The 72,089-nt window shown below is 47.7% G+C and overlaps 1 protein-coding gene across 1 annotated transcript; it reads right to left on the bottom strand.

Annotated features, from left to right (window-relative positions):
• Positions 1-31,954: 31,954 nt before the first annotated feature.
• Positions 31,955-62,229, bottom strand: LOC146300374 (reticulon-4 receptor-like). The gene is made up of 2 exons (XM_084669194.1): positions 62,110-62,229; positions 31,955-33,940 (listed from the first exon to the last, which is right to left on the bottom strand). Exons 1-2 carry the CDS (start codon positions 62,129-62,131, stop codon positions 32,562-32,564), a joined length of 1,401 nt encoding a protein of 466 aa, XP_084525320.1. The 5' UTR covers positions 62,132-62,229; the 3' UTR covers positions 31,955-32,561.
• Positions 62,230-72,089: the final 9,860 nt, after the last annotated feature.

Raw genomic sequence — 72,089 nt, 5'->3', positions numbered from 1 at the left:
GGTAGTTCATAAAGAAAGGGACATCCTTAGTTTTCATTCATTGAATATTTTGCATAATAATACATAAATGTATGAATTGTTATCCAGTGAAATTAGGGATTTATATTAGCAAGGGGGTTTAGCACTTTTTCCAGGCACTGTATTCATGTCACATTCTCATTGGGGGCCGAGCACCCCTAAAGGTCTAATCCTAGAATTGCCCCTGCCTGCTAATACACTACTACACCAGTGCAGTTTGTTGAGCCATGAAGTGAAAAGGTCATGATGCACCCTGTGTTCATCCATGCCACGACAAAGATTTGTGAACCTCATCCAATATCCTGCCCCCCACACATCAAACATTCATGTATGTCTACAGCCAGGAGCTCCAGTCTAGACATTCACTTCAGACCTGTGTGTCAGATGGCTGAGCGGTGAGGGAGTCGGGCTATTTATCAGAAGGTTGCCCGTTCGAGTCTCCGCCGTGCCAAATGAGGTAATTGGGCGAGGCACTTCACCCGCGCTTCATGTGGAATTGGAAACATTAGCAACGTTTGGAAATATGCCTGGCGGGGTTTTCATGAAAAGGAAAACATCTAATTAGTCGATTATACTCATAAAACTTAACTTCCCTGCCTGGCACTGCACTGCAGCACATTTCCAAGAATTGTGCGCTGCTGTTGTCTTCTGAACTACCATCACCACTGTTCCAAAGCACGACAGCAGCACTCCAACGTACCACTGTTCCGTTCGCAATAAAGGTTCTACATATCTAGAATATGTTTCACTGCCATTAAATGAGACAGACACATTCATAGGTATTCACCTCGTGCTCCTCACTTCCTGTTCTCATGTTTTCTCGTAGATAGTCCCATCCAATCAGACAAAAGCCACAGGCCTCTGTCAAGGACGCCAATGTTCTATTTCATTCGAAGGAAAAGGAGACGTTTTTGAAAGCCGCCGTTACCTCTTTTTGGTTTCGTCCTTGAACCAAAACATCCTCCTTTGAAAGATGTGTTCCTACCTAGGTCATTACCCTTCCTTCCTCCTGCTCCCTGATACGTAAACCCCTGACTGAACACAAACAAATGTAGTCAAACACAAAAAAGAGGTGGGCGACGTCAGTTTGTTTTTACTGTAGCTTAAAAATCTATTCAGCACCCTTGCTTCGGCAAACGAACGACCTCTTCTTGGCGTAGGCCACACGGTGATGTTGTTGCCCTTCAAGTCTCAACCGCAGTAGCATCTTTCCGTCAGTCCACAATGCCTGCCATTAACTAGTCTCTTATCCGAAAGTGTTTCAGCTTATAATCACGATAATCTTCCGAAAGCGAAACAACGTCAGCGAGGGGACGCCCGGTGTGGCGTCGTTTCGGAATCAGTCGAACAACCGACGCTTCCATGTCATTGGCATTTCCCATGAGGGAGAACAAATGGCTCGAAAAATGTCAAGATAAAAGTCAAGGAGCGGCGGGGACGACAGCTCATAAGACGTGGCTCAGGACAGAGAGCTGTGAAGGCAGCAGAGTGGAGGACTCAACCAGCACAGGCAGGACGGCCCTTCACAACCAGGCGTGGGATCGTAATTCCCTCCCGTTCCTGATAAATCAAATCCTTCCGGACCTTTCTCCTAAGCTGTCGTGTCTCATCAAAGACTTGGCATTGCACGCTGGCTGGGACATGCACCAGCGTCACGGTAAATATTCAGAGCGACACGTGCAAACGGGAGAGGGGGGTCGGTCACCCCATCCAGGCGATGACCTCTATCAGTACGCAAATCAGATGAATTGATGCAATTGTCGGATAGCGGGGTGGGAAGCCTGTGCAACGCTGGAGCCAGCGTGTTCCTGTCGCCTAGCAGAACAGACCTGAAAAACCTCTCTTCCCTTCCAGCCAGCGGGATCTGCATTATTGAAGTGTCGTGGAGGAGCGGAACACTGTTGTCTATGTTTACCTTCCCTGAGCATCCAATCACAGGGTACGGAACATTCCTCGAGCATCCAATCACAGGGCATGGCACACGCTTTTCTCACCTGGAGCGCTGAGCGCTGATTGCCCCGGTTTGTTTTTCCTGGCGTGAACGTGGATTGGCCACGGTGGGAAGGAGCGTTGAGCGGTGCTTCGGTACTGTAGTGGAAGTTTTTGAGAGAATCAGTACAGTTCATGTTTATTTGGAGTATGACGTAAACATAATAATGTTATCAACATAACATCATCGACACACAAACATAAGACAATAAGACAAAGATAATTCCATACAGCTCCATCTAGCATTCTGGAATGGAACCGGGAGAATCCAGCCCACCAGCACTACCTAGCTGATGGCCCGGAACCCCCAAGAACATTCTTCAACAGACCATTTTATAGATACGACAGTTCTCAAAAGTGATTGGTCCATCCTACAGACATGCAGCTATGCCAAATCTCTTCTGTTATTGGTTAACTCCTCAGAACAATACAGTTGAATCCACATTGTCTCCAGACCAACTGTCTCTTCCCCCCAGGTGACAAGAACTCTCCCAGGTCACCCAGACCTCCCGTCTCTAGACTTCACGTCTCCCAGTGAGGTGTCACAAAAACTACAGGTGACATCTCCGCCAAATGGAGTTGAATCAACATTGATTGTATCAAGCTTCTTAGCCAAATGTAAACTTCTCCGAAAACGCATTCACTGTACACATGACCAACATTTCTTTCACAGTGCGCCAGCTTCCGACTGACTTACCGCAGTGTGTGCGGATGCCCAAAGTCCACGACGTGCTGGCGGTGAGTGCACGAACCGTCCCACCGCCGCAGCTGACTTGACAAATCAGCGCTCTGATTGTTCCATCACTCGGCTGTTCATCACGTGAAGTGGGCGGGGGGGGGGCGTCACCGGGGAGAGGGGAGACGGATGCGCTGAGAGCACACCGATATCAAGTTGCCGCTGATAACCATTCATCTTGTTCACTCACCATACAATTGGAAGGGGAATGCCCTGGACACACCCTTCTGTCATGTGGCTTGGGGAGCGACAGCGTGGATTTGAGTCTGATCTTCCTGTTGTAGAGGCAGGGTGGAACTGAGATAAACAACCAGTGGCAATTTGTGACCGGACGACGCAGTGACATGGGCGTTCAGGAAGTTACCCTCTGAAGAACACACCAGAACACCAAACCATGATCAAACTCAGTGCCTCATTGACATGCATGGTTTTCCCTTTATTGAAACCCCTGGAAGTGATTTTGTGTGGCAACACCACAGCACCCGAGAATAAGAAAACGTCTGTGAGCAATGGGAAGTGCCACCAAAAGCATGCCCAGTATGTTCTACCAAGACTCCGGTGAAAGTAACAGTAACACAGCTATGCTCAAAAAAACAACCTGATCCTCTAAATCCTCTATAGGCCGCTAAGACTTCAGTGCCATTAGTCTCCCATCAGCAAACTCCTCCCCCACTCCTGGACTTGTGAAACCTGACGCAGACCCCACTTCTTCAGGTGTCTCCTGGGAGCTGTAGTCATTGATTGGTGTTTGTCCTCTTGGCTTCCCTGAGTGGGCTTGACCCCGAGGGATGAAGACGGTACACCGCAGCCGGCTACAGGGGCCCTTCAGGGACTATCAGAGCGAAGCACCAAAGGACAGCCCCTTCCGTGGATGGTCTGTTGTTATGTTGGTCAAAAGGTAAGAAGCTCAAAACGAGACCGGGTTAAGCTTGTTTCTGATGAACAGGCGAGGCAGCCGCTTAGCCCTCTGAGGCTGTTCCACAACACGGGCTGTGGGCAGTTACTCGGGATACAAACAATGCTAAAGCGTAACAGGCTATTTATCCAGATTATTGAAAGGCGGTGTTTCTTTTCTGGGAAACAGCTAGGTGCATTCTGCAGCCACCTCGATGCATCCTGTTTATCCACTGACAGCATTGAGATGGTTCTTACCCATGAAAGAGGGATCTGCAGAGGACCGATTAGCCCTCGGAGTTTGAGGTTTTCTGCCCCATACTGAGCGTGTAGAGGCTCACCAAAGACAGAACAGAGCTGTGTGTGTTTGGCTCCAGAGAGAGCACCCATTGTGGACTGGCGACCATCACACCCCGCACAGCCAGTCCAGAGTTCAGCCAAAGGACACCGTGCTGTTGTGAGCCAGCACATTGCAAATTTCAAGACTCACAAAGATTAAAAACGTACTATCAAGGAAAAACTTGGGAAAATCCAATACATAAATCATAGTCTACAAATGTTCCTCCAGATCAAATATAAATGGCTGCTTTTTTTGTGCACTCCATGACGATGCAGAATAGAACTAAGAGTCTCCGGTACCCTCACCCAACCTCGTAGAATGCCCAGGGGGTGTGCCCGGGGGGTGTCTGAGAGGTGTACTGATCAGCTATCTGGTGATTGTTGGCCCACATGTGTCATCCTTCAGCAAGGTGCCAGTGAGCGACTCAGCAGTGCCCAGGTGCTCGCTGCATGCCCCTCAGCTAGAAACAGGCGGTGAAAAACAAATCCGACTCACCGTACGGTAAACAGCATTGGGGAAATCGTCAGGAGGCTTTTCTTTTGTTTGAGAAGCACACGGGCTTCATTTGGTTTCACTCGTGCACCTCACAAGTGACGTGCGCGACGCCTCGAAAGAGACTCGGGCTCTCTCCGCACACATGAAAGCAGGCCTGGATTCATGCTGCTTCAACCTTCTCAGTGGCAAATTTTTAATAACGGGGGATGACAGGGTTCCTCTGCCGGCTTCAATTATGAATGATGAGCTTTTATCTCTGCCCTGCTAATTAGGTGAGCCAGCGCTGTACGCTCGCCAAGCCGTTCTCCAGTTTCTCTCTTTGGTTTATGGAGGATACCTTAATCTAGCCTTTTTAAGGTGTGAAGATCAGGTGAGACGGGCAGAATTCTTGAGGTTTAAACGAGCTAAGCTCAAATTCATCAATTATAGAACTGAAAAAGAGCTGCCTATCCTATTGTACGTGCACTACAAGAGGTTGGAACATCAAGAGGAAGTCGAAAAAAAGCCGTTCACCCACTCTTGACTGTAAAGGGAATATACGAAAAGCTGATCTCGAGTACAATTCATCTCTCCTGGCCATTATTTCTGTGACCGCGGCGTTGAGTGACGACGTGAAATGTGACACCGACATTGCGCATCCACATCCATCCCCTGCGATATTGAATTGCATTTGAGGGCCGTCTCGGTTCTGACATGAAAGAGCAGGTCGGTGTTGGAGGAGAAAGGATCCCGGGTCAAACGGACTGGATCCAATTAGCAGCTGTGACAGGGAGCCCGTGACAAGTAGGAGCCCCGTCTTGCTGCCGAGGCCCGACCCAGAGTCCTGGAAGGAGGGGGGAAGGAGTGGAGGGATAACTGAAGAACAAACGAGTCACGACTCCAAGAGAACACCCACCAGATTCTCATTAGGAGGAAGCCTCTGCCTCCCACGCATGGGGGAACACTCTCCCTCCCTCCCTCCCTCCCTCCCTCCCTCCCTCCCTCCCTCCCTCCCTCCCTCCCTCCCTCCCTCCCTCCCTCCCTCCCTCCCTCCCTCCCTCCCTCTCTCTTTTACTCCTGCCCCCCTCCCTCTCTGCTGTTCTTTCCTCCCCCTCCCTCCCTCTCCATCTCTCCTCTTCTCTCTCCAGAAAAAGATTCCTCTGTACATGCCAGCGAGGTGTCATCTTATACCAGCCGCGCGACACAAGAACCTGTCTTGTTGTTGATTGGAACGCCATTTTAAATCGGACCCAACAGTCTGGGAAGAACAAGGACCTTCAAAGACCTGCATCTGTTGTGTTGGTTCCCCCCTTTTCAAGTGTTACATTTGTGCACCTGCACAACCCACTCAAGCTATTTAGCTCCATTTGAAATGGGCCATTAAAAAAGTAAAATACTATCAATGTTTGATGAGTAAGGTAACCGCAGGGTACAGTGTCCCAGATGCTTCCTAAACCTCTTCTAATCGACTCAGACTTCCAATTCCCAGAGCTGTCCTCCATTTCGAAACCCTTTTTAAAGTAATGCAGGACTAATTGCGGAGGATAGTTTGGAAGTCATTTACCTGCAGTAATACATATTCAGCAGTTTCTAATGAGGTGCTGTTTGCTAAAGGCAACCCTCCGGTATCTGTCAGAAGGCCTGGATAGCACCCAGAACACAATGGACAGACCGCAGAACAGAACTGTCAAAGGAGAACCAATAACAAGACTTTCATTACTTTCAAATCCGTTTCTTGGCCAAAGAATCCCCTTTTTACGGAGATGTGAAAAAGATTTGAGGGCACCTATCACCCCGCTGAATCTGGAGGCCCAGACCGAACGGAGGAGAGGAGAGGATGAGTGTTCCACTGGAGTGTGTTTGTCTGCTTTGAGATAAGCTTCATCTCATCCCCCCAGTGGGCGAATAACCGGGGCAGATCAGATAGGAACCCCCGGCTGTCTGTTTGAGGACCCTGGATGCTGTGCCGGATGCTTCGGAGAAAAACAAGCCTGGCCACACTTATATTGACTGTGACATCACAGTCAGCGACATCCATACAACAGCTGTACCGCACTTTGGATGGATGACGAACACGTACAGCGTCATGATAGAGAGGACATGACCACGTCGCGTTCCAGTTCTCTTGGCATCCAGCCGATGAGCTGGACTTCCCGAGTGATCGGACAAGTGAGCAGTCTTTCGTCCGAAGGAGACTTCAGTGAGATGTGTAAGCAAAGTTTGGGGCACAGGCTGCTGCTGGAGGACGGATCACTGTGGACGGAGTGAGGCAGAGTAAAGTCAAACTGTTGAAGTGCTAGATCCTTCAGCCTGGTAGATAACATGTCGGTCTCACTTAGCCATCCTCATTACAGCTTTCTGGAAGCCACAGACCTTGAAGGACTTAGAGCATACATAGAATATGGGATTGTGTGTCATTGTGCTATCTGTGTTATCACGACAGAGTCGTCATGATGTAAAGATATGTTCCACACAGAAGTTCTGGAAGAAAGTCATTTTGATATGTAGGCATACTTGTAATGTGCATGAAAGCTATTCTTTGAACATTTGATTCAAACTGGACAAAGCTATAGTGTTGGACCTGCCCCATAATATTTTACTCCAGGCCCATTTTATTTCAGTTGATGTAATGAAACACAATTAGCTATATTTACAATTTGAAAGACATGAAACCCAAATTAATGAGCATATGTTATACACCAGCATAGGAATTTGCCTGATATTAAGTTTCCATTATACTAAGTAAAGTTAATCCTGGTAATAGCGCGCACACACAGACAAAAACACACTTGTCCACACATACACATCTATATGCACTGACGAACGTTCTGAAATGACAGCGACCCATTGTTGCCCTCACAATTAATGTGGAACCAATAATTACGAGACCCTTCAGCCTGTCTGAGACCAGACAAGAGGGGCCATTTTAATGTTCAAATGAGGGGCAGCTGAAAGGCCACGGAGCACAGGGAAAGTGTTAACCTGCTCTATTGGCACTGACAACCTCTCCTCTGTGACATGACTGGGCTTGTTCGTCTGTTCAGCGTAGAGGTCTAACAAAGCTGGTCCTCCTTAAAGGGCCGAATGACTCATCGTGTAGCACAATATCCTTTTCAAGGGACTCGCAGTTGAAACGGATTCCGCACAAACGAAAAAACAAGCAACGCGTCACCCATCCAGCAACGAAGCTACTCGCAAGGGTCTTCGGGCTCTCTCATAAAGTCTGGCCAAACGTTGATTTTGCGGTGGACGAGATCCCTTTAAATTTGGTCGCCCGCCATGGAAACTGGTGATGTCGGAGGACAGAGCTCCTCAGAGGGGGAGATTGGACCAGTGTTCTCATCATCCTAGAGCCAGGGGTCAGGGTTTAAACACTAATCCTGGAGGAGATGAGCGGGGAAGAAACATCCAGCTGGGCTTGCTCCACAGATTGGATCCCCTCCTCCTCACACGCTGAGGTCCACTTTGCAGACGCTACAAGATTTGGGCAGAGTGAGCAAACGGGCCTGGGCATCATCTAGGTCCTCGTCGTACGCCTGGCAGGGATGGTGGGGGTCCGAGACACGGGCAAAGAGGAACACAAGACCCACGTGGAAACAGGCGGGATATCAGTCGGCATTTCAAAGTCAAACTGTTTGAATCCAATCAGCGCATCACTCCTCAGTTGTGTTCGACGCTCATGGGAAAAAAAAGTGTTTGCTCTTGTCGGAGGGAAGCACCGACGAGAGGGAGAGAGACAGCCTGGGGTATCAGCGCCAGTTTAATTACTGTTTTGCTGTCGTGGAGATAATTCACTGAAATGATGGAGAGCTGTTGTGAATGAGATATCCTTTTGCGGCTTGCCAGCTGGGTCTGTCTCAGCACCACCCATGGGCCTTACGCTATCCTGCCCCTTTCAACGGCAGCGACACACTGCTGTTGGATGAACTGTCGTCCTGTTACACCGGCTATTATCCCTGGTGTGCTTCTCGTGCTCCGACGTATTGTCTTCCCTGGTTAATTAACAGAAGGAGTCGGATAAGTTTCACACAGTCTTCTTTTTCTTCTAGAAGAAAAGAGATCCATAGCTACGTGGCCAATCTGGGTTCCAGTTACTGGAATATTGAGCAAATAGCATCCATTAAACACCCAAGCATGGGTGCACACAAAAGCGTTTGTTCACTGAATGAAAAACCTTAGCCAAGCAATTACAGAGGGAGGGTGCACAAAAACCCCCGAAAATACTTGATTTCTTTGTTCTCTGGATAACTGGATGAACAAACTGGCTTTTCTGTGGCGGTGCTGAAAATGTGAAACTAGTGTACCACCAATTTTGTTGCGTGACAGCAAACCTTATCAAGTCGATTCACGTTGACTGACATAAAACTCCATCATTGTGGCCTCGTCGTGATCCCAATTCACTAACCAGCAGTGTGACGACTCCAGACCCAAGACCTCATCAGTTCTGAGACACGACGCAACTAAACACAGTTAAAGATGTCGAATATACCAATATAGTCTGGTACACATGCATTGTCTCATGTACACGTATGTGAATGCGAGTTCTTGAATGCCTTTCAAACGTACCTACTTTGCGTAGCATAAAATGATTCTGTGAGGATATTTCCAGATTTGTTCCACATGCATCTCGAGGTAACAAAGCACATACTAAAGAGAGTGTTGAGAAACCTTTGTAGAGGCACGTGTCCCCTGGGAATGGCACACTCGCCACACCGCAGTGGAGAGAGGGAGGGACAGTTCCATCACACGGCCAAACGCAAACATTCTGATGCATTCTGGGAGATGTTCCCAGCCCTGGAACACTCTGGGCAGGAATATGTTACCGTCCATGACGGGTTTTGTATCCCTTGAGGTCCAATTACTCTGTGTGAATCCAAAGTCCGAACAACTAGCTGGGAGATGTGCTGTGTTAGGCAGGTGAGATGAGAATGTCCATTGATGGCCTTACAATAACGTCCGGCTCACTGGTGGAAACGGAATTGCATCAGTCTTTAAGGTCAGTGTGCAGCATCAGGTGTTTGTCGAGTGTCACAGCATATAATTAGAAAAGGAGGGCCAAGTCATTTCTCGTGGTTGAAACACGGTCAATCACAGTGCACAACCTGAACTAATATTCTCTCCAGTATGTATTTGAAATTGTCAAATGAGTGTACTTGTTAAATGAATATGAAATCATCACATCTTCCATCATTGGACAAATGGGAAGGTATTCAAGCGAGACCCTTCATAAACACTATTAGGTGGAGAAAATTAAACAGGCTTCTATTAATGCAGTTAGCTTAATCGAAAGGTATTTCATAACATCACATGGTCTTTTCAAGCTGTGAGCCTGGAAACCATGTTTGTCTTTTAACTTGCTGCAGTTTTCTTTATATGGACAGTTGAATACATGATTCCAAGGGAAGTAGGTGTGTTTGTTCAGTGAAAAAAAGTGAAAAAACCCTAAAATGTTGTTGCAATTCTCCTGGGTGGAACCGGCCTGGCCCTTGCAACCTCTCTGGCTTGAAGGTCAGCCTGTGAAAGCCAATTGATACCCTGGCTTCAACTCCTTTGCCCGTCATCCATTTTGGCAAATGGCAGGAGCTGGCAGATCAATCAGGGCCCGTCTAAAGGCCAAATAGCCGCCCAGTGTTTTGTATCGACTGCTCGGATTATATGGGATCACCCTGAACACTCTCCACGTGATTTCACCATCACTCTTCTCTGTCTTTCAGAATAGATACAAGCTGTCTGTCTGTCTGTCTGTCTGTCTGTTTGTGTGTGTCTGTGTCCGTCTGTCTGTCTATCTATCTATATGTCTATCTATCTATCTATCTATCTATCTATCTTTCTATCTATCTATCTATCTATCTATCTATCTATCTATCTATCTATCTATCTGCAGTGTCTACCTATTTTTCTATCTATCCTCTGCTTACTGTGACATGGTAGACTACAAGGTCTCCCCAGGGACACAGGCTTTTATTCCTAACGGCTGTTGAGTCATTCTCTAATGACCTCTCCAGAACAGCTCTCCAGTATGGTTTGAAGGTCGATCCAGCAAAAGATAGCTCCAGGGAACATGGAATTACGATTAGGAAAGGTTTTTAAAAATGAATGCCCTAGAATGATTAAATTAAAGATTTTTTTTCTCACCACACGCTGAGAACATTTGAATATTGTTCTCAGCTGTTGGGAATGTGCACATATCTAGCACTGGGATGTAAAGCCGAGATCCAATTGCTATTTAGGTATTAGGGTTCCATATTTCTGATGGGCTAACACCTAGAGATCGACTTGTGAATCGCAGCTCTCCCGTAATCAGCACAGGACACGTGTAAACCTGTCATGGCTGACTGAATCGTTCATGTTTTTCTAAAAGGTCTGTTGGGTCTCATGTACCACATGAGTGCATCATTTGATCCAATCCCAAAGGTTCCAGGTGATGTAGCCGCTGTGAATCCAAGCCAGGATTACATACAACAACACACCATGCCACCGTGTGTGCTAAGGGCTGAATAACGTACGGTACATGGACTGAACATATGCCCTCTGGCAAGACAATGTGTGCGTAAAAGAAGGAAGTTAAAGTAAAAGTACAATTGAGCAAGCTTTTCAGCATGGCCAACTTGATAGGTTGAGGGTGTTATTTTTATACCTCATCGTACACAACACAGCTCAATGAAATGAGTGCCATTTCACTCAAAATTGATGATCAATAGCAATCCCAGAATTAATTGCATACTTTATCAGTTGACTTCCAACTGGCCACGCTGGTTATGAAAGTTGGAACATTTCCTGAAAACAGCCTCTTTGGTGCAGCATTGATCTGAAAGTGGATTGAACGTCGCCTATTGCATATAGGAACCCTCGGCCGTACTTTACAAGCTAGGCTCCAGATCCCCTCGCTGACTGGCCATTTCCCTCCATCAACGGTGAAAGGCTCCGAGCACACTGATACACTAACCTCTCCTCTTCGATATTTCTTGGCGCGGGTTCAATCTTGGCCCCGGCCTCGTCTCCGCAAATCAATTCCACCTTCTCGTCTCCCGTTTCCTCCCCGGCCCAGATTGCTCGTGCTCGATGCGAACGCGCGGCCTCCCTTCCACGCCGCGCGCACTCTCTCCCTGGACTCACTGTCAGGAAGGCTGAGGATTGAATGACTGTCTGATGGGCCGCTTGTCTCCAGGCTGCGGATGAGAGAGTCTCTCTCCTCGTCGTGGCACCACAGAGCTCCCTGGGCCAAATGGGGATCGCTGCTTCATCTTTGCGCAGCTGTCTGGGATCCGTATGAACAGATCTACCCCCATCGTTTCTCAGTGACACCATCCCTCACCTTTATCGCGAGCACACGTTGCCTAATTACGTTTTTTTTTTTTTCTGTTATCTGTTGGATACAAAGAGATATTAGGCGTTATTACCAGTGGTTAATCACCAGCTCTTTAAAGGCAGTCCTTTGAGAAACACCCTATCTAGATACCTCTGGATAAATAGGGCTAATTTCTCACAGATTAAACTCCATAATTCCCGGGCCATTATGGCGTATCCTCCTCACTTTCCACAACCATTCGTCACAGCGTTTGTTCCACAGGCATCTTAATGGCTTCTAATACTCCACCGCTGGCCGCAAATCAAGAACGCTCTACTCCTTTATGTTTCCCTCCTCCGTGTGTGTGCGCCTGCCCGGTGCCCGGCGCTCTGCGCTGGTCCGTCACCATCTGGGAAATCACATAAACTGCTTGAATAAATAAACACTCTTCAATCATCTCCAAGCTGACATGGTGTAAAATGCCTCATTAAAGGTTTAATGAATCACAATGCAGGGGCGTCTTCTCCCTCCAGACTGGACGCCGTATATGAGACGTCACGTTTATTGATCCGCCGGCTGCCTTTTGATATACGGGCTCCATCTAATTGCACTCAGTGAGACTTTTTATGGGGGTTCTGGGAAGGACGTTTATTAGGGGCTTGCTCAGGACTCCTGAGGTCATGTGACTTCCAGTCATTCGGTTCGTTGGGATGAAATCGTACCTCATGTCATTAAAAATAACATCTAGATGGGGAGAACGTACCGGAAGGAGGCTATGTTTGGGATGGTGAATTGTGAAATCATACAGTATGACTAGAACAAAGACCCACTTTTACAATAATGGTGCACCAAATATCATGCTGGTGACGAACACACACTGCCTGACTGTTACATGGGAACGAAGGGATTTTATTTTAATAAATGTTCAAAATAAAACAAATTAAGTTACGTAAACTCCTGGCCACCGTCAAGGTCATCCAGGAAATGAAGATATGTATCCTGAAGGCAAAGAAGCCCCTGGTTATTGGTTGTTGGCTTGACTCCCTCCTTCACCTCCTCCTCCTCCCGCCATCTCCTCCTCTCTCTCCTGTCACTCATCCTCTTCTGAGTAACAGGAGATAATAATGACTCCAGTTTCGGCAACAGTTCCTGCTTGCAGGTGACAGCACTCTGGGCATTGTTACTACAGGAAATGCAGAGCAAATCAATTCTTCCCAGGCAGGTTTTGTCCCAGCTATAAACCCATCTCCAACACTGATACGAACTAGCTATTCTCTAACACTGTCATGAACCCTTCTATCTCCATCATTGCATTGAATGAGTCTATCTCTAACACTGCTATGAACCAGTCTATCTCTAACACTGCATTGAACTAGCCTACCTCTCGCTCTGGATAAGAGTGTCTGCTAAAGGACTAAATGTACCTCTGACACAGCTATGAACCAGTCTATCTCTAACACTGCACCTCACATCTACAGTACAGTAGGATAGGCTTTTTCTTTGTTTATTATTTTTGACTCTCCTCATAAATGAGCACACGGAAAAGAGGGAGAGAGTTCCCAAAGTGCGTGGTAAGCTGCAGTGGGAGTGCGGTGCGTGCTGGAATGGGGTCAGACACAAGGTAAAAAACTCTGGAAGAGCAGAATGTAAATAATCCCGCTAATCACGTCGCTGTGTAGTACAGCAGCTGCCTGGCAGCTCCCTGCACATTCCTCCTCGCTAATTTGATGGAAAATGGAAAAAAAACAACAACAAAAAACAATGCGGCAAACGCCAGTCATGAAAACCCAGATTAATTTGGAGGGCTTCCAATCACTGAGAGCCTCAAGGTCGTAATTATGCTTTGTGACAAGTAAGCATTCCTCCTGGTAGCGCAAACGAGACGGCAAAACTCCTTTTTCACCTTCCTGAAGCGTGTTCAAGTTGACATATGATTAATTAGGCCACTCCACTTGGGTTGGGTATCACCTGCTGTGGCAGGAGGACACAGTGAACAGGGTGATACCAGCCTAGCAACCTTGACCATGGACTGCTTCTGTTGCACTGGTTAGACTGAGTTGGGCTGCTTCGTTTTAAGCCAAGGTGTTTGAGAGCAGCATTACTGGTTTAATCTGGGAGATGGTCACACGCAGCTTCTGAAAATGCATGCTGTCAGTAAGTCGTTGTTTGGGAGAGAGTGGACCCAAAGCTCACCATTACAAATTCGACACTGTCAAATATTTCAAAGAAAGTCCCAAATGTGCTCCTGCTGTGTGGAATAGAACAGCTCCTTTTAGAAATATGTATTTTTTTCCTTTTCTGGGCTGGCTGGCGATGGTCTAAATACAGTGTGTGTAAATCTTGCTGTCATACTTTTGGCATGTGCTTTACACAGCAGGTAGTACATATGACAGCAGCACCTCACTATCCAGTAGAACATGTCAGAACACCCATCTCATTTCTCTATTTCGCTTCCTGACACAGAAATGGGAATGGGGTTTATTTCAAAGCGCCGCAAAGGATTAAAAAGTATTGTCACTTCTGCGAAGATGTACCAGAAGACAGTTTCAGTCCTGCATTAAACATGATAGTATGCGTCATTTGCATATTAAACAGCATGAATGAGTGTCTGATGAATTCAGCATTGTTATTTAGTAGACAACACCACAGTGTTTCACTTTTGGGATGATGCACTTGTATCAGTCCATTACGTCATTTAGCAGACGCTCTTATACAGAGCAAATTACAGTAAGTACAGGGACATTCCCCCCAAGGAAAGTAGGGTAAAGTGCATTGGGGGACACAACGTTATTTTTTGACACGGCGTGGAATCGATCCAACAACCTTCTGATTACCAGTCCGATTCCCTAACCATTCAGCCATTTGACTCCCAGGTGTATCAGTGTCACAATGTAGCCCGGATTATTGTTGCGGAAGGCATTGTTGTAGTACTAACTCACTTCCTCAACACAGAGGGATCAAAGGACTAATAGGCTGGCGGGAAGCCAAGACCCTTAATCCTCATCATCGCGGTCACATCCGTCACAGCTTCCACTCCGCTTTCACCGACCTCGCACCACGGATACTTGCCAATCTGTCGTGTGTTCCACCCGTCTCAGCCTTAAAGATGTAATCACCCTAATTGTAAATCAATACTGACTGTAGCAAAACATTCTGAAACGATAAAGCTGTTGCTGTTGGGTCATCGGGTGTGGAGTCAGCTGACTTGAAAAACATTTTGGACAACATGACCTGTGTTTGGAGTGATTACCGTGTGAAAAACTAAATATTGTTGTACTGAGCAAATGGGGACTAAACAAGCAGATCTTGACACTCACAGCTCAACTTTTAGTGTATTCTTTTTTTCTATGGCCTCTCTTAATAATAACAATAACTTGAATATGCTAATCTTTTATAGCGCCTTTCCCGAGCTCAAGGTCGCTTTACAATAGCAATACAGTACAAAAACTGAAGAAAAAAAAAGTATCAAGCAATCAAACACAGACAATTAATTCAATGTGATGCAGAGAAAAGAAAGTATAGCAACAGATTAGGACAAATAACATTGAGAAGGGTCTTGGTAGGGCCTTGGAGTAAGGTTCGTATTCAGTAGTGAATAAGAGTTCCTGAGCACCCTGGCTGGTAAGTACGATGTCAAGACTGCATGATATGACGGTGGTGCTGACTGACAGCACGTAAGATCTCAGAGTCTCCTGCACGAACTAGCTTTGCCCGATTCCCCTTCCCTCCCAGAAGAGGATTGGATTAAAGACTTCTTTTCTGATCCCCAGAGAGTATCTCTACTGTCGTGTCAAATGGTTCTGTCAGATAGAGGCTGGCTAATTCTGGTACACGGCTTCAACCCTAAAGACTTTACCAGACAATAACAAAGACACAAGACCAACATAAGAGGAGCAACCTTTGTCAAGATGAATTACCTACACTTAAAAACTGTAGCTGTCTGACAGATGTTTCTAGGTATTACCTTTCAACCAGTTTTATCCTGGAAGAGAAATATATATATATATATATATATATATATATATATATTTAATCTAGATTAATTTCAAGATTACAGTGAGATTAATCTAGTTTAAAAAAATGAATTTATGCCCACCATATATATATATATATATATATATATATATATATATATATATATATATATATATATATATATATATATTCTGTTCTCACTCCAAACACTCTTCTTTTCTTCTGATGTGTCAGCACATTACCATGAATCTTGTGTCAACAATCATTCAAACATATTAGCCCTTGTAGTGACATGGGCATAACTTCCATGACTAATGGATCGCAGCCATTGACTAAAGTAAGGGACTTCACCCCACAGCTTGTTTGGGCTGAGCGACAAACACCTTGGACCGAGTGATGGGGGGGTTCTGCAGGGATGGACAAACTGCGTGTGAGTTCAGCTGTGTCATGCTAGGCCTGTCTGTGGCGGAGCTAGCATCCCACTCGGTAGCAGGCAGTGACTGCATGACCGAGATACTAGACACTTCATACCCAAACGCGTTTCTCAAACCACGTGCCAAACACTGCTCAACAGAGGATACTGGAGAGAAGGCTTCCCAGTGTGATATGGGACTGAGGGGGAGGGGGGGGTTGAGGGGTTTTGGGGGGTGGAGGGTTGAGTGATACATAGAGGCTGTCATGGCGTCTTCATGAACTGAGGGGGAACCAGCTAATGAGCTGTGGCATCTGGCCGATTTGTCTCACTGCATTGATCATTTCCTAATCACAACATTGGCCCTGGAGGATGTGGCGCTGGCTGTATTTCATCCCCTCTCTGGGACGTCAAAGATGAGTGATGTCTGGCTGCAAACTGGAACGGGACAGACAAACGAGGATTCAGTGAGCGCTGGAGTTTTGGAGGGAAGCCACCACCCGCTGTTTCTTTGTGCAAACTTCATATCGATTGGTGTGCCATGACCAATTCCTCTCCTTTGGTGAAAAAAGTCACCAGACATGTATGATGTGCAACATTAGCATGACATTAACGTGTTTTTTCCCCTGTGGTAGAACATGGTCATGCTGAAGGCAGTAACACTCTGGTGATGAACTTTGCCAAACACTCACTGCAGCAATTTTTCACATGTGACTTTTCACACAAAGAACTGGGGAAATGAATTAAATGAGAGGAAACCATAATTTACCTCAATTATAGCGAGAATGTGTCAGTTTCCCACAAGGCGATGTCTCACGGTGTCAAAAAATGAGATCAGTTCCAAAGATCCCACAGGGAACACGACAGTCACACGATGATGGCACCCTCTCCCTGGTGAACTACACACGAGCCTCCAGCAGAAGCTGAACGATAAGACGGAACGATAAGAAGAAGCAATATATTTTTGAACAAGACGATTTGTTCATATTTAACAAGAGTTACGCCAAGCATGACAGCTCGGTTGCTCCAAGCACACAGCAAAAGCTGTGCGAGGAAGCACAGGCGCTGCGACACACAACAACATGATGCTGGAGTGTTTTGTGATAGCTCTGCAACATGAACTCTTTTTGTTGTGAGCGGGGTACATTTACATTTAGTCATTTAGCAGACGCTCTTAATCAGAGCGACTTACAGTAAGTTCAGGGACATTCCCCCCCGAGGCAAGTAGGGTAAAGTGCCTTGCCCAAGGACACAGTCATTTGGCACAGCCGGGAATTGAACGAGAGACCTTCTGATTACTAGCCCGATTCCTCTAACCGCTCTGCCATCTGACTCCCTTAAAAATAAAAGACAGTGACTGTCTCTTGACCTTGAGTTTATATCCAGGCAGGTAACAGCATGACATTTAGAAAGCAATGTGGCATGCAGTGTCTTAGACTGGAGTCAGATGGCTCAGCGGTTAGTGAGTCGAGCTAGTAATCAGAAGGTTGTCGGATCATATCACTTCATATCGGGGTAAGGCACTTCACCCTACTTGCCTTAGGGGGAATGTCCCTGTACTTTCTGTAAGTCGCTCTGGATAAGAGTGTCTGTTAAATGTAAATGTGGATCAACGTACAACTGCATTTTCTGTTACTTTCAAGCAGCCATTTAACAAGCTAATTAAATCCTCATTTAACATGCTGTCCCAGAGTCCCAGAAGAAGAGATTTAAGGTTCAAAGAGTAAAAGATTAAATCCCACTGCATCATTGAACACTGTGTGTTTTTTTGTTTTGGTTTAGTAAAAACCATGTGGAATTTCAAAAGGTTTATGACAACACCAGCCATCACTATTGAGATTCCAGATGTGACTTTTACATTGAGTTATTTAGCAGACGCTTTTATCCAGAGCGACTTACTGTAAGTACAGGGACATTCCCCCAAAGAAAGTAAGGTGACGTGCCTCGCCCAAGGACACAACGTCATTCGCCGCAGCCGGGAATCGAACCGGCAACCTTCCGTTGAACAGCCCGATTGCCTAACCGCATCAGCCATCTGACATTTGATGTTGAAAAAACGTGTCCTTACAAAGAAACCTCCTATGGCTGATGATGAAACCCACAATGCCGTCTACACCTGATGTTCTCGGAGCGCGGTGAGGTGAGACGACGTGAACTCGCCGTGACACCACTGCAGTATGATCCACAGGCCCCAATTACTTCCTGCTTCCTCCAACTTCCTCCGAGCTTACAGTACGATGATAATCCTCTTGGAATCAACTCAGTGACTCAGCAAGAGGACAAGAGGTTCCATGGTTGTATATCACAGCAACAAAAGGGGGTCCACGTGAGCGAATAAGACTGCAGAGAGAAGGGCAAAGCAGAGCCGAACAAGGCAGGGGAGACTCGGCTCCGGGTTCGTGTTCACCTGCAGGGAAATCTCGCCATTAGCTGTGGAAGTAAACAACAGACACTTCTTAACATCAGGTTGAGTTGGGCTCAGTGGGAGCTCCACAAAGCAGCTTATCTGCCCCACAATTAAAGGGATTTTCTTTCTCACGTGGCTCATTATCCAGTAACACTGTCATACTAAAAGACAATAAGCCATTTCACCATGCGGGGGGGATGCGCCACTGATCCATAACAATTAAAGACTTATTAACTTGGAAAGAATTGCATTGGATGCTGCTTACTTACCCCGACCTTGTGCCGCGTCGACCGTCCTCATGCGTGCGCAGTGACGTGGTAGAAGAGGCGAGTTGAATCTGAGGGATTTCGGTCTGTCAAACACTTCATCCCTGTAATGACTCATCATATCCTCACCCTCACCTTCCCCTACACCCCCACCCCTCCCAACCACTCTCCCAAATCAATATCAAGTCTTATTCAACGAGTTAAAGCCTCTGGTAAAGGATTTGGAAGCTAATGGAACTGGTAACTCCTGACAGATCCTCTTGTGTTTCGGCCTACTGTAATGAATGCTGGGAATTGAGCAGAGGGGCAAGGTGTTTACCCTGGCTTGCCCAGCATCAGACCACCATCCAGCCTGCATTGCTGTGCCCTGACTGAGACCCTGCTAATGAGCTGACAGGTGCAATGTTTACGCTTCGGTTGAGTTTCAGAGAGTCGGCGTTCCGCTTTCGTCTCCTGTGGCGTTCATGATAAGCCAGGCACGTTTTCCATTGAAAATATTTGTCATGTATTTGGAGAGGGGTCTTGTACATGAAACACTCTGTCTTATCGTGGTGGAACGTGGTGACGGCGCTTTAAGTGGTGATCTAGTGGTAATCATGTGGGATGGTACCGTTGTGGAGACTAAAGTGCCTTTAACTCAAAGGTCCCGCAGTTCCTTAGCAGCTCTGCGTACCTTCCCAAGCCCATTCATATTCATGAGGCTGCTGACAGATCTCCATTGCATGCCCCACATGGAGCATGGAGCATGACGATAATGGACACTGGTGAGTTTAGTAACCCCCCCCGGGCCTCCCCAGATCCCCTCTGCCAGGCCTGCAACCCCCCCTCCCCACCCCTGGACACCCGCAGACATGACTGCCAGCTGTCTGGCTGCTGATGCGCCTCGTTACAGAGGAACCTTTCATGGGACCCCTGTGGGCCTCCTCCTCTCCCGCCGTCTGATGACCTCCCTGGCAGCGCTCAGTCCGCCGGGCCCTCTCCGACGCTTCTCTGACGGCCTGGTTGATGGAACCGGACAAGGGAAGTGGGGGAGGATGGACTCTCAGAGCCGGATCCATCATGAATAATGTACTGAGGTCTGACAGCAAGCCTGGGGTCATGCTGGAATATTCTGTATCAAATGGCATTTACTAATTTGTGGTTCCTTGCTCCTTGGGATGTTCAGTTATATATTTGTAATTATTATTATTATTGAAAATAATTCGACGAAGAGTAAAATTGCCGAACCTTGTCGACTACAGATGCGTCAAAGTCCCAACAACGTAAATGTAAAGGAAGTCGACTGAACATCGAGGACAAGCCTTCCGTGGTTCTGTCAATCATTATTATTGTGGTTGGAAGTGTTTTTCCTTGTCAGCTGTCAGATTGCTTTTTTTTATGGTCAGAAATGTGTTCCAGATGTGGACATTCATCGCTGAACTGACATATGGTCGTGTTTGAGCTTATAAAAGAGCCTCCAAATCGGTTCTCTGAGTGAGGGCTCATTCCTCTTTAATGTACAATGCTTCAAGTAGAGTTCCTGGGTTGGGGATTTGTGTGACCTTCCATGAATCATGTTTCTATTCAACCATAAGAACCCTGGGTATTGCCACAGAGAGGCCAAAGGCGGCGTTATTAATGAAAAGCTCTGTAAATGTTCTGGAAGATCCGCCCACAGATGTCATCTGTTTGGTTTAGAAAACCAAGCCTTCCGATTGAAGTCTAAACATACTGCTGATTGGTAACTACCATATGAACATAATGTTGTCAGTTTGAAATGCAATTTTATGCCACTTTTGAATCTAAGTACAGTATTTGGATGTCGCCTCACACACAAAATGAATATCCTGGCCTACCAAAGTCTATGCATCCACTGTCATGAGACAAAACAGGCAAAGCCTTTCACACATGATTACTGTCACCGTCACATCACAAAAGACAAAAAAGTAAATGAAGACCAACAGGTCACTTACTGTGTCCTGTTGAAGAGGTTGTCTCAATTCGTCATTCAGGGTCACTGTGTGTCCTGAGTACCCTGGCAAAGCTAGCATGGCTGTGAGCAGGTTCATGCGTTGGCACGGGTATGTTTGTGTCCGAGTAGCGAGGTGTCACATGGGACCTGGCATAGTGTGGAACTCCCAGTGTAGGCTCTGTCCCAGGGGCGGAGTTCTGTCCGATACTATTAATAATGACATCCTGCCTTCGAGCCAATTAATCAGTGGCACTGTCAGAAAATAGATGTACTTTATTGAACCTCTGGAAAAAGCTTATGTTGCACTACAGAATGCACTCAATGTGTAATTGGCTCCACCAACCCAAGCAGAGACGGCATCTTGCTTCAGGGGTGAACAGTACCTTTGTCCAAAATGTCTCATTTATGGCTAGATGGCTCTGCCTCCAGTGGAGCTTAGGTAACGGATGTGACACTGAACTGTCCTCCTCGTGAACCCAACCGATTAATATTTCACAGCACATTGTCCCCACTTCTGTCAACACTTTGGGACCACGGAATAGCTCCCTTCTTAGCCCAACCTTATTCCACAAACGCAACTCATAGGTTATTGAAGGGTCAGCTTCACACAAAGATCACGAAGATAGCGATGACTATATGTTTGTTAACAAATCAGTAGCAAACTTAATGTCTGTTATATGTCCTAATCTGTCCATTCCGTCCTAATCCTGGTATCCTCTGGTATTCTTCCACTAAGAGTCGTGCAACCCTGGTTCTTATACTACAACCACTTAATAGTGAAAATCCATTGACTTACCAAATGTTTTTCAACTGAAACCCTTCTCTGTGACTAGCTTGGATTCCCAGAGCTGTCTCTGCAAGTAGCTGGGGCTCAGACGGGTGGAAATATGCATGCCTCTGAAACAATCATTCTTGTTTACCCAAAGCCCTTGAACCTACAGGATCAGAACGTTTCCGCTGTGAATTCTGATCTCTGAAAATCCCAGTCCAATAAATTGCCTCGGCTCTGAGCAAACATCAAAACAAACCGTTTCTCTCTGTGTGCCACCGTGTGTTGGGGTTTTAGACAGTGAGGAAGCCGAAAGAAGGAGAAACCAAGAGATTCAAACTGTGTTTGTGAACTTGTCTCTGGTGTGCTCCTCTAATAACTAGATCTCCGTCCTGACTAACGGCTTTTCTAACTAAGGGTGATTATTTACACTTTTTCACATAGATTAAGAATGATTTACACAGATGCCAATCCACTGTTGTCACTCATTCACGGAAAGACACATACATATCAGTGAACAAAACATAATAAAAAAAACTCAACTTTTGTTCAATTGAGTGCACCTGTGTATCCACATTACAGATGAACAAACGTTTTGTTCGTCTTTGCCCAAGATTACATTACTGATGTCTGCAGTAACAATCTTCCCTCTTCTTCCGCCAAAGAGGACGACTCCAGAAGGAGGTAAACGTTTCAGATTCAAATGTATTAAAAAACACTACTTTTCAAAGACGAAAACATTGGGACATCTGCTAGCTTGTTATTGTGTGTAATTACAACGACAATTAATGAGTTATGCAAATACTTGTCTTTGGGTATTTCATCCGTCGTGGGCTGGTAGGCCTCCAGCTCTATACCACAGAATGTTAAAATGGGCTGATATCATGTTGGGGTGATCAAGAAAAATCAGTTCAGTAAAAGAACCGAAAAGTCCGAAAAAAGCTGAATAGTTGACTTTTTTGGGACCTGATTAAATGTATGTGTGACTAAATGTGGGCTGCAACTTTTGAGTCCAAACATTTTCCCAGAGTAATTACATTACTTTAAATTCTTAAATTGTCCTGTGATGCTGCAAAATTCTACTCTACTGTGCATTAGCTATTGATGAGTTTGGCGCAAGGCTCTGCATGACTCGTTATATTTTGGCCCTGCTTCTCACTGAGGTGTGACTTGGCAGTTTGTCCTGGTCCCCTGGTTCCTGGTTCCTGGTTCTCGCGACAGCAGAGAACCCAGCCTCTCAGGTCAGACTCTGTCTTTCCACGATGCAACATCTGTGGACAAACTGTACACAAACCTCTCCGATTACGCCTTTTAATCACATCTCTCCATACGTCCATCCAGTGGGGCATCACGTGACGGATATCAACAGTGACAAAGCGCAGCATTAGAGGGATGCGAGGGATATCTTTCGACTAGGACAGTTCCTGGCTGTGGGAAAGCCACTCTGCTGCTGAGCGTATCATGATGAAAAAGATGACCCGCCAGATGTTTGTAATCTCTCACGGGGAAGCTGCTAGAAGGGCAGAAATGAGAGCAAGGGAGAGGATTAGCGGGAGAGCGGTGTTGGAGAAATGACTGGAGGTCTCAGCTGGGTGCTCGGGGTCGGGCCCCCGCTTCTCTCCGTCACAGGACACATCCTGTCTGCATGGGTCGCATACTAATCCAACCTGATGTGATGGTTGTGCGCAGCTGTGTTGGTCGTTATCTGTGTGTGATGTCGTAAGTTTGACCTTGGTTACAAACAACCCCGATTGTTCGACTGGTAAACAAAAACAAAAAAGATGTTCTTCAATTAGGGGGAGATTGTGCAGTCTGGAAAGTCAGTTGGTAGGATGCTACTTGTGTGGAGTCATTTACCTCTCTCCGTTTGCACCCTAATGCTAATGACAGCAGCTCTAATAGAGCGTCATTTTAATCAAGAGGAGATTGATGAGAAAGGTTGTGCTGGAGCTGATCCAGATAGAACCATCATCAACGTCCTCGTTTGTCTGAGTACTGAATCATGACCAATATTCCAGAATGAATCGGTCATATTTATCACCATACGGCCACTCTGGGGTAGAGCGAGGCTTTCAATGAGCTCCTTCCTCTTGCGCTGGCTGTTGTTGTCGTTTCGCTCACCTGCTTTCTCTCCTTCCCTCTCTTTGTTTCCCTCTCTCCCTCCCTCCTTCCCTCTCCCTTGTCTCTCTCCTCCTTTTCTCTCTCTCTCTGTTCTTCCCTCTCTGTGGTCCTCATCCCTCTTCTCTGCACGCCCAATGTTTGAAGAGGAATAGACAGCCTTCGCCAGCAATGTGCTCACCAATGCTGCCGCTTATTCAGTGGGATGTCAGTCCTAGGTGGAGGAGGGGAGGGCATACAGTTCCAGGGCCAGTCACTCAGGGCCAGTCACCCAGGGCCAGTCACCCAGGGCCAAGGACTCCGAGCCAAGCACCCGCAGGTCTTTGGCAGAGGAGCTGCACTCTCTTGGCTAGCGACAAGAGACTGTTGGAGAACACAGAACGGGAACCTGTTGCTGTTTTGCTGAAAGAGGCCGTAAGGTGTTGGGGGATTTAACTCCAAAGGCAGGGATCTGTGCGAGCGTGCGTCTGTCTATCCGTGACTTGATTATCTCTTGATCCAGCCACTGTATGAAGTGGATTCACCTGGTGTATTGCTCAAGACCCTAGGACATCGCGTGTGAAGTTGCTTGGCAAAAAAAGAAATAGAACCGTGTGCGACGCTATCTTGCGCGGCGCATATGGCGAAACACTTTTTCTGTCAGTGGGCACTGCACTAGCATTCACAGCCAATGGGCACTGCCCACACACTGCTCTAGTTTTACAAACGCTAAATACTCTAATCAGCACTCTGGATTGTACTGGTGAAAAGAGATGACAGAATTGCTAAAGACTTTTGGGTGGCGGTGTTATGTTACAGTGCACACTCTATAGCTATTTCCTCAGCAGACCACTTCTGTGGGGGTAGTACTGCAGTTCACGCATCCTCCAGTCAGCGATGGCACTACATCCGGTGTGCTTGCTCTGAGACATGCTCACTCCATTAGGAGAGGAAAATTGGAGGCAAGGAAGTGTAAAGAATAGGACATCATCCCTGGTGCACCTGAGGTACATCAACACACCCAAACTGGCCCTCTCTCCTGGTTCGGAGTATGTCATTCCCATCCTCAATAGCCTCTAAGATATCTTGCTTTTCCAGTTGACTATTTTCCAGCATGGTTCAAGGTTCGGCGAATGATAATCCGTCGAGTTGAAGTTTCGACACTTACCTAGTGCCTTAATTCTCCTGGGTGTGTGTTAGTGTGCCTGAGCAGAGGTGTGTGTGTGCTTTTCGACTCGGAGGTCATGCGTGTCCGTTGGTGCGTCCCAGGGAGTGGATGTTGGTGTATTTTGCTGTGCCCATAGGGACTTCACAAGCATCTGGTGGAGAGATTACAGATTACTGTCAGAGTGATGCCTGCCTCATTGGGCTTTAGCTCTGTGCGATGGAGAGCCGCTTGCACAGCTGCCCCTCATCCATCCCTGTGCTCTCTGGAAGGTATGTGCCATGTCAGGAACGACTGTGTGTGCGCGCGCGCGTGCGTCATTTATTCTGTTTAATCATATTACGATGGCTTATTAGATGTACTGTTTCCACTGTTTTCATGAGGTGAGACGTTTGAATCCCATTGGACATCGGCCTAATCTGCAGCTAAAGCTGTGTTGGCCGTGGTGTTGGAGCTATGAGTCCTGTACGGTGGGTACGGATCTTATACGGGGCGCTAATCTGGGGAATTGGGATTGAGAACAAATTGCCACTCTACATTCCCAAATCCTCACTGATTTCGAAATTATGAGCAGCTCAGCCGGCATGAAAGGTTCAGGAGTTGATCCTCTTTGACTAAAACACCTCCTAGAGAATTGAGAGAAAACCATCTACAGTTATATACTGTCCATCCAGTCATACTGGAACATGTTTACACACACTGGAGACTCTTCATTAACGATATTTGATAAGATTGAACTCATTCTTCACAATATTTCAGAGTAAAAAAAAAATACAAATTGGAGACTGGAAATCACCTTTGAACTGTTAGGTAACTGGATCGATTGGGTTGTTTCTGGACTTATTTTCAGTCTATTTCAAGGTAGGTTTACCGTGGACCCTATGTGGACTAATATCATCTGCTGTGTCACACTATGTGCACATCACAAGATGGACATTCCCACTTGACAGAGAACGTTTCTGTTCTTGGTCCTGACTATCTGCAATCCTGTCTGACGTCACGGAAACAGCTTCTCCGGCAGAGTCTGACCTCCTTTGCGAAGGTCTCCGGTCTTTGTACATGTCAAATTCCTGAGGTGATCATCCCTGAGATCATCCCACTGCCTGACACCACTCAGCTGAAACCAACATCCATGTTCCAGATCCTTCATGACGACAGCATCAGGAGGGGAAGTCTCTGGTGAGCAGACCTCGGAAAGGTCCTCCTCCATCCAATCCTTCCTCGCATTTACATTTAGTCTACGCTCTTATCCAGAGCGACTTACAGTAAGTACAGGGACATTCCCCCCGAAGCAAGTAGGGTGAAGTGCCGTGCCCAAGAACACAACGTCATTCGGCACTCGTTACCAGATCCACCTGCTAATTGTTAGAATCAGCCGTGCTAGATTAGCGTTGGAGTGGAAACCTACAAGCGGGCAGACTCGCTCTCCAGGAACAGGGTCGGAGTGCCCTGGTATGGACGAGCCATCATCTGCTGGGCCTTCACCGAGGCAGTCGGACCAGGGAGGCTGCTCTCTCTCTTTATCTCCGCTCCCTGGAGAAGCCAGCTCAGCAGCCCTGTTGGAATATCCTGGGAGCCATTCATTTCCTGTCATTTCAAGTCAATTTGACTCCGTTTTTCTTTCATTCGTCCTGAAGAAAAGTTCTGAAAAAAAATGTCAAGCAGTGATCTTCTCCGGGTCACACAAACCTAGTCTGAGAATTTTGCACAGTATAGATTTTAGGCAACGGTCCGTCTGTTTGAATGACGTTCATATGCGTGTGTTTGAGTGCGCGCGCGCGCGTGCGTGTGGTGTGTTTAGCATGCAGCACCAAATGCGAGTACTCCTTTAGCCTCATTTATACTTTTGAGGTTCCTTTGCAGCATGCAGCCTAAACTTTCTCTCATAAGCCTTTGCCCGCAGCCATGAACTCAAATATTTCAATCACATTCAGTGGAGCTGAAGAAAAAAAAAGTCTTATTACTTATGATGAAAGGATGCTGCTCTGTGAAGGAAACTTGGGGTTTAGAAAATGGAATATGAACTGATAATAGTAGGCAGGTCATTTTTATCAAATATTCAAGGATGGGAGGAAACTGCTGGACTATTGAACGTTGTATTGCCATCATTCTGTTGCCCTACTGCAGATGTGTTTCACGAAAGCTTTGGCGTACTGTAGTCAAAGCTTTGGCGAACAGTAGTCAAATCATTCAACCCGATGGTTAGCTCGTTAGTTCATGTGGTTAGCTAGTTAGTTTGTGTGGTTCAAGTATGGCTCCAAAGTATTTGTCGCATGTATGACAGTAGTGTTACTGTAGTGTACTGTGGCGTAACATCAATATCTTCAATATCATACTATCATACTGAACACAACAAGCTGCACATGAACATTTGTATTAATGACTCAACATCTTGGGAAACTTGATGGATTGTATATGTGTGTGGGGGTGAGCATGTGTGCGTGCGTGAGTGTGTACACACAGTGTGTTTGTGTATGTACAGTATGTTTGTGTATGTAGGGTCCAGAGCAACTAAAAACTACGCTTGAACACCAAAACCGGATCTGGATATAAGGTGGGCCTGCGATAAGTCAGCCTTTGCAAACTCATCTGCAGTGTTGTTATTTGTAACACCTCCTCCTCCCTTCCACTCCCCCAGAAGGTGGAGGGGTGGAGGGGCAGATGCGCAGCGTGTGCATGGTGAGGGGGACTGTGGTGGGCCGCGTCTGAGGAGGGATCCAGGCTCACTCCAAATGCAAGTGCTAACACAATCACACGCACACACACCACCACACACACACACAATCACACGCGAGGTGCAATTTTGACCAGGCCCTCTTCCTCTGTTTGCTGTCGCAGGGATTCCCCGACGTGGTCACCACGGTGATGGCAGCGAGTGGTTTCCCGGAGTGTGACAGATGCCAACAGTGTGACTTCCTGTTCAGGCTTGCATCTGAAGCTGTGCTAGATCAGTGACGCAGCACTCTGTTCCTCATCCATCCTTGCATCTCCTCTACTGCTCATTGGCGGCCAGGTGAAACAGTATCAGTCTCACGTGTGCTCCAAGACTGATGTCAATGTCCCGATTGTGGCTGACAAATGGGTAAGAACTGCAACACTGTGATAGATAGAACCTCCCACACTTGGTCTCAGCAAGCTGATCCATCCCTTTAGGACTCTTAAATGGACTTAAGGTGTGTGTGTGTGTCTCCTATCCACCAGCAAACTGATGGATCCATCATGGAGGCCCGCATAGTGGTGGGTCCAGATGGGATTCTGCGCCCCACAGCTAGAACCTCCTGGGTGTCCAAAAACACCCAAACCCACGGGGAGGAGTCCCCCCAGGACCAGGGCTCCTCCTCTGAGGAGGAGGATGATGAGGACAGGCTAGAGGACCAGGACCAGGACTTGGACCAGGGTCAAGATGGACACCAGAACCCAGACCTGGACTCTGATGAGCAGGACTCTGATGACTCTGCTTGTCCTCGTCACCGTGACCGAGGAGCACAGGATGGTTACAATGACCGTGTCGCCGGTGACAATCATGAGGCCGATTACACTGCGGAACGTGAAACTCCATGCCTTAAGTTACCACCTATTCCTTAACCGGCGTGTTTTAATTGTTACATTTGACAAGACGCCACACACACGGTTCTTCTAGATGGTATGAAGCAGCACTCTGGTGCTCAGCACTACTGTATGCACAGGAATGCACATTATCAAGGTTCCCCTCATTGCTTCAGCATTGCTCGTAGCTTGTCCAGGTGACAACTTAGATTTTATTTTATATTTTATTTTGTTAAATTCTAATTCCACTTAGTACTGCTAGTTTAAGTACCCTAGGTACCCTTAGTATAGATAGTCAACATAAACATTTTAGATTCCTATATGTTTATTGTATGCACCTTGCTGTCAAAGTAAATTCCTTGTCTGTGCAAACTTTCATTCTGATTCTGATTAACTTGACTGATGTATCGCCACAGCTCCCACCTCACCAGCAGAGGGTTCGTTGACCTGTCCTACAGGGTGGCAGTTCTCAGGCAGGCCTTCACTGTGAGTAGTCTGCCTTCTAGCTAGCTCCTGTGTGTCGACGGTCTATAAAATGCTAGGTAGCTAACTCCTGTGTGCTGTTAGTATTTATTGCATGAGCTAGTCATTCTGATCGTCCCTGTTTGTCCCCAGACGCTGTGTACTCATCCTGACAGCAGAGAGTCCATGTCGGAGGCAGCTTGCCTGCTTCTGGGGAGGCTGGCAACCGAAGCACAAATGGTGTCTGACACATCATCCCTCCACCTACAGTACTAGACTTTGGGTGACCTTGATATACGTCACCCTAGTAGGATGTCACCCATTGAACAGTCTACACACATGCTAACTCGGAGACCAATCGAACACACCTTAGCAAACACGGGGTCTGTGTGTTGCGACTGCGATGTTGTTCTCCGGGATGAGGAGCGGCTGTTTCAGAGTTATGGCAGGCTGCTGGACTACGCCTCAGACCACGCCCACCTCGACGCCATCATGCAGGAGTTGCTACTGGAGGAGGTGAGGAGAGGGGGACATGAGGGGAGATCAAGGAGAGGATGGATGGTGAGGGAAAGGAGGGCAGGAAAGGAGGGCGAGGCAGTATTTCTCCCCCGCTAAACCTCAGCCTCCTGGTATGGGTCTGTTCATGCTCACTAAAAATGTACCAAGCTCTTCATTGAGCAAGTTGGTCCCACTGTGCAGCTTTAGCATGGGGGCTGTGACCTTACACAGTCTAGGAGGTGTGAGACACTGTCTCTGTGGAAACCAACCTGTCTGACTGACATTGTTATCCAAGGACAAATTGGCCTCGAAGCCCAGGCCATAAGCACAGTCTAATGACCTGGACACCTCCTGACTGCTCTCATCTCACCTGACTTGATCAGAATCAGAGATGTGAGGGTCTGAGAGCTGACCCTAACCCTGACTCCTGTTCAGCTGTTTTCAGATGCGTCCCCTGAGCGTCCCAGACGTGGTGTTTGAGCTGGTTCTGCTCGGCCTGATGGAGCTGCACCGTCACCAGCCGTCCGTCACCGTAAGAGCCCCGCCTCCCCGGTCCTGCATCACAGGGCTGCAGTGACATCGCCATGTCTAGAGAGGGACATGGAAGTCATGACCATCTGCTCCACGATGCGAGCAAAAGTGTACAAGTGGTTGACAGATGTGTCACTCACTGTTTTGGTGTTTGGCTCAGCCTCCCTCCTGCTCTTGCTCTCGTCCACCCCCTTCCCCGTGTTCCAGAGGGCTTCAAGGCCCAGCTACATGACCTTATGGAAGCCTTCCTCCCCCAGGACACAGAGGGAGCCCAGGGGTTGAGACAGTGTTGAGAGAGTGGGTTAGACACTTAACATAGGTAGTCATTCCAGTAGAACGAGTGTGTGCGTGTGTATCGGTGTGTCTGTTATGTATGTGTACGTGTGTGCGATGGTGTGTGTGTGTGATTGTGAAACAGACAGAGTGAAAGGTTCGGCGCATCAACGTCGCAGCCAGACACTTAGGAGCGTATCTCCGAAAGTGACCTTGGCGATTGTGCTTATCTGCGAGGCGTTTGTGGGGTGGAATTGCTGTTCATTCTCCCTCTGAGTAGATGGACAGGGGAGGGCTCTGTGGAGTCAGTACCGATAAGTCGTAGCATCAGCACACGTCCCAGTGCCCTCTGCTCTCTCTCCTCTCAGCCACGAGACAGCAGGCTTGATTTTGTTGAGTCCCTCCTCCAATTGCTATCCTCAGGTCCCTACGTGTTTCCGCCCCTCGCCAGGGTTAATGGACGCCGCACACAAGGGATTTGTAAAAAAAAAAGCCCCAGCATTTTTCTAATCCTCTCGCTTTCTGCGAGATATAGCCTGGATTGGAGACAAGATCTTGACTTAATTTGAGGCCGATTATCCGTCCAGCGTAATGCTGGATTTGACGGCGTGTTTTTGCAGCAGACCGTTCTGCCTTTTCCAAATACAGCGGTGAGAAGCCAAGCCGAGTTCACGTCAGACCTTCGTGAAGCAGCCTGAGCAGCAGGCACACATGAAACACGTTGATGTCGTTTTCGTGACAGCCTCAGGTCAAGCAGTTATGTGTGGTGTCGTTCCATTGAATATTCACCGGTTTATCTCCATGTGCCTTCAATAATGTATCAAAATGATGAGCGACACAGAATTCATGGCTTTCAATACACATAAACTTAATTTTACCTCACTTCGGAATCTGGCAGTTGCCTGGGGCAAGTGGGTCTCGAGCACGTGCGCCAACTGCAAAAAAAAACTGCTCTTAGAAACGCCGCATCTTTCACATCAGCCGTAATGCGGTGTGATGTTGGGGGCAAGCTAGTGTTATTCATCGCTAGCTGTCTTTGATCCTTCCCCCCAGAGACACCATACGCACATGTTTACATTCACGAACGGGTTTGACACGCACCTATCAACACAGGCTGGTCCTGACCCGGAAGAGTAAGCTGTCGTCAAAAAGCACTGTGAGAAGGTCAACTAAGATAGCCGTGAAAGCGCTGAGAACATGCGGTTGGTAGCTTGCTGTGCTGTCGTCTCGATGCAGATAAATTCTGGATCATTCTAGAAGATGGCTTCTGGATCCTTGGGTGGAGGGGGGCGGGCTGGGGCTGAGACACTCGTGGGAGGATGTCCTCCGACATTGTCCTGTGTCCTCTCTCCGAGGGAGCTCAACGTGGAGCTCAACGCCCGGACTTGAGCTGGGGCCAGACGTGACAAAGTACTCCGGACGTCCTCCTCCAGATAGGGAGCATGTCGCTGTAGGCCAGCCCACTGTCAGTGAGGATCTGCGGGAGGAGAGGGTGGAGTTCTGGCCTGACGCCTGACTGAGATGAGAGACACACTGGTCCACGCTGATCTGTTCTGTTCGGACTGGGATACAAGTCAGCTTGCGTAACCCATATGACGTAACAACTGTGTTCACACTGTAGTTAGGGAGGGAGTCAAAGAGGCTTGTCAACATATTACCTATACCTAGCATGTATCAACAGGATTCCTTTGGTCAACTTCGAGCTGAATTGTAGTCCATAAATGGACGAGCGTACTCACGCAGAGATTGAAACATCCACAAACCGCAGCCATCTCTATGAAAGAAGAGTTTTTATTCATAATATATTCATACTTGTACACAAGTAAAATAAAATGCATATCTATGATTTCATTTTCAGTCCGAGTGAACAAATGGACAGCTTTCTCCCCGCCGCCCGTGGCCATACTGTGAGGAAAAACAAACTCATATTGAGGGAGATCAAACGTTTGTCTTTACTTAAGTACTTATAAACTTCAAAAAAAAACTAAAAAACATAACAGTACCCAACATATGCATCACTTTTTGAATAAATGATGGGGAATGAAGATCTTTCTCAACAAACAGCCCACAAAACATTCCTCGTGTGCGTTCGACGCTCTCATTTCCTGTATTTTTTCCAGTGTCTGGCCGTGCAGTCACCGTCTTTGCAGTAAAAGCTTTTTGAGAGGGAAAACAAAGATGACACACTCCAAAGTGTAGCTTAGACACAATACAGTTCAGTACATACGGAACACAGAAATTTGGGCACCAATTCGTTATATACATTAGAGCTGAAGTGTTCTGTAAAGGCATCCATTTTGTTAAATGTACTCTAACTTCTCCTATTATTGTTAGTCTACCCCTGACGGGTCAACGCGACTTCCTCTTTCTCAGTCCCTTGACTGTTGTGGAGGTCACTGCGAATCCTGGGGTCGCTATCATGGGCATTAACAATCTGTGAGTCCGACTTGTGAGAGAAGGACCTCCGGTCCTAAGACATCGGCAGCCACATCCAGAGCAAGGGCAGGACGAACCAGCCTAGCACCTGCAACGTCGACCCACCCCCTCTCAGACAGTGAGCGTCCGATTTGGGCTTTTTGACGCACTTCTTCTTCTTCCTGGATGGGGCTGTAGAAGGTTCCAGGTTGTTCAGCAGGTCCGGGTTCAGCTGATCCAGGTCGTTGGACAAAGTCCCCAGCGGCCCGTCGTTCAGACTCTGCTTGTTCCGGGTCTCGTTTTTCGTCCTCTCGGCCTCCCGGAATTTGGTCTTGGATATGTTCTCCTTCTCCTTCAGGGGGTTATTTGTGATCTGGCGGCTGTTGTAGGACGACGGGTCGGGAATAGCTTTGCCAGAGAGGATGGAGGACTTATCGTTGTCGGGAAGACAACACCTGGGAAGGGACTCTCCCACGGGGTCGTCCGTCTTGGAGCTGAACAGGTGGGTGTGGACCCGAGGTGTTTCCACGCAGCCCTCCAGATCGCTGCTCTTCAGGCGTTTCAGGTCCTTCCCCGCCAGGACGGCGGGAACGTCGCACTCCAGCTCGGAGCTCGAACCCTTGAAGCGCTTGAACCAGTCCCACAGGGTCTTGGCGCGGCAGTCGCAGACCCACTGGTTCCCGTTGAGGCGCAGGTACTGCAGCGACACCAGCGGGTCCATGGTCTCCCCCGTCAGCACTGTCAGGTTGTTGTAGAACAGAAACAGAGTGGTGAGCTTGCCCAGGTCGCTGAAAGCCCTCGGCTGAACGTGGACCACCCGGTTCTGGTGGAGCAACAGCCGGTCCAGGCTGACCAGGCCTCTCAGCATGTGCTCCGACACCGTCTTGATCTTGTTGTTGTGCAGGAAGAGATACGTGAGGTTGGCCAGGTCCATGAAAGTGTCGTTGTGCAGCGCCAGCAGGTTGTTGTCCTGCAGGTAAAGGTACTGGAGGGAGAAAAGCCCCCGGAACACGCCGACAGACAGCTCCGAAAGGCCGCACCGATGCAGGTGCAGCGTGTGCAGCTTGTTCAAGCCCCGGAAAGCCATGGGACTAATGATACGCAGGTTGTTATTGTCCCCGATATCCAGTTCCTCGAGTCTCTCCATCCCGTAGAAAGCCCCGGCCTCGATGTGGCTGATGTTGTTGGAGTACAGCCAGAGAACGGTGAGGTTGTGGCAGGAGCTGAAGCTGGTGGACCTGACCACCGTCAGTTTGTTGCTCTGCAGGAATATCCGCTGGCTCCGCACGGGAATCTCGGTGGGGATGGATGACAGGCCTTGCTGCTGGCAAGCCACCGTGGGCCTCGGCTCGCTGTAGCAAACACATCTGGCAGGGCAGCCGTGTGCCTGAGGCACCAGGTTTAACCACACCACCAGGAACAGGAGTCGACTCCCTGGAGAGCGAGAGATAATGAGAGAGATGGAGGGAGGAGAGAGAGAGAGAGAGAGAGAGAGAGAGAGAGAGAGAGAGAGAGAGAGAGAGAGAGAGGAAGTAGGGAGGAAACAGGGGAGTTGGATCAGTTTTGAGCTTAATCACAATTCTAACAATAGAACAGAACTGGGTCATCAATAAGTGAAATCTAAATCTTTCAGTGAGAAATTGCAAAGGCAAACTCGAAATGACTCCCGATCAAAGATTTGTTCTCGAGATGACTCATGAGCGCGAGGGGAATCGGAGGTTCAGTCCCAGAGGTGGAGAAGGAAAAGGGAATGTTGTCTTTTGAAGTGGGAAGAGAAGGGAATAACCCTCCAGCAGGTGTGTCACCACCTTTCATGCTACATCAACATCTCTAAATGTCTTCACAACTTATAGAGGTTTGTAAACGTGTCATCCCTGTGACCAAACTCTGAGTGTCACTGTCTCAGGAACGAGATGTGAGTTTGGTGTGAGTTTATTTTCAAGATATTCTTTTGGCAATTGATGGCTTTATTGGACTGAGATGGTTACAGAGAGACAGGAAATGAATGGGAGAGAGAGAGGGGATTCAAACCCAGGCCACGACGTTAGGGCCTCAGCCCACATGGAACACTCACTACTCAGTGAGCTACAAGGGGCGCCCCCGGAAACAAACAGTTAATCCCTCGTGAAAACCCGCCACCCTTTTAAGAAACGACACATCTTTGATTAAATGCATTCCTGTCAATAAACCCTACTGTAAGACTAGCTTTCGTCTCCATTAAGAGACAGCAATACCCACATGCCTGGTCTGGTGTAGCCCTGTGCCAAGTCCTGAGAGGCCCGTCGTTCACCAGCTCTTTACTGGTGATGCAGTGTGTCTTTAAAGAGAGACCCGTTGCTGCTAATGTGTGCTTGGGGAGCCTTCTCGAGCCTGCATCAGCGCATCCCAAGGACAATGGGAGACGCTTCATTAAATATGGGTGGGCACCTTTAATGCCGAATGTCTCAAATAGAGTGGATAATTGAGACTTTTTTTCAGGTGAGATGTTTGGCCTGCAGGGGGTAGACAGGCGGGGTTTCCTGGCTGGGGCTGGGTTGGGGAGGTGGGAGTACTTTGGGCCATGACAGGAAGGCTTTTGCAAGAGCAGTGTCAAGATGATGGGAACAGGAAGTGCTTTCTCTGTAAGACGCATCACCGTTCATCCCTGCGGTTCCAAAGCCTAATGTGCCCTCATTGATACTTGCTGCAAACGTCGTTGTTTAAGTGATCTACAGTTGAGGCGTGACAAAGCCCTGCGTTTTTACGTGGTAATCAATATTCTTCACACTGCACAGAAGGTGTTGGAGGGATTTGCGAGACGTGCGAGCCCATTGGACTAATTCCTCAGAGATTGAGAGCGTCAAGCGTCTAGTCAGAAATGCAGCACTCCCCTTCGAGAAGCAGATACTGTCGACCCAATCTTCTCCGACCTTCTCTGGAGACAGGGGTTTCCAACCCCAGCTGCCAGGGGCACGCGAGGAGTCCCACACCAGCCATTGTGACAGGTAGTAAAGTACTGGGAAATGCACGAGGTTTACCCTTCCCTCTTCCTCCTCTCTCTCTCCCTCCTCTCTCTCCTCTCCCTCCCATCTCCCTCTTCCCTTCCTTCCCTCCCTCTCTCTGTCGCTCATTCCCCTCTTCCCCCCTCCGTGTTGTGGTGAAAGCTCATCTCTGGACCCTATTATCGGGGGCTCTTGCGTGGCCTGACAGCGGCCCTCTGCCTCACTTTCCCTCCAATCTTACTCCTCAGCCGTCAGGACTCCGCCGCCGGAAAGCTGTCAAGACTTCTGCTTTTTTTTTCTGCATCGCAGCACTTTTTCCCCTCAGCCCTGCCTAACAATAGCTCAATTTTTTTACCGCATAACACGCTTCGTGTCTCTCCACGGCTGCTTTACCCTTTTTCTCTCCCTCCCTCTCTGTTCATTAAGGGGACTATTTCCACCCACGCGTTGTATGTTGAAGCGCCTGTTTCTGAGCTCTGGGCATTATGTTGCTTGTCTTCGTTAGCGTCTGGTGAATGACAGTCGAAGCCACTCAAATGACATCAGGTTTGAACCAATTATTTTTCGCCCGCTGACTGGTTCTGTATTTAGTGCCATATCAATTACCTAGCCATGAAACCTGTCACTACGTATTAACTATGTGAAGCCAGCCTCCCTTTTGTGTTGAACCTGTGTGCTTGCTTTGAAGTCCAACTGTTTTCTTCTGTTGTTCAAAGTGACTCCAGACCAACTTCAGAGCAGATCGTCTGACCTGTCAGAGCAGGTCTTATAACTAACTACAAGACAGATAGTTCTACTAGTTCAACCCTTAACACTATCATATGGTCCTGGTGTGTCAAAGGCTCTTCATAGTATATTTCTGATAAATCTGAAACTAAGGTAGCGTTTTGTTGATGGTACTTGCATCTAATTAAATAGTGTACACGTACTGTGTTGCTTATTGGTGCAAAACGTCCACATCCCACACTACGAAATGCAGCACAAAAGCGACATGTCGTAAAACATTATGCCAACTCGAAACATTTTATCACCCACATCTTCTCCGTGGCATCCCAGTCCTAGATGCCGGCTAGAATCAAGTCTCAGACAATGCCGTCTCTTTCGAAAAACACCTCTGTTATTAGACAGCGGTCATATTCACTCTTGGAACTGACAAGCACTCGTTTGTGGGTCCTGGCAGTGCTAATCCACAGCCCTTTTTCCTCTCAGCCCTGTGAAAGCCCATTGAGTGAGGCCCTCCCTCTGCTTGTTTGACAAGCAATACACAAACCCTCACAATAGGAGATGGAGAGGACACGCACGCTTGGCCGTGCGTCGATGAACAGCCGACCCGAGGACAACCTCTCTCTCTCGTTTCCCTAATTGAAATATTTGCGTGAACAAAGCGCTTGTGAAAACACAGGAGTGCGCGCGGGAACGCCGAGGTTTGTTTGTGTAGCCCGCCAGTGCGTGACAGATGCCGACTCCCTGCTCATCTGCATGTTTCTCGGGCAAGCCAGGGAAGGCGGCATCGATTCGGCTCCATCCACCCGGCTGTGACAGAGGCGCACAAACCTGGCGCCCCCAGAAAAACCGAGGGCAGGCTGAAACAGGAGCCCAGGACGTGATGTAATTCATCACCGGAGCTTTGCTATGCGAGGGCCCGGGATTGGGTGAGGCTGACACGCGAAGGCCCGGGATTGGATGAGGCTGACACGCGAAGGCCCGGGATTGGGTGAGGCTGACACGCGAGGGCCCGGGATTGGATGAGGCTGACACGCGAGGGCCCGGGATTGGATGAGGCTGACAGGAGGGGTTATCCTCCAGCTCAGATAAAAAGGGGAAGCCTCTGTCAGAAAAAACCACATGCTTCTCGCGGGAGGTTCTCCAACAGCACTCTGCATTCTGCCGCGTTCTTCTCGCCTGCTCTGTATGTGCGCCCGACCGGGGCGCGTCGCGGTGTGAGTCAGTTGTGGAGTGCCTTCGCGCATACCAAGACGCCGCGGTGGAGGATGGATGGCCTGCCGTCCATTGGGCTTTCGCAAACAGCCTGCTTCCAGACGCTGTCAAAGCGGATGCTGTCTCGCGCTCCTGAATACAGTGAGGTGGTCGCGAAGCCCGTCCGTTCGGCTGCGACCAGCTGCCAGCCGACAAACATGACTCAATGAGGACGTTCATCACATGCCCCGGCCAGATATTCACACACGGCAGGGAGAGCAACAGAGGCAGAGGAGCGCACACACTGGCAGATGCAGAGGGCCTGGGGTGGCCAATGAGAAAGGGAGCATTTGATCAAAGTGGGGTCAAGCTGTGGGTGGGTGTTGGTGGGGTTCCAGCCGATCGGAGGGGCAGACCAGGGTGTGTGTTTTATGGGCGCCAGCCAATCAGAGGGGGCAGACTGGCTCATGTCTGACACATATCTACTGCTGCCCTGCAGATGGCTCATGAATAACAGAGGGTAGGCTGGGAGAGAGAGAGAGAGAGAGAGAGAGAGAGAGAGAGAGAGAGAGAGAGGGAGAGAGAGAGAGAGAGAGAGAGCGAGAGAGAGAGAGAGAGAGAGAGAGATGAAGGTGAAAGGATGTGAGGGAGAGCGAGGGAGGAGGAAGAAGGGATAGAGAGAGGGAAAGGGGGGGAGAGAAGGAGGAAGAGAGCGAGGGAAGGGGGTGTGTGCACACGCGTCCAGAAATGTAGATGTGTTTATTTGTATTTTGGGGGAGAGAGAGAAACAAAGCGTGAGTGAGTGTGTGTGTGTGTGTGTGTGTGTGTGTGTGTGTGTGTGTGGCCATCCCAACAACTTCATCCGCACAGCAGCAAAAGGCATCTGTCATCTGTCAGAACTACATGACTTAACAAGGAGGCAACATAGCTGCCGAAGACAAGCCTAGCGGGGGACAGAACACTGAGAGAAGCTTCACGCCATGAGACCAGGGCCACAAAACGAAGCCTCGTCAACATCCCATGGTATTCATCCCCAGCCAAACAGGCCCGCTTGAAGAGATAGCTCACCCGACTCTGGAGGTGTCTGAGGTGTCTGTTGTCTGCCCGGGCCTCACCCCTTCTCCCAGCAAACCACCTCACCACGACGGCTCTCAAGCGGAAACGGTGTCAATAACGTGGGGCTCAGCAGAGAGTAGGGCAACGTGTGGGCGTCAAACCACCAGAGGAGGAGTGCCCTCGAGGAGGAGTGCCCTACTTTGGGCTCGTATCGCGCGGGTTAGCCCGTAGCTCCGTTGCGTTGTGTCGGTGTACGCCGAGCCTGCGGCAGAGAGAAACGGCGGATGGAAGCTTCCGGAAGTGCGGCTTCCTTCAGCTTCGCGGCCCGCGGCACAGCTGTTCGCATCTGCTCCGGAAAGGGGCTCCTCGGCATGGTAATGGCTGTTGAAGCCATCATGTTTAGAGCGTCAGGAGAAAACCGCCTCACACACACACACACACACACCTCCCCCCCCCTTCTCCTCAGCAGGCCTCAAACTGAATCACATCCTCCCTTTTATAAGCAATAAAGCTCCGTTTGAAATTGAAGAGGCTGATAACACTCTGGGAGAAGGCATTATTCTAGTATGAATGGAAATGAGGCATGACGAACCACCATGGAGGACACATACTGGACGAAGCTTCACAACCGCTATAGAGACAGCAGTGTTGTTCCGTCCGAAGCTTCACAACAACCAGAAAGAAACCAGCTTTGTCCTGGTACAGAGCTTTCGTGACAACCACAGAGATACCATTGCTGTTCTGTACGAAGCTTTGTGACAACCACAGAGATACCATTGCTGTTCTGTACGTAGCTTCATGACAACCACAGAGAGACCGTTGCTGTCTGTACGAAGCTTCGCGACAACCACAGAGATGCCATTTGGTGTTCTGTACGAACCCTTCACAACCCCCATAGAAATGCCAACGCTGTACAGAGATCCAGTGTAGCTAGGATTGCCTCGTTGAGACAGAACAGCTTGCACCATAGACAACATCCACTGACAGCCAACACTTACACAGTCTGGTTGCCTGGACATTCACACTTGGCTGTCTGAGTAGCGATTTTAGCACCCGATGTGTCTGGCACAGCACCAAATGTTGTTTCTTCCTTCTGGTTTTTAGGTTTGTTTACGTGGATGTGATGGAACCTCTCTGTGTTCTTCAGACTGAAAGACCTGCTCTGGGACCCTGAAAATTATCTACTCAGAGCCCTCTGACAGGATCATTACTACATCGTGTCTCACAGTCTGGCAGCCTGGCTCATTCTCCTTGCATTCCAGAGTCCAGTCAAGATAAACTCTTGTTTCCCTGCAAGTTTCAATTTGAGAAAAATGCTTTCGAACCAGCAGTTCCAACAGCTAAATTCTCAGCAGCTAGACTCAATTCAGAAGGAAGCCGTCGAGGGATTCGTGCTGCAACGGTGTTTGTTTCAGAACTCGGAGGATTTCGTATTTCAGTGAAATCGTTTCGTTTTTTTTTTCGGTTGCAATTTCCGTCTCGATCTGGAGCTCGTCTAGCTTTAACCGTGAACCTGCGCTTCACTTTGCACACTTTCCTCCACAGCCTATCCACAACTGAGCATCTGCTACACAGGACTCAGGACCACATCTTCTGACGAGCGTGCCAACAACTTGTTCTGACTGCCACAGCAGGACAAGCCGTCATCGGCGTCTCTCTCATCGGCTTAACGTGTCACCCAACCCTTCCCCTTCCCCTGCGCTCCGATGCTGCCCAGGCGCTAGCACGTCAGCCCGCATCGACGCAGACCCTGTGATTGACGGAGGCCCATGAGGTGAACCTCAACTCGTGACCTTAACAAGCTCTGCAGCAAGTCACACAGAGACGCTAATCCTTCAGTCATGCGTCGCTGCAAACCCGTTGGTCTCGTTCGGGAAAGTGCAACTTTAGAAGCTTTCTTTTTCACTTTGACTCGCGCCGCCATGGATATTCATGTTCCTTAACCTCACACGTTTGGTTAAGCCATCATCCCTCATCGCACATCCGCCAAACTCGAGCAGGCCCTCTGCTCCACAGCTGCCAGCCTCCAGGTTCTCCTCAGGCCTGATGATGGCCGTAAATATACATTCTCACCTCGACACTCTCCATAGCATGACTCATCGCTAATGGCAAACACAAGCTCAGGCGCCAACCACAGCCGTCTGCACAAATCCCTGAACAATCGCCGCAGAGAAACAGGGAGGCCCCGGGGAGCAAAGCTGGAGAGTGAGCTGGAGCTGGATTAGACCCATCATCACGGGCCACATTTTAACTAATTCGGAGCAGCTTCTTCTACGGATCGGTCTATTTTCAAAGTGTGGGTGCCCTGGAGACACATTGACCTGAAAAAGACAAACCTCTCTCCTCCCTTCTCCTTTCATCTCAAGAGTCACCCAATGCAGGCTGGCATGCTAGCATAGGCCTGGTTCCACTGTTGTGCCCAACACTGCAGGCTAGCCCGCTAGCATGGGCCTGGTTCTAACACTATACCCAACACTGCAGGCTAGCACGTTAGCATGGGCCTGGTTCCAACACTGAACCCAACACAGCAGGCTAGCACATTAGCATGGGCCTGGTTCCATCATTGTGCCCAACACTGCAGGCTAGCATGTTAGCATGGAATTTGGTAGTGATATCTATTGTGTACATACGTCTGTGTGCATGTGTGTGTGTATTCTAAACCTTACCCGCCTGTATCCCCCTGCCAAACTACAGCATGCTTGGAAATACACGAGCAACAGAACCTCCAATTGTGCCATTAGTATGATACTTGTGTCTCAGTCTCTTGCACAGTTTGAAACTTGACGGCAGGACTGTTATCCTTGTTACTATCTCTTCAAATAACACATCTTCATATCTTTTATTGTTAAATTGTCACTTGTGTCCCTGTATTTTATACTTTTGTACTCGCCTGTTGTTGTTCTTGCACTATTTCAATGCGTCATCAGATGCAATCCTGCAAAGCATCATCACAAGCAAATCCCTTGTATGGGAACGCTTATTTGGCAATACAACCGGATTCGGAATCTGCCGAACGTTTATTACCGTATGAAACCCTTTCTACTTTTGAGGAGGCATGGAGGAACAGACCTCCCAGCGCGCCAGAGCGTTTTTGAGAACGTCTGATGTAAATGTGAACGACAAACATCTACGGAGGGATGAAACAGGAGACACTTGCAGAGTGGATGTAACATAAATCCAAGTGATAGAGGGAGACATCCGAGGATGGGGGGAGAGAAAAAGGAAGATGACAGAGAGAGAGAAAGAAAGCGAGATAAAGAGCAATAGAGAGAGGAAGAGCGAAAGAAAGAGAGAGAGAGAGAGAGAGGAGGGAGAGAGAGAGAGAGAGAGAGAGCGAGAGAGAGAGAGAGAGAGAGAGAGAGAGAGAGAGAGAGAGAGCAATAGAGAGAGGAAGAGCGAAAGAAAGAGAGAGAGAGAGAGAGAGAGAGAGAGGAGAGAGAGAGAGAGAGAGAGAGAGAGGAGGGAGAAAGAGAGAGAGAGAGAGAGAGAGAGAGAGAAAGAGAGAGAGAGACAGAGAGAAAGAGAGAGAGGGTGGGGGGAGGAGAGATGCATTGAGAGAGACCCCTCTCTGCATGCCTGTCTCTGGTCGGGATGAACTCGGGCCACAGTGGGTGTTGAGTCCCAGAGTCTCAGCCAGCCTGCGCGTGAGTGGCGTCCAGAGAGGGAGGCCGACGTCACGGCCATCTGCTCACCTTTTCTGATGTCGACCACTGTCTGATCCTGGAAGCCAGCAATGACAAGGCAAAGCACCAACAAGCTGGCTCACGGTGCCTCTGCATGCACCGCAGGTGAGGCATACAGACAGGGCAGGGCGGAGGGGCAAGGCTGAGGCCAGGGTGGGGCCCGGGAGGAGGCTGAGGCTGGGGAAAGGAGCCAGGACCTGAGGCTCTCTCTGAAGTGGCACACAGGAAGGGGGGACGCTCTGAGTCATCGATTTGAGTTCTTTTTTCTGTTTTGGTCGCAGGGTACGTGTGCGCAGAGGAGGCCCCTGGCACAATGCGCTCACGGAAAGGCTACGGTTCCTTTTTTTCCCCCTCAACAGAGAAAGTCAGGGAGAAAGATGCAAGGGCTGCTTGTTTAATGAGCCCACTTCAGAGAAGTTATTGTAGCTAGCCACCGCTGTGCTTTGGGATGAATAGAAAAAGGGAGTGAAGGAGGGGAAGGGAGAGAGATAAGTGGGATTGAGAGGGGGAGAGAAAGAGGGAGAGAAAGAGGGAGGGAGAGCCTTGTGCATTATTTACCACCGACTTGTGCATCGCTACTGCCCAGTCAGATAAAGCTTCCTGCTGCAGGAAAATGGATTTTCTTCAGAGGAGCCACGATGACAAGTAGAGAAGGAGGGAGGAAGAAAGGAGAGAAAGAAAGGAAAAAAAGGGAGGGAAGAGCAGGGGGGGGGCTTAGAGGGACAGCCCAGACTTTTCCCCTGCCAGTCTCTCTGCTATCTCCCAGGCCTCCTCCACCCCCCCCCCCCCCATCCCTCCCTCCGCCTCTCTCCTCCGTGTCACACAGATAAGAAGAAGCTTCTTTACATCTGAGGCCCCCTCATGGATCAGTCACCTTTTCCTCTCGAAAGGTCGGACCCCGGCCCCGGTCTCCCCCCACTGGGCCTGCCGTATCCCTCGCCCTTTATCTCCTGCGCCAGAGCCACACCGCCCCGCCCCACCAGCTTGGGACAGGGGTGCATTCTGGGAGATGCGGTGGGTTGAAGAGACGGCGAGCTCGTGAAAGATTTTCTGTGTGGCTGCCATCTGATAAGACGCGAGGATCCAATAGTGGGTGGCGCCGAGCGGGGGAGACATCTCGAGCGATGGGGGTGAGGATCGGCCAATGGGCTATCTCGGCGACACACTTCAGCTCCCGGCAAGTGGAGTCTGAACAAACAGCCGCCAGATCGGAAAGGGGGGATAAACGCGCCACAGAACCTGGCAACCACCTGAGACTTCATAAAAAAGCCATTCTGTCACTGCGCACCACAACACATGACAGAACTCTCACCCCTACCAACACTCCCCTCGTGCCTGCGCAGGTGTGCGCCACACTTGTTCATGTTCCACACTGCTCTGCTTCGTTCTCCTATAAGCTACTGTAGTATAAGACGGCCCAGCTGACAACACTTCCTGCTCTGCTGCCTGGGTAATGAGTCATTCTCCCCTGGAGGAAAACAATCTGCTATTTTAAACTGCACCCTTCAGCTGCAGTCCCGTCCCCCCGTCCCCCCGTCCCCCAGACCCGCCTGGAAGATCCTAGTGGCTGTGAAATGAGAGTGGTTCTCACTGGTCAGGCTAATGGGCCAACGTGCGCGAAGAACCCAGCCTCGCTCAGAGCTCGGATGGCAGCGTTTGGTTCGACTGCCGCGCTTGTGTGTGTGTGTGTGCGTCCAGGAATCCTGTGGGTGTGTTTGTGGGTGTGTGTCCAGGAATCCTGTGTGTGTTTGTGCGTGTATGTGTGTGTGCCTTCTCTGTGTGTGCATGCTCACCCTATGATTCGGTAAATCTGAAGGTTTTCTCGAATGATAGAGAGAACATCAAAGCCCACATGAGCTCCTCTCATAAAACAAGCTTGGAGGCTGGGGGCAGGGGAGGCCGGGAGGCCGGGAGGCCGGGCGACTGAGAGGCTGGGGGCCCGGGAGGCTCCTTGAGACTGGGAGGCTGAGAGGGTGGGAGGCTTAGAGGCGGGGGGGCTGGGAAGGATGGGCGCTGGGCGACTTAGAGGTTACGAGGGTGGGATGGTGGGAGGCCAGGTGGCCGGGGGGGGCCGGGGGGCTGCGTGTTGTGCTTACACAGCCTCTGTCCCTCCTCATCTCTGCAGACATCGTGTGACAGGAAGGATCTTCATTCTGCTGATCTAACACCGTTTTTCTCTCTCTTTCACCCCCCCCCCACACACACACACACACACACATACACTCCTCTCTCCTCCTTGTTGAAAGCTGGTTTCCAGAGGACCATTCTGGGAGGACAAGGGAGCTGTCCTGTGGTGTTCTTAAGCTGTAGCAGACTAGCTCAGAGGCAGCACTAAAGTAGCTGCATGTTTATCATAGCATCTGCTCTCTGTGTGTGTGTGTGTGTGTGTGTGTGTGTGTGAGTATGTGTGTGTGTGTGTAAGTGAGTGAGTGAGTAAACAGCAGAGCATTGGCCTAGTCTAACAATAGAAGAGGTTTACTCTGCTATAGTATAGTATCTGTGCTGCTAAACCGGCAGATTCACAGTTGACACTGAATTATAAACCTTGTGGAACCTGCCAGAGGCCTAGCAATTTGAAATATGCAACAGTACACTTGGAGACTGTATGGATTTTCATACCAAGCTCCAAATGGCCAAACTTTACGTACACTGAAGGCTTATTGGCTGGTTAGAAAGTTCTGCAGTGCAAACGGACGGCTGATTGGCTGGCTATGCAGCACTCCTGTGCATACCGAAAGACAATTGGATGGATATTACGTTTTGCATAACATACTGAAGGCTTATTGATTGGTTATCTATCTCTGAGGTACGTGACGTGTTTGGGTCTGGGGATAACCTAATGCTTTTAATAGGGTAGCAAATACATCTAATGGATGCTATCCTAAAACAATAAACTGTTACGTTAAGACTGATGTCAATGATTGACTTTTGACAAAACCACTTTTCAGTCTAACAAATGGCACACATTTTGGTCCTTGTGAGATTATAATCAGCCACTAGCAACGTCTAAATGGAACAAGCTAGTTGTGATTGATTGCGTAGCCCTCTGGGCAGAGATAAGAGCCTAATTACTTGTTTGGGCAAGAACCTTGACCATATCTCCAATGACTTATTCCAGGGACGTTTGAAAGGATTAGCATTAGTAGCATTTTAATCATGGCGGGGATACAATTACTCAGATATCTGAATAAAAAGTCAGAATTGGCTGCACTCGGCCCTATGTGCCAGTGTTTAAGAGGGAAAGTACAGACAAAGATACAAAGTATGTTTCAATGTCAGGGTTCATATTCCACTACTCATTTGCAGACCAAGTTACACCCTGACCGGGGAAGAGGCATCCTCGATCTTCTAACTAAAGACAAGATGGCTGCCACAGGAACCCTGTCTAGAATGAGCCACCTCCTCTGCTTTGGCGCCCGTGTCCTTTAGTGCTCACCTTGCCAGGCATCGCAGGAAATTAAATCAAACACGATCGAACAGAGACAAGTTCGTCCACCTGGTTAAAAATGCAGCTGGCTGGTCCCCCTCCACCCCCTCCCCAGAGAGAGAGAGCCTCCCAGGGTGACTTCTCTCCCCGGACCACATGGTACTCCAGCGGGCCGGAGGCTGAACGCACACCCTGGATCCTTTCACACAGCCTCAGAGAGCTGCAGAGGAGGGCAAACATGTCCGTCCTTTGACGCAGCCAGGGGCGGTGAAGGGGACCACGTGGGAGAGTGGAGGAACGGGAGGAACCAGAGGGGACCAGGGTGAACTGGTTAGGAGGACTTGGGAGACATCCGGGAAGACAGGGGGGACCAGGGGTTGGGATGTTGGGATGTGGGCCTGTTTCCTCACGAATAGATGGCTTCTCTGTTCTCAGGTGAAAACCATGGCTACAATCTTCACGTGTGGCGCTGAAATGTTTTTTTCACGGCTTCATAGACAGACAGTAAGACCGGAAGAGAGCAGTTGTTGGAGGAAAGCAGAATGCCAGGGAGTAAAGAGAGAGAGAGAGAGAGAGAGAGAGAGACAGAGAGAGAGAGAGAGAGAGAGAGAGAGAGAGAGAGAGGGAACAAGAAAAAGAGAAGCTTCCGCGAAGCTACAGACCAGAATTAAGTAGACTGGAATTGCCTCAATCAGAATGCTAAATAGCCCTTGCTCGTTATTTATAGATTAAGATGAATGTAGAGGCTGGCTGAACACATACAGGACACACACGCAGCGCACATACGAATGTGTGTGCAGCCACTCACACTTGAGTTGAAGGGCCGACATGTTTATCGTCGCAAAAAAGCACAACCACAAACCTCCCACTCACACACCCACTCTCGCTCTCTCCCTGCCACACACACCTACACACGCACACACACATCATGTATGTTATGATACTTTATGAAAGAGATACAATGGCCAGAGGTTGTCATGTGGAAAAGCTCAAGCTTGCCCCCTAGTGGTTCTCCCGGTCCCTGGTGGTACCAAACCAACCACAAAATGGTTCCTTCTTCACAGGGGGCTGGCACAGCTCAGTGAGAGCCTTTTACTTGTTTCAATACCTCCCAGTGTTCCCACCCTGCCTCGAACAACGGAGCCTCTAAACCATGTGTTGTCTTCCAGCAGGCTTATACCAATTAACTTAAACCGGTTGATAATCGGGGATGGCCCCCTTTTCTGCATCTCCAGGATCAGCGTGGTAGATTCCCGCCCGAGTCTCTCTGCAGTACATCTGTGATTGTGTGCTCTGCGTCCGAGAATCGGGCTGTAACTCGTCTAAAAACAGCCTCGTCTTCTGGGATCCGAGGGAGATGAATTCTGTGTGTGCGTGCGCAAGTGTGTGTGTGTGTTTGTGTGTGCGTGGTAGAAAACTGGAAGGCTAACTCCGAGGGTATCCAAAGCTCATGAAATGATCATCTCTGAACACTTCAGAGATGGGACTGTGTTTGCTGCCTTCGAATGCCAGATGTCTAGCCATAACACATGCAGACAGACGTGAAAACAGTCCGGGATACAACAATCAAGTATAAAACAATGGAATGTATCTTACGAAGCATAACGAGACTACTTGAGACACACTGAGGTGCTCGTGATCCAAGTCGAATACGTACGGAGATTAAGGGGAGCGAAAGGACATTTCTTAAATGACAAAGAAAAGAACAAAAAACCCGATTCATCGAGTAGATATTCAGCCCTGTTGTAACGGTACTTCATTTCGCTTGGGCGCCGCAGATTGCGTATAGCGTGCTGCGCCTCCACACACACACACACACACACACACACGTACACAATGCCACGAGGCAAGCCAAAAAGACAAACCACAGGAGAATATCACGGCTCAGCACAATATCACTTTGAAGTAAATTCAACTGCGAAGAAAGACAAGAAGGATAACAGAAAACTCTCTCTCTCTCTCCAGAACAACCCGATAGGCTTATTGCTCAATATATGAACACACCAACCAACCCTGTACCCCTCAGATGTTATTACAGTAATGACAATGTAAGATAATAAGTCATTGAAGCCAATATCTATCAACAAAATAGCTGCTGGTATGTGACAGGTCATGAGGCAACTGGCAGGGGGTTCATTCTGCGTGGATGGTTATCCACCTCGGGACCGGTCAATGTGCTGTGACAAATACCCTTTTATCGAGTCTGGAAATGACACATTCATTCCTAATGACAGGTTCAATCTTGTTAGATAGCCTTATTTAACACAGGGTGTTACTGTTACTGGAAACCAATATGCATGTGAAATCTGTCATAGCTGTAACCCCGATCAATACAATCACTTGATCCTGGGGCACAGCCCAGTAATCAAAGCCTTAGGTCGAAAAACATCAGACCAACACGGATGTTTGGTAACTGCGCTGTACATATCAAGTCAGGGTCATTTGCAAGTCATTGTGTTGGCCAGTGTACAGACCAGGGTGTGTAAGGGTTCATAAACACGTCACCCGTCCTGTACTAAGGACCCAATAAAAGAGAAGGCAGAAGAAAAGAACTGATGTGTTGATTCTAAGTCTGAGAGCAAAGTCGGACAAGTGGACCTAATGGGGAACGCAGGAGATCTTGTCCATGCTCACTATGAAGACTTCTGTTGTCTAGCCCCCTCGTTCTCATGTCATTAATCACGGCAAAACTGTGCTGACAAACCTCCTGATATTCAGACCCATTATCCAAGTGTTTCTGCCTCCCCTGGTGGAACAAATAGGTTTTCATAACCACGACTCACAAGCAAGCTGAGTATAGGGAATGGAGTAGGTAAGCCAGCAAATCAATTTGGCTTGATGATATTTTTTTTTTTTTTAGTCTGAGTTTCAGTTACCAGCAGATGCCAATGAGGCATGCGTACAGCATCTCATATTTATATCTCATCTCATTACATTTATATTTTACTTTTAGTCATTTAGCAGACGCTCTTATCCAGAGCAACTTAGAGTAAGTACAGAGACATTTCCCCCGAGGCAAGTAGGGTAAAGTGACTTGCCCAAGGACACGTCATTTTGTCTCAGCCAGGAATCGAACCAACAACCTTCTGATTAAAAGCCCGATCCCCTAACCGCTCATGCCATCTGACCCACCCCTTTACTTAGATCCAGTCCCATGGCAGGGAAGACCCACTCCTGACTGGAGGTCTCCCTGCCTGGCCAAAACTCTCTCCTCCTGGGACACAGGAGGTCTCTGAGGAGCTCTGACCAGCTGAAGTAGCCGCTTACACGCGGTCACTATCAAACCACTCCACGGCACAAGCGAAACTCAAGCAAAAACCCAAAGCTATCGCATTGTTGGAGGGAAAATAAGAGACTTTAGGGATTATCAGGCTTTTTTTGACTGAATATCCGAACGTGAGGCGGGGATGAATAAACATTTGCGGGAAATCCTCCTGTATTTGTGGATATACTGTCAAGTCTGGTGAAAACCTGTTTTTCTCCCCCCGTTCTGTGTTGTTGCCTGTGTGTTTGACAAGGGATTAAGCCCTTTGAAAGGCGTGCCTGATGGATGTTCACTGTGATGGGCCAGGTAGACCTTATTGCAAAGGAGAGAGGGAGAACAGGAGGGAGAGAGAGAAAGATAGAGAGACCCTAGGGGATAAGAGTGACACAGCAGACTGACAGAATGTGACAGACGGCAGGCACACTGAGACAGGGAGAGAGAGAGAGAGAGAGAGAGAGAGAGAGAGAGAGAGAGAGAGAGAGAGAGAGAGAGAGAGAGAGAGAGAGACATTAGGAAGAGAGAGAGTGGGATGAAAAGATGGATAGAAAGAGATAGAGAAAAGAAAGAGAGGGAGGGAGGGAGGGAGGGAGGGAGGGAGGGAGGGAGGGAGGGAGGGAGGGAGGGAGGGAGGGAGGGAGGGAGGGAGGGAGGGAGGGAGGGAGGGAGGGAGGGAGGGAGGGAGGGAGGGAGGGAGGGAGGGAGGGAGGGAGGGGGAAGAGAGAGCCAGAGAACGATCAGACAGAGACACAGAGAGAACGGGGAAGACAGATATAGGGCGGTAGAGACGGCACCTCGCTAGTGTTCTGAAAATGAAAAACAAACAGCAATGTGTATAGCCTAAGTGAATGACTGATTCCACCTCTTCATCTGTGTAAATGTCAACTAAGATCCTCCACACTGCAAAACCCAGCTCCTCTACCACCCCAGTTTCCACAACACCAAGATAGAATCCACTCCTCCGCGGATGATTTACGCTTAAATCAACACTTTGAAGAAGGCCGTTTTGGCAGCTATAGTTGTATCCACTTCACAGAGCATGTAAGAATTAGGAAAGAGACCATCTGGCCGGCCAGGCAGCCCTGGACCGGGATTGAAAAACACTAAAGGGCCAAGCCTGCATAGATAAGATATCTCCCTCTTCACAGGGGTGGATAGCCTGTAGAGATAAGATGACATCACTCAACCCTACCATCCTGGCAACACCTACCAGCTCTGACAGAACACACAGTGAGCGGACTGACCAGACAGGAGACAGGCTACTTCTTGAGGACCTCTCCGGAGTAAGCTGGACCCCAGAGGGGGTCTCCAGCTTGAAAGGAGGTCCGAAGGTTCCTTCTAACTTGTGGATGGACTGCTTTTCCTCACGTGGTCCGGAGGGAGCGAGGGTTATCTTATTGTCTGAATGCCAAACAGCTGAACTCCCAGGCCGCTCTTACCTCCTCCACTGAAGCTGAAGGGATTCCTCTGAAGTCAATGCTCCAAGCAATATTCCCATACATATATAATATATATATATATATATATTCAAAAATAGATATGTATGCAGTTTGGTGCAGGCTGACTCACTCCTGCTACCTTCCACCGGGTGGTACCCCCTCCCCTGCCGCCCCGGTCGGACGGCAGACCCCACCCTACCACCTTAACTAACCAATGTTCTGCGGGAAACCCTGTCTTTGCATCCGGCCCTGTACAGGAGTTTGTTGATGCCTTCCTGCACTTGATCAACGACAATCTCCTCCTCCCCCTTCTCTGAGCAGCATTCTCCGTCCACTGTGTGGACGAACGTCTACAGCAAACGCGCAATGAAGCTGCAGTCCAATGAAGCTGGTGAACCGCATGCCCGTCTCGGGGACAGAGTTAAAATTGACTGGAGTTTTGAAAAATGGACTCAAATCTCCCCCCGAGAGGCGAGAGTAATGAAATATACATGGTGCTGCTGGGTAGGGAGAGAGGTTTTGTTTGAACACCGGCTAGACACAGGCAGGTTTCTTGTGTTGCTCAAACAGAGCCGGCAGAATGGATGGCTTCCAGGTATGCAGGGGAGCTGGGCAGCAGTCGCTGTGCCCTGGTGTAGGTCGATGTGACTTCTGGAGGTCTGGCAGGGAGCAAGTTCTTCAAACATCCTATATATATATATATATATATATATATATATATATATATATGTATCTATCTCTATATATATATGTATGTATCTATCTATCTCTATATATATGTATGTATCTATCTATCTCTCTATATATGTATCTATCTATTTCTATATATATGTATGTATCTATCTATCTCTATATATATGTATCTATCTATCTATCTATATATACATATAGATATATATATATATACATATATATATGTGATATGTGTGTGTGTATAATATATGTATATAATGTATATACTGTATATACATATATTATACTTCTTCATACTATATACAGGGCATATGTATTGTACTGTTATATATAGTTGGTTATATATTAGGACTTTAGGACCCTTTCACATCTCCTCAGAGCCCTCCGAGCCCTGTCACCTGTCACACGAAAGCCTGGAAACGACCAGCCTTGATGGTAGAAACGGTGAGATTGCGAGCGACCTCGCTAATGAATCCATTCTATTCTAACTGTCTCACCAAAGTCTGTTTCTTTGCCTCTCTCTCGCAGTCTCACACTTTCTCTCTCTCTCTCTCTCTTTATCTCTCTCTCTTTCTCTCTCACAAACATTCTTTTTTTCTCTCCTTTGTACGTCTGATATTTTTAGACAAGGTTTATTCTCACCGCATTTTAATTTGGTCTGGCATTCTCGAAATTGCAAAGTGAGATTAAAGGAAAAGGCCCTATGTTAATATCTCTTTGAAGATGGAGTCCAATTGGCAACAGATTCTTCGGGACTTAGTGATCCTGTATTGAACGCAGCGTCGGAGAGATACTGCAAAGTCAGCTTAGCAATGTTGCGCTCCCTCCAATCTGAGGTTGAATAAGACTTGCATCTCACCCCTCTCTCTCTCTCTCTCTCTCTCTCTCTCTCTCTCTCTCTCTCTCTCTCTCTCTCTCTCTCTCTCTCTCTCTCTCTCTCTCTCTCTCTCTCTTACTCTCTCTCTTGCTCTCCCACGTTCCTTTCCTCAACCTCTGTCTCCCAATGGGAGGGCCTTTTGATCTGTGTTTACTGTATGACTGTAGGGCTGGAGCTGTGTGTTTAACCCATGCCCAGTTTGATTGTGTCTGACCTAGCTGGACTCGTTGTCATTCTCCGGGTGTCTGGACTCTCATGGTGCATCATGTCTTGGATTAGCTGACTGGCTGTGCACCATCCAATCCGAGAAGATTAACAGAACACGCACACCTTGTCTGGAACTCTCTGATTCAGCCAGACCACTTGTCAGAGACATACACAGAAAGAACTCTCACGCTATCATGCGTTCTCCTGTTCACAACGTCTGTCGGACAACATGCAATCCATGTTGTAAACAATATTGGCAGCAGCTTTTCTTCGATTTGCTCTTCTGACACCGAAAATCATTGTTTCCCTCTCATCTCGTTTCTCTCTCTCTCTCTCTCTCTCTCTCTCTCTCTCTCTCTCTCCCTCTCTCTCTCTCTCTCTCTCTCTCTCTCTCTCTCTCTCTCTCTCTCTCTCTCTCTCTCTCTCTCTCTGTTTCTCTGTACTTCACATTTCCCATCCACACTGAAGTGGTATGTTGGTGTCCCAGTAGATACACTGGTGCATCCCCGATAAGGAAGATGTGCACGTGAAATATGTGCCCATCTGGAATGTTTTGGTTGGAGGGGGGTGGGGGGGGGGGGGGCAGTCTCTCCCGCTTTACTGAGGTACTGCTCTCTCAAGCTAATACCTCCTCACTCAGCTGGCAACACGTCGCGGCCATTTTCAAACACTCCCGTGAACAGAGCTCTTTCAAGTGTATGTCTCATTAGCTCAACATTGAACATTGTCCACACACGCACGCACGCACGCACGCGTACAAAGAAAAAGAGAGAGAGAGAGGGAGAGGGGGAGGGAGACAGACAGAGACGCTCCTTGATTTTTCGAGCATCCTCGAAGGAGCTTTGGCATTAAAGTGAGCCCCTCTCCAGAAGCCTCTCCCCAATCAGCTCGCCCCCCCAGCCCCGGCCTCCTCCATCTCGCCTGAGAGCTGTCGCCTCGCCTCACCACCACCACACGCTGGGACCGGAACACTGAGTTAATTACTCTCATCTTGACCCGCCCGTACAACGAGACGCCGTCTCTGTTATCAGCGAGGATCCAATGAGCTCGCGGACCACTTCAAAGGCTTTAATTAGTCGTAAACGGAGCCCATTCGCAGCTAAGTGACCAATGAGTCGATGCGATGATGTGCCTCGACTTTGCGTTGCGCTGTTCCCCCTCTGCTGACGGAGAGAGGAGGTGCGGCGTCGTGCACGGAGATTCGCAGATGAATGGGCTCGGGGGGTCCTGTCCACTTTGCTACAGCACTCACGTTTCCGGCGGAGGTCACAGATAAACAGGACCAATACCGGGGACTTCACCTCTACTGAAGTGAAGGGGGAATGCTTCAGGATGACAGTTTCAATGTCGGTGTCGTAACAAAGACCATTTTTCAGTGTCAAGATTGCGTCAGAAGAGATACATCGATAGAAATGCAGTCAGGAGGAATACAGCTGGTAGAGACAGTCAGTAGAAATAGGTAGCAGAGAGGTCGTCAAGATGTAACAGAAGTCGGGCACAGTTTTAAATGAAAAATCTCCTATATTTAACGACATATATATCCTATCTCTGACACCAAGCAGGTGTCACACTACCCCTTCCTACAAATCCCTCAAGTCTCCTACAGAATCGATTCACTTTGTGGCGTTCCCCGAAACATCTCCTAACTGGATGTTCTACTGGAAGTTTCATCAGAGAGTTGTTCCAGAGGTGCTCTGGATAAGATGAGTCACCACTGCCTGTCCACTCACTGGCTGCCAAGGTTCCAGTCTGGATGCTCCATCATCGGAGTGTGCCGGATGGTGCTAATGGCTGTTTACGCTGTGTGATGGAGAGTGATATCCATCTAATACAGCTGCACATGGCTATTACTGGGTCTGGGTCCTCCACAGCACAGGAAAGGATCAACAGAAATCAATGGATGGAAACTTAAAAGGTGTTACCCTATGAGTTCCGAGGCAGATTCTTACCATCAGCCAAGTGAGATCCATTCCAAGTGCTGTACAGTATTTAATAACCATTTATTATACATTACGCAATTGAAGTCACGCCTAAACTAAACTGCACCGTTCTAATGGAGCAGAATTAGAGTAAGCTGTGAGTTTAGCGAACGAGCGGATGCTTTTGAAGCTGATGTGTTATGTAGATTGCAGCAGGAAAAGACTGTGAAATTTTCCATTCTAGGTCCTCGTCCACTCTCCTAGGTCCTCGTCCACTCTCCTAGGTCCTCGTCCACTCTCCTAGGTCCTCGTTCACTGTCCTAGGTCCTCGTCCAATATCATAGCTCCTCATCCATTATCATAGCTCCTCATCCATTGTCCAACGCTCTCTTCCATGTTCCTAAAGTTCCTGAGTGAGACTACAGCACAGAGTGGGATAGTTCATGTGTGTGTGTGTGTGTGTGTCTTGTGACACCCCCAGTGATGGAGGAGGCACAGAGATCAAGGGGAGGAACCTGGGAAAGGTAATCAATGGTAACTACTTCCACCTGCTAACCCTTGCCTCATGGCCGGTGCCCATCTGCAGTCAACCGGGGGCCTAATAGGACGGCCTACAAAACCCACAGATTGTGCCACGGGAGGAGATCGAGGTTTTGTAGGAGTCTCGGCAGTAAGGAGTTAGAGCAGCCCTCTTCTTCACAGACTCCCCCCGACCGGGAAGCACATTTTGGGGGTTTGTTTTTCCCTGGTAGCGTCCCAAGTTTTTGTGTTATGATAAAATGATTTTTAGTTCTGTCTGCAAACCTGCCTCCTGGAATATCTGTTGACATTGCAACTCACATGCCTCCTACCCTGGATGTGCCACAGTGTGTGTGCGTGCGTGCGTGCGTGCGTGTGTGTGTGTGTGTGTGTGAGGTGCTCCCCCAGCTCATGTGTCTCTGTAGTGGAGGATTCTTCGATGCCAAGCTTTTAGATGCTTGGTGAGAATCACTTCACAGTCAGGAACCAAACACAGTATGCTAATACTCTCCCTGGGAGAAAACCCAGCCTGTCAATTACACACAGCACCTCTGAAGGACTGAGACACAGCACATTTTCCACAAGACAAAGCAGAGTCAACACGGACAGATCCAAACAAAAGCTTGGATGTCTACAAAGTCACGTCATTAACATTTGTTTGTTCCAAATCACAACACTGAGCGTGACATTAATTTAAATTAAATTGCAATTGCAATTAAATTTGACAGTTGTGAATGGTGCGTATCAGTCGTGTATTAGCTTGGTGCGTGCATTCGGGTTTTCTTCAGTCAGTAATTAACAACCTGGTATGTTTCTGCCTGCAGCAACACCAGACCTGTTCCATAAAGTGAGTTTACCAAATAAGCCAGGCTTATGTCGGTTTCTTTCTCAGACATAAGCCTGGCTTACTCGGTAAACTCGCTTTATGGAACAGTCCCCTGATGGCTGACAGAGCCCTGTGGACAGCACCTTCCAGGGATGCTAGTAAATACAATGCAGCAGTGCAGCACCATAGTTCGGTTGATCATCTAAATATGCCTCCATAGGTTTGCAGGGGGCATCCCAATAGAATACCGATGTACCAGAAAATACAGTCATTTTCAATGACATCATTTGACCTGACATTTGGACCCTCTGTGAGGTTTGTTTACAGGGAGGAGTTGGAGTGTTGGCAGGATGGTCCTACCTGCTGATGTTAACTGCTGCGGTGATTGGGTTGACTAGAAACACTCACAGACAAGTGAAGAGTATTCTATCAGTCTGTTGCTACATTTCTTCCTTCTCCTCTCCTCTGATTCCCCTCCCCTCCCCCCCTTCCCAGATTACAGATATCATTGTAATGGACGTCTGGCAGGTTAGCTGTGGTCACATTTAATTCTCTGTGTCCTGATATCTATACAAGATAATCAGCATTTACGCCTGGGAGAGAGAGAGACAGGGACTGGCAGAGAGAGAGGTGAGTGTGTGTGAAAGAGCGAGACACACGCACACACCGGTCGTACATCCACCGCAGGGACAAAGGCAGACTGACGACAGAGAGCACTTGTCAGATTTGCATTTTAATAAGAGTAACCTACTTTAGGCTGCTCCAATAGCACAGAAAAGACCTCATTCACTTGGACATGTCTGAACGCAGCCCCCCTGAACACAGCATCCCTGAACACAGCGTGTCTGAACACAGCGTGTCTGAACACAGCCCCGGAGACTGTTTAAGGGTTATATCCCACCTGAATACCTGAATTTCCTTTGAGATTAATAAAGTGAATTGAATTGAATCGCAGCTGTATTTTACCCTTCATGATTCTTTCACAGAATTTCATTGGTATGTATAATGTTGTGATAGTCCACCCTGCGAACCCGCCCCACCCTCCCCCTTGCTATTATCTGCCATCCCCCATACCATGGTGGCGCATATGCAATGAGTTCTGTTTGATTTCATCTTTACACTTTCGAGCCCCTTGGATCACAGCGAATCCTGCCAAACATAGCTATTTCAGCAAACTTCGAGTCGATGGCTAAGGGAATTGGTGTTTGAAAGATATCTCTTCTATATGTTGCTGTTTAGCTCTTGCAGAATGGGATTTCGCTGCTATGGCAGATCAATTTCACCAGAGCTCGGGGACTGAAGGTCTGAAATGCTACTTGCCTTCGAAGACCTACCCCCTATACATATTTCAGCAGAGAACTATACCTTGCTGTGTCACTCACAAACACAGCACTGGTCCAGTGTGGTCCTCATCCCACCTGAATGTCCTGTCAATCAATCAATCGATCAGTTAAATAACATTTACGAAATGGGAATCTTATCAAAGGTGATCTGTACTATAGGTACTGCCATTTGAACAAACCATAAATTCTTCCTGTCATCCTTTGGAGTTTGGTTTGAAAGGCAATAAATAGAAAAGCAGGTTTGAACAACTGATACTTTTCGAAGTAGCTAAGCCTCTTCTACGTAGACCCAGGAAATGCTTGAAGAGATTCTCCTTATAAATGTAATTCTCATCTGCCTGGTGTGTCACAAACACATATTATAGCCAGATTAAGACTGAGAGAGACAGATCTGAGGGCTCCGGCGAGTCCAGCCTTTCTGCCACAAATACTAATGAGATAAACATTGCCAAAAATAGCCATGAATATCTATCACTCCAAAAAGCTTCGATCCTTCCTTTAAATCCCCTTTGTGTCAGATCCAGGCCCATCACTTTGCAGCAGATCACATCCCAGCCAGAGTAAACCCACGTCTCCCAGCGATGTCTCCGGATGTGTCGGCAAACACAGAAACACGGGTCAAAACTAGGACGTTTGCACCTGTCTGATTGCCAGTGCTCTTTTATTGGAACATGTGTCTCCACGGTAGGATTGTACAACGTCATCCTCAGATTCATGAATCAACGCTTGTTGATTGAAAATGAGAGTGAAATGACTGAGCGAGTGTCTCCTTCTGTACCCTGGCAGAGCAGGTCTATAACAGAGCTGGTCTTTCTAGCAGAGCAGGTCTCTAAAACAGCAGGTCTCTCTAATAGAGCAGTTCTCTGACAGAGCAGGTCTCGGACAGAGCAGGTCTCTCTAACAGAGCAGGTCTCTAACAGAGCAGGTCTCTGACAGAGCAGGTCTATAACAGAGCAGGTCTCTCTAACAGAGCAGGTCTCTGACAGAGCAGGTCTATAACAGAGCAGGTCTCTGACAGAGCAAGTCTCTCTAACAGAGCAGGTCTCTGACAAAGCAGGTCTCTCTAACAGAGGAGTTCTCTGAAAGAGCAGTTCTCTGACAGAGCAGGTCTCTCTAACAGAGCAGGTCTCTCTAACAGAGCAGGTGTCTGACAGAGCAGGTCTCTGACAAAGCAGGTCTCTCTAACAGAGCAGGTCTCTGACAGAGCAGGTCTCTCTGACAAAGCAGGTCTCTGACAGAGCAGGTCTGTAACAGAGCAGGTCTCTCTAACAGAGCAGTTCTCTGACAGAGCAGGTCTCTGACAGAGCAGGTCTCTCTAACGGAGCATGTCTCTAAAACAGCAGGTCTCTGACAGAGCAGTTCCCTGACAGAGCAGGTCTCTCTAACAGAGCAGGTCTCTGACATAGCAGGTCTCTGACAGACCAGGTCTCTCTAACAAAGCAGGTATCTGACAGAGCAGGTCTCTGACAGAGTAGGTCTCTGACAGAGCAGGTCTCTCTATCAGAGCAGATATCTGACAGAGCAGGTCTCTCTAACAAAGCAGGTCTCTGACAGAGCAGGTCTCTTTAACAGAGCAGGTCTCTAAAACATCAGGTCTCTCTAACAGAGCAGGTCTCTGACAGAGCAGGTCTCTAACAGAGAAGGTCTCTCTAACAGAGAAGGTCTCTGGATAGAGCAGGTCTCTAACAAAGCAGGTCTCTCTAGCAGAGCAGGTCTCTTTAACAGAGCAGGTCTCTCTAACAAAGCAGGTCTCTAACAGAGTAGGTCTCTTTAACAGAGCAGGTCTCTAAAACAGCAGGTCTCTCTAACAGAGCAGGTCTCTGACAGAGCAGGTCTCTGACAGAGAAGGTGTCTCTAACAGAGCAGGTCTCTGACAGAGCAGGTCTCTTTAACAAAGCAGGTCTCTGACAGAGCAGGTCTCTCTAACAAAGCAGGTCTCTGACAGAGTAGGTCTCTCTAACAGAGCAGGTCTCTAAAACATCAGGTCTCTCTAACAGAGCAGGTCTCTGACAGAGCAGGTCTCTGACAGAGAAGGTCTCTCTAACAAAGCAGGTCTCTGATAGAGCAGGTCTCTAACAAAGCAGGTCTCTCTAACAGAGCCGGTGTCTGGAAGAGCAGGTCGGGGTTATGAGCCTGACTAAAGCTCCATTCAAGCGTCTAAATTGAGAGCAACTTCTGCCGTGTCTAATGACCAATTTACCAGGTCACTCTCTCCATTGGTATAATAAGAGTCACAAACGTAGCACAGTGCCCACCCCGTCGTATACACAGACCAGTCACCCACAGCACACAGGGAACGAGACCTAACCACGCAGGGACGCGTCCATCTGCTAGCCATGGATGGCGTGCTCCCCACCACAGGCAAGTCTGGAGAGCTGCGGTTGGGCGTGAGAGGACTCCCAGGAGATGAGGGAGGGAGGGAGGGAGGGAGAGAGAGAGAGAGAGAGAGAGAGAGAGAGAGAGAGAGAGAGAGAGAGAGAGAGAGAGAGAGAGAGAGAGAGAGAGAGAGAGAGAGAGAGAGAGAGAGAGAGAGAGAGAGAGAGAGAGAGAGAGAGTGAACAGCTCCGAGTACGTCCATATCGAGGAGGCCGTCCCTCCGTGAGCCGCACGCCGGCAAGGCGATGGCGGGTTGGCGTGGTGACGCAGCTGTGTGCATGTTCCGGGGTTGTGATCCGCTCCACTGTGCGTGGGCTCCTCTGACAGATTACGATACCGTTTACGTCGGAGAGGATTTTTTAAGCACATAAATAAATCCCCCCCCCCCCCCCCCTCCTTCCCCCTCCCTCCCCGTGATTGCGCAACACCATTTCAGCTCGGTGCTTGAAGGGATATTGTGTGTGTGGTGTGTGTCCCCATCTCCCTTCCTCCCACCACCCCTCCTGACGAAAGAGTCAAGTCTTATTTCTATTTCCTACCGTCGAGAAACCTCAGTTTGTCATCGGCGAGTCTATGCTTCCCGTGTCATGCCTACATTGGGCGGGTGATAATCCAGAGAGGATTGGGCCCCGTAATCTAAAAGTCTTCCACATCCATTTCCACCGCCTCAGTTTTTGTGTATATCCGCGTAAACAAATCTAATTTTCTTTCGTTGATCCATTTCATTTCTCTGTCTACTGTGATGAGTACTGAAGGGGCGACCTGTGTGACTGGCTCCGAGGATATATGAGGCTGGATACGGTTGTGTGTGTGTGTGTGTGTGTGTGTGTGTGAGTGTGTGTGTGGTGTTAGTAAACATAAACAGAGCCCAACATGAGGGCTAGCTAATTACATATCCCTTAGAGGATTGTGGTGATCACGATGATTTAGTAGTTAGGCCTCTACAGTGCCTCCATCAGTGAGGAAATCTTGCTAACATACAATACACCCTGGTAACCTCCGTTTTGTCCTAATTCCCTCTTTGAATAAATGTTTTTCTGCTGTTCTCCTGTAGGGGAGTCCTTTGAAGAATACATTTTACAGACAGCTATAACCGTTTTATTGGATCTAGTTATCTAGACCTAGAGTTATCTAGGTGTAATATTTCTACCGGGAACAGGATCCTGTGTCTTGGCTGGTGCACCGACTGAACCAGTAGCACACCTGTACCATGGTGTTGACAGCACATGGTCCAAAGAGAATCACTGGAGAGAGATGCTTTCTATTGGCTGGCTAACAGCGACGACCAATCCACTTTAGCCCTGCTGACTCATCTGAGAAGGCTCAATTAGCGCTGCATGGCTAGAACATGCTCATTGCAATCCTCAGTGTCCTACCAGCGCAGGATTGATCCCACTGGGAATGTTGGTGAATTCACAACCTGGGATGTTTTTATCACCACGCTTATCCCGCCCCGGCACAGATCTCAGACAGTCACATTCACACTTCTATGGGGCATGAAATTGCACATCAACGTTTATTGACGTTTTCCAGTGGAAAGATGCGAGAAATGTGAGCAAGGTGACAATTCTGTCTGTCTTTGTCAGTGTCTGTTTCTGTGTCTGGGTCTCTCTCTCTCTCTCTCTCTCTCTCTCTCTCTCTCTCTAACGCTCTCTCTTTCTGTCTCTCTCTCTCACCCATCCAAACACAAGCCAAAATCCATTTCCAATTCCCTTTCAGGATACAGAAGAACGTCTCATTTGAAATGAATATCATGACGTTTGATCATACCTCAAGAAGCTATGCAAATCAAGGTTGTGGTACACGTCCATGTCCCATTTCTACACAAACAATATTGCTGACCCGTTGCCATCAAATCAAACGACCAGCCCTCTGAGAATGTAAGAATGACCGAAAACTGCAGAAATCCCTCTCATTCCTTGACAAAACGATCACTGACTTCACAAATGGACTAAACCCTTATTGTGTGATTGGAAGCTCAAAAGGAAGCGTTGTGATCCTTATAATGGTGTCACCCGTTCATTTGGGCTATGTTGGCTTTGCCTGGAAATTCACAGGGAGAAGCTAACCCTTCAGAGCAGTAGCTTGGTGAAGGAGGTGTATGATCACATGCAGCCGAAATGAAACTCCCTCCTGGTTGTGACAGTTTAAACACAGCATGTGGCAGGCTAATTGATGTATCAGTATGCATCAACGGCAGGGCCTTTGAGGCATTCACACCACTGCAGAAGTGACTGGGACAGAATTTGACATGTGGTGTGTCAACAAGATAAAAGTGTAAAAAAGGAACTGGGTAGCTGGTGAAGATATGCAACACGCAGTTCTGCAATTCCACGTTGTGCATCTATTTGTATACATGTGTGTGTGTGTGTGTCTGTGTGTCTGTGTGGAGGGAGGGAGGGGGGCTAAGGGGAGGAACATTTCATTAGCGCTGACAAATTCTCGATAGAAATCACAAATATTTCTGCATGTAAACACCCACGGTCTGGAATATTGGTATCAGTGAAGGAATTAGACAACATCTGTACGCGTCCCGTCAAGTACCCATCTACAGATTTCATGTGAGATCTCCTTACTGCTGGAGACAGACTGGGACTATACGTATAGCCTTACCCGTATACTGAACCATACAGATGGTCATTTTCAAATTGAATTAATTTAATTTACAAAAACTTGACTCATTTGCATGCTGTCTCAACCGAATATCTGTCACTGATAGCGTTCATAAATATAACAAACTACTGGATATAGAAGCTAACCTGCATATTAAAGGATATAAAAAATACTATAATACATTATTAAATATTATGGTTCAAGCAGCAACATAAAATGTTGCAACATAAATGGAATTGTGTGTAGTAAAGTGGCTCGACGCCATTACATTGAGCACTTTTAAATAATCGTCGTTAAATTGTAACAACCGTTGGATCCAGATTACTTTCTCTACGGGGCAGTATACTACATGGCAATGACATTGGCCGATGTCGATTTTCTAAGTGCGTAATTTACGCAGCATCCAGATCGATAGAAAAACTTTGTTAGGGGGTCGTTAGTCCGGTTGCATTGCCGGCTACTCACCATCAACGAGAGGGATACTCATGTTTTATAAATTAATCCAGTTGTTGTTTAATTCCAGAGGAATGATTCCTGTTCGCGGAGCCAGTACATCCGCTCTGTGTTGCTACCGTTAGATAAGTGCAAATCCAGGGCACGGTTAGTCACACTCGGCTCCCTCACATTCAAACTTCAGCCAGAGGTTGTCCTGAAGAGGCCGACTGGAGAGCCCCGTCTCCGGAGGAAACCACGTTCAGTCATTTGGGCACAGCGAGTAAAACTATTATCCAACCTGGGGCCGCAGAAGAACCGGAGGGCAAGGACGCTCACACGCCCTCCAACAGAGCTCAGAGTTCCGCAGGAGTACACGATCAAAAACGGAGATCAGAAATGAATCCACTGATGCAGAGATATAAATCGAGTCCGACTTCTGTTTTGCTGCATTCCCGAGTAAACGAGGCTCAGTGAGAGGGTTAGATGTTGGCCGCACTGGCGCGCGTACGGTTTGCGCTCGCACGGGGAGGCGGAAAAGGGAAAGGCGGGGCAGTTAGTCCGAAGTGCGCTCAAGAGAGAAAGAGAGAGCGAGAGAAGAAAGGGAGAGAGGGGGGAGAGAGAGAGAATTCAAAGATGAATGTTTCATGGGTCTGAATAAGGGACTGTGCGCGCTGATGAATGTTTTATGATATTCGGGGGGTTTGGCGTGAGGGGAATCTATTTGGATCCGACAGGGCAGTGCACGCAAATGCATACAGGAACACACTTAAAAGGATAAAGGTTAAAGGCGACCTGTGCCACTCAGCATGGGCGGTCTACTGTGTAAACATTGAGATGTCCGCGTGATGTGGGCCATGACATCTCAGTGAGACACCGCTCAACAACCCACACTGGGCTCCATGATAAATATTATAATCTCGTGTATAGGATAACAGCAGGATTAGTGATGTGTCTGACATACAATGCACGTTTTATCAGTACATTTTAGCATTATTCAATATTCTCGAGCTTTTTGTAACCAATCGACAATATCATGTGAAGTGTATGGAGATCAATTCACTCGATTAGTTGATGAAGTAAAGCTTTTGTTGTGGTTAGATCTACACCAGTGAGCTGCGATGCTGCTGAAGCTTATTAAACCGAAGACCAGTTCCGAAGACCAGTTCCCCGTGGCCCTCTTGACGGTGGATTTGTACAAACTCTGGGGAATAGGAAATAAGAGCAGGAGTTAGTTGCAATATTTTTGGGTGACATGCGCCGCCTACCGGTAGACTTTGTCGGCCTACATGATATTGTCTCAGGGAAATAATTGGGAAAACAATGTGTTCATCGTGTTATAACGCTGCGAACCCTTCTTGAATTACATGAAAACAATCAAATAAATTCACCGCTGGGATTGACCACCACATCTCATGCCTCATAAATGCATCTCATAAAATGTTGAATAAGCAGTAACATATACCAACCAAAATGAGGGACACAAATACATAGGCCCCTACTACATATAGAGAGATAAGGGATGGTTTCACCTTTATATTCTAAGATAATCTCCAGCAGCAACACAACCATATGGAGCTCTTAAATACGGTACCATCGAAGAAGTCATTTGGGTTTCACCAAACCACAAGAGTCGATGTGGTTTCACATAGCAACATGTAGCCCATATATTTAGTTGGTTCATCAACAAGCCAGAAGTGACGCAATTAAATATCCTTTCAACTGCTAGAGAAAATAGTTAACTGGTCTGGCCATACTAAGCTGTACATTGTCTAGTATAATTCTAGAGGTAGTGGATCTATCAAATTAGGATCCTAGGGTGTCATGTTGCATTGTACTGGTGTTTTTCCTGCATTAATTAAAAACCATATGTCCATAATGTAGCCTACCCTTATTGTAAATAAACTAGCCGCTGGTACATTATGCAAAGAAAAATCTGAAAGAGCTTGACTTAACTGAGCTTATCTTTGACCTTGGGTTAGCCGAGAGGCCTTCTACTGGGAAACATACGCGACGTCGAGGCTTTACGCGCGTCGAGGATTCATCCGTTTTTTTCAGTCAACATCAAACCTCTTCCATCATCATCATTTTACAAACTGCCATCGCTGAGGACAAACAAATCTTATGTTCTTCCTCCTCCAAAATCGTAGTGACCGCTTGCAGTGTTCCTTGCTCTTGCTCATTATGACAGGAGCAGATATCCATCGCGCTCTGGCCAAGCTTCTGTCACCATTAAAATCCTCTGACAGCTCATTTTACAAACCGGCCGGACAACACAATGGCGGTGATGGAATTGTTTTGCAGTTCTGTCCAGAACCTCATTAACTCATTGGAATAAAGACAATGCAGACTTGTTCGCATTAAGCTGTAATTACGCTGATTCCCTGCCTTTCTCTCTCTCTTTTCCATTTGCCAGTTTAATTAGATTCTCCTTCTCAAACATGCGCTGTGTGACTTGGACTCCGACTCGTAAATGAAGGAGAGGGACGTACGTCTCTTGAGCAGCATGCGAGAGCAGGAGAGGCCGCTTCACTGATGGAGAGGCCGTGCAAACACGGCATGTCTCTCCGTGAGTCATTGGTTATCAGCGCGACAAGGCTACAATCCTCCAGACTGTCACTGGCAGTAAAGGACAAGCAGGAGGAAATTTATTCCCCGCATTTTAACGTGGCGTCTGACCTTGGCGTTCCTCGAGAGTGAGCACATGGCGGCAGAGCCCACGTTCTTCTCTCCGGGGGATGCTGGTCTGGTCCACCGGGTGACTTGGGGACGCCAACGCCAGATGTCCCACTAGGATTTCCTGGGCTGCCTCACAATCAATGAATCATCAGCTGTTTTCAAGTTGAGGATTTAGAACTACAGTAATTGCAGTATTAACTGAGCTATAGGCTTCGATGCGTGTATTTTATCCTTTCCTCGTATAATCTAGGACTGTCTGCTTGTTTAACCTTCAACCTGAGGGTCGTGTTGTTCTCTAGGTGAGAAAAACCGAATCCTATTTGTTTTCAGTCCCCATGTAGCAGATTGATCAGAATGGAAATAAACCAGATTAAGTGAAACAGCGGTGCTCCGCAGAGTGATAAACATGATCTCCGCAGGCCCACAGCTGGACTATCCAGTCTCCTGGAAGAGAGGGATGAAGGGAAGACAAGGTGAGCTAGCAGACCTCTCTATCTCTTTCTTTCTCTCTGTCTCTCTATCTTTCTCACTACATCTCTCTCTTTCTCTCTATCTGTCTCTGTCTCTCTCTTGCTCACTCTCTTTAACCCTCCGCTCCTCATTTCCTTAAATCCCATTCCTTCCAGATGATTTGAAGGTTTAATACCGCCTCCATGGTAGATTAAGCAGATTACAGCGTGTCTCCAAATGGAATTAGGTAATTTGCTTCACTTCATTCAGTGTAATCTCTTACTCATCACCCTGACTATAATGGTTTCACCTCAGCACCTGGTGTCTGTTACAACCCTCATGGTTTAGAGCAGATTGTGGTTTGTTGAATATCAATATTAAGAGTACTAGGTATATTTATTTTAGTACAATTTGTGGTATGTGCAAAGCTGGTTTTACACTCTGATTCAATGAAGGAACAATTGTTTGACAAACCACCGAGTGCCCAGTGTTTCAATCTTTCAAATAATCAAGGTTGGAATTAGGATTAGGGCATGACATAGAATACGTTGTTTACAATTATACTCAACTTTACGGTTGCAAAAGTGAAGAGAGTATCAACCATGTGATGATCTTGTCAAAATTCATGTTCAGATTGGATTATATTCATTTTTCTTTCTACAGCTATATATCTGTCATACATTGTTGTATCTGTAAATCTTTTTTTTTTCTTTTTTTTTTTTACACATTTCCATTACCATTGCGGTATTTTCCAAAATTGATTTTTTTAAATCTAAGAAACAGTATTTGAAATGATGGCAAAGAGGCTTTTTTCAATTGGTGTACTGTCTATTTCTCAACCCTCGCGCTGCCTTCGGGTCACATGACCAAAAGGTTCATAACGAACCATCGTTGTGTTTACCCAATTTTACCCAATACAAAAGCAAATACAAATAATTTTCTTTTCACCTTCGCAATGTGGGGGGTCTGAGACAGCCCAACGGTTAAAAGAAAATGCTTCACTTTGTTTTTGTATGCGGTGAAGTTGTCGCAAACGAAGGTGGGTCACAATGACCCGAGGAGAACACAAGGGTTAAAGAGTCAAAATGCAATATCTCCTACACCACTGGATGAATGGTATTGTGACTGGACAATGATAACATAATGAGATCTGCTTATTATAATATTACAGATAAGATAGATGTGACATCAATACATATGATACTACACATGTGTATATATGTTAGGAGACCTCATACCTGCTATCATTTTATTTTATTTTTTTTACAAAATAACAACACTTTTCAAATAGTATAACACTTTACATTCAGCAAAATCACTAAACGTAATCACCATTGGAATAAATGAGAAGTTATATTTCAATATCGTAAGCCTCCAAAAGAGGATCACAGAATGATAAAGACAGATAATGTGTTACTACTTTATATAAATAAATATATAAAAAGATGACCCATGAAACTGCTTCCATTTTCAGATCCTCTTACTAATCTGGCATGCGTGCTTGCGTAACGATTCATTTCTTTTTACTGTCTTTGTCTGGCAAGAGGGTCGGAACCTCCTTAGCAAGCAAGGAATGGCACTAAGGCCTTAACTGATCTTACATTTAGTCATTTAGCAGACGCTCTTATCCAGAGTGACTTACAGTAAGTACAGGGACATTCCCCCCGAGGCAAGTAGGGTGAAGTGCCTTGCCCAGGGACACAACTTCATTTTGGCACGGCCTGGAATCGAACCAACAACCTTCTGACTCATAGCCCAATTCCCTAACCGCTCAGCCATCTGACCCCCCAGCTCTGATCTCCTGCTCTTGATGCACAGCTAGTCAAGTGCAAACTTACAATGCATACTTTACAGTGAGAACATTTCCCTCTTCTCCTGGAGAGGGAACCGTGGGTTTGAAGTCAGGGCGGGCCATCCGTGTCAGAGTGAGACCCTTCAGGTTCTGAGGCAGTCTTCTGGGCCTGGGGCATCTGGCTGGGCTGGGTCCTCTCCCCATCCCAGCTTGGCTTTCAGGAGCTGAGGGGAGGCCAGGTGAAGAAGTTGTAGAAGACGTGACTGGAGATTTGAAGACCTTGACAAGGAACTCAGCTTAGCACGAGCAGCCACAACTGTTCTATGCCCGCTTTCTGGCAACGTTATTTTTGTCGTTGACTTCATTGTGAAATGTTGCCAGAGAAATTGTATTACCTTTTACTCCAGTTTATTAAAACAACATAGATTTTTTTGCTTTCAGTTGTTTGATTATGTTGAGTACAGTAACATTCGATTTGACAAGCTGCCTGACTTTAACATATAACGTGATTTTTCCCCTCAGAACCATTAGCCTTCCTCCCTGGTTTCCTGGAACACATGCTATTACTGAATATCATGTGAACGTGAGCAGCTTATGAGCTTAGGACTTCACAGGAATTAATTAACAATATGTGCCATAAAATCAATGACATTATACAACTGAGGAAACGTGTACATGTGTTTGAACGTCCTCATGGATCCTCCACAGGCTTCCATTGTGCAAACAATAAGGGGTGTCATGAATCAGGATGGCTGTGAGGAATGCAATCTAATTGCCCACATTCTGAACTCTGCTATCCCTTAACTGACAGACAATGATGGATGACTCCCATGTCCTTCCGGAATGACCTTAATAAACCCCACCACAGCGGACATCTGTGAATCACACATACATGGTTGAACCCCTTGCCGGGAAGAGTCATCATGCAAGTGAAACTTCCAGATGAACCCCCCAAATTACTCCAAATATACCTATGTTATGTACATACCAGTAAGTACATCACATACAGGTATCCAACAAATACCTGAAATCCAAATTAAAAATGTACTTTATCGTTACTTTTACGTCATAGCATTGAAAACAAATTGACTACATCATTTCCCCGTTGCCAATTTTGGCAGCATAACATACACTGTAAAACTTATTTACTTATCTTATTGGTATGCATTTTCACATTGTCTATCTCTGGTCTCCTACCCATTGTTGGTGTGGTTCTGGTGTTGTCCTCCTAGCTAGCAGTCCTCAGTGTGTCTCCTATAGCTAGCTGGCCTAGACGTCGAATGATATAGGGTTTTCCGGTTATGTCTGGATGCATTCTTGCCATTAGACTGGATGACTGTATTTCTTTTACTTATGTTTCACTTTTATTAACCATAATTTGATGTTATCACCTGTATGTTCCAGGATATTCAGGGGGAGCTATCGGATACATTTAGAATGGAACATTATATTCTGAAAATACTGGTGCTAGCATTCCTTGCCAGCGAAGAACCCCCTCCTCACATGACTTATAGATGACACTGGGCTTACATAAACAAACAGACCTAGGAAATGTGTTTATGTGTTGAGTGAATTATATAGTCAAGCCTAGGGTCAGAGAACCCTGTAAGTTTACACACACACACACTGTCTCTGGGATTGATCATATTGACAGCTGGTATGCATAGGAGGGGACTTCTTTCCATTAAATGGTCTTACATGATAATTTGTGAACCAGACAAACTTTGTATTGCGATCAGACTTTGTCTCCTTGCTGGCAAGCATTAAACTATTGTACTTTCTTTGAATCCGACCACTCTGTGCATTACTTGATGAAGAAATTATCTTAACACTCCTATAGCTAGCAGTCCTCTGTGTCTCCCACAGCTAGCTGTCCTCTGTGTCTCCTACAGCTAGCAGTCCTCTGTGTCTCGTACAGCTAGCTGTTCTCAGTGTCTCCCACTGTGAGCAGTCCTCATTGTGTCTCAGGAGGGGTGTGGCCCTGGGCTACAGGCCATCTCCAGAAAGGTCAGCGGTAGCTCTCTGGACACGTGAGGAGAAGCCAATTAACACACACACACACGCTGAATACTGCATTATTTATTTTAGGATGAGCCTGAGGAAGAACAAGGAGGGAAGGATGGAGGGGGGAGCAAAGGATCAATGGAAATGTGGATCTTAATTACTGCGGGCAAAGCAGGGCCTCTACCCAGGGTATAATCCCTGGATCGGACTCAAGCAGATAGTCTAGCCCCAACACCAAGACTTTCCGTAACATTCCTCTAGCCCCATGTAGACCACAGCAACCACTTGCATCAAGGAAAGATTTTTCTCTCCACACGGTCCATTTGCCAAATGATGAAAAACAAAGGAAACGTTTAACCAAAAGGCCATAATTGACTTTTTAAGTGGATAACAAATTAACAGCAGCAATTAGAAAATACCGCGCTTGACAAATTATGAGCTAAGACTGTGTTTTTGTGCCACGCGACCTGTGGCTTCACCCAACACAAAACCAGTTACATGTTTGAGTGACAACTTCAATGAGCAAACAGCACGATTACGTGAGACATGTTTGCACCTCAACCTTACCTCAGACTTTAACCATGCCCATCAATTGAGAACAATTAACATCACAAGCTTCACTTGTTCTCTGCCTAGTTGACTGTGTGCATATACTGTATGTCCTGTTTGTTCCTGTGATACCTGCCAGATGATGTAAGTTGCTCTGGATAAGAGCGTCTGCTAAATGACTAAATGTAAATGTACTTATGTCCAGTACCTGTTCAGAACCCTGCCTGTTTTCTCATTCTGAGTTTGCCTGTCTGTTTAGGGATTCTGTTGTTTGGTTTTTGAACTCTTTACTCTTTAGTAACTCCTTAGTCCCTGGATTTCAAGCCTGCCTGCTGTTCTTGTATACGCTTATTGTGTGGATAAAAACCTCACATCTTTAATGTCCTTGGTCTGCGACAAGAAGATTTTCATGAGCCGTGACTGCGGCGTCTTAAGTGTTTAGATGTTTCCGGGCTACGGATGTCCTCTCAAAAAGAATCGGAATACAATTTACTCGACATTCAGAAAAAAACAAAGGCACATGTTCTTTACGATTAACGTTTAAGATAATGATCCAGAAGTTATTTCAAGCATGATTTTAACTGTCAGGCAGAGGACATGGAAATGTATTTGTTTTTCAGTGGCACTGCCCCATGTGAAGAACATGGCTGAAAGCAGCTCTAATGAGCTCGAGCTGAGACAATGTAAATCATCTAAAAGATGTTCAAAAGTGAAAAAAAGTATTTATTTCTATAATTATCATGATGTATAGGATATTCATAAAATTATGTGAGTCACACGTGGAAATGTCTTGTGTTCCACTGCAATCTGTTAAATTAAATGTCAAATCAAACCCCTGTGGAAAACCATGGAAGGACAGCATGTTCCGGGTTTTTCCGAAAGAAACAAGCCTTAAACAGTGAAAGGTGTTTTGTGAGGTGTCCTTGTGCTGTGTCAGTAATAACTTGCTCTGACATTCCAGTAAAAGTTTAACCCTTGTCGTTATTTGAGGATTAACCCTAACCTAGCTAGGTCAAAACTTAACCCTAACCTCACCCCCCACCCATAGTGAATGGTCTGAGTGAGCCACCCAAAAGTGATCTCAATGGAACCCCAATAAACAAGGCTCCGTAGTGTGGGACGACAGGTTCAAGTTGAAACATAGGAAAGTGCTACAGTACTGTCTCCAGCCTGCTGGGCCGGCTGTATCTGCTTGAAAGAGCAGATACTGAAAGGGCCGAAGACAGTCATGAGCGTGAGGGCGTATCGGTTTCAAAGACCTGCGTGTGGATCCCAATCTCTCGCCCCAGGCAGGGTCAAGGCCCCCCCCCCCCCCCCCTCACCACTGTTCCTCCCACCCCTCCCACTCCTCCTCCCCGCCACATGAAGGAGCACATACACCCTGACCCGGGGGCCTGAAACATGGATCTAAGAGGGGCCCGCCTCCGGCCTCTACTACAGCTCCATCGACCACAGGAGCGAGCGCAGCGGTCAATACGCCCAGACCCAATTAAGGCCTCTCTCTGGGCACGGTCAATGGTGTAATTGCAATGCCTTTCAGGAGTCATTTGATACAGTTCACCAAGTGTGTGTGTGTGTGTGTGTGTGTGTGTGTGTGTGTGTGTGTGTGTGTGTGGCTCTGTTTGGTTTCAGGGATGCACCCACAGCGGGTCATGCAGGACAGTGTGTCAGGGATGAGGTAGACTCACGCAACATGTCCATCGTTCCACCTCCACACAGGCCCTGCTGATAGCCAGGTCCAATGTGGAAGTCTGTGATGTTTACCCGCCGACCAAACCCGGAAGTACAACCACGTCATGACATCACAGCTTGAGTTCACTGAGGTAAAAGAGCCCCAGGAGCCCCACCAAGAGTGTGTGTGTGTGTGTGTGTGTGTGTGTGTGTGTGTGGCTCTGTTTGGTTTCAGGGATGCACCCACAGCGGATCATGCAGGACAGTGTGTCAGGGATGAGGTAGACTCAACAACAGCGGGCGTTTTCGTGGGTTAACGCGCTGAAAGAGCTGGGTCAAAACGTCAGATCAACAGGAGATACAGAAGCTTGGGAATCATTTCTCTGTCTGTGACGTGCTCACGCAACATGTCCATCGTTCCAGCCCTTCCACACAGGCCCTGCTGATAGCCAGGTCCAATGTGGAAAGTCTGTGATGTTTACCCGCCGACCAAACCCGGAAGTACAACCACGTCATGACATCACAGCTTGAGTTCACTGAGGTAAAAGAGCCCCAGGAAGCCTCAAGCCAGCAGACCACAGAGAAGTCGGATCTGTCACGGATGTTTTCAACGTCACGAGACAGGACAAAGGCCCTCCCCATCTTCTTTTCCACTCCTAAACACATCCACTTCCCATGGTCTAATAGCTCATGTTTCTACAGACTCTGTCTGACATGACTTCAGAGCCCACCAAAGGTCAGTCCAGCCCTTCACCACTCGGCGCTGGCCTCTCCAGGGAAATTAATGTCTGCCGTCCTAAATCTCTCCATCGGCATGTCATTCCTCTCGTCTCCTTTTTGGAGGACACCGTTCCGAGGTGAACATTAA

Source organism: Hypomesus nipponensis, chromosome 2 (assembly GCF_054491055.1).
Source record: "Hypomesus nipponensis isolate SF chromosome 2, ASM5449105v1, whole genome shotgun sequence".
Lineage (NCBI taxonomy): Eukaryota > Metazoa > Chordata > Actinopteri > Osmeriformes > Osmeridae > Hypomesus > Hypomesus nipponensis.
Note: the sequence above shows the minus strand (reverse complement) of the source record. Positions and strands in the feature narration are given on the sequence as shown.

Coding starts and splice junctions, on each gene's coding strand:
- LOC146300374 (XM_084669194.1), bottom strand. CDS start 62,131: ATGAGTATCCCTCTCGTTGATG. Junction 33,941..62,109: donor GAGTATCCCTCTCGTTGATG/GTGAGTAGCCGG, acceptor CTCGCTCTCCAG/GGAGTCGACTCCTGTTCCTG.